This window comes from Oncorhynchus masou, chromosome 26, assembly GCF_036934945.1.
Source record: "Oncorhynchus masou masou isolate Uvic2021 chromosome 26, UVic_Omas_1.1, whole genome shotgun sequence".
In the NCBI taxonomy this organism is placed as follows: Eukaryota; Metazoa; Chordata; class Actinopteri; order Salmoniformes; family Salmonidae; genus Oncorhynchus; species Oncorhynchus masou.
In genome coordinates, this window is record NC_088237.1 from 1036510 (window position 1) to 1108598 (window position 72089).

At 42.4% G+C, this 72089-nt stretch overlaps 1 protein-coding gene across 1 annotated transcript; it reads right to left on the bottom strand.

Annotated features, from left to right (window-relative positions):
• Positions 1–2018: 2018 nt before the first annotated feature.
• On the bottom strand, positions 2019–45811 carry LOC135514519 (zona pellucida-like domain-containing protein 1). Its single transcript, XM_064937954.1, has 10 exons — positions 45706–45811; positions 44761–44981; positions 43857–44038; positions 43356–43428; positions 41154–41251; positions 20435–20515; positions 20163–20334; positions 19897–19999; positions 2865–2912; positions 2019–2268 (listed from the first exon to the last, which is right to left on the bottom strand). Exons 1-10 carry the CDS (start codon positions 45809–45811, stop codon positions 2111–2113), a joined length of 1242 nt encoding a protein of 413 aa, XP_064794026.1. The 3' UTR covers positions 2019–2110.
• Between the last annotated feature and the right edge of the window lie 26278 nt (positions 45812–72089).

Below are 72089 nucleotides of genomic sequence, written 5' to 3' on the forward strand. Positions count from 1 at the left end.
GCAGCGATTGGGTCTTCTTGGGTATGACGCTACAAGCTTGCAACACCTGTATTTGGGGAGTTTCTTCCATTCTTCTCTGCAGATCCTTTCAAGCTCTGCCAGGTTGGATAGGGAGCGTCGCTTCACAGCTATTTTAAGGTCTCTCCAGAGATGTTTGATCAGGTTCTAGTCCGGGCTCTGGCTTGGCCACTCAAGGACTTTCAGAGACTTGTCCCAAAGCCACTCCTGCGTTGTCTTGGCTGTGTGCTTAGGGTTGTTGACCTGTTGGAAGGTTAACCGTCCCCACAACATGATGCTGCCAGCACAATGATTCATCGTAGGGATGGTGCCAGGTTTCCTCCAGGCGTGTAGCATGTCTGGGAGCTGTACGTATAATTCCTTCGACCTCATAGCTTGGTTTTCCTTTTAAAACCATAGCTTGGTTTTTTCAATATAGCCAGGTGTGTGCCTTTCCAAATCTTGCCCAATCAATTGAATTTACCACAGGTGGACAATCAAGTTGTAAAACATCTCATGGATGATCAACGGAAACAGGATGCACCTGAGCTCAATATCGAGTCTCGTAGCAAAGGGTCTGAATACTTATGTTAATAAGGAATCGCTGTTTCTATTGAATACATTTGCAAAAATGTCTCAACCTGTTTTCACTTTGTCATTATAGAGTGTTGATTGTTGAGTATTTCTATTCATTTAATGTTATAATAAGGCTGTGATGTAACAAAATGTGGAAAAAAGGAAGGGGTCTGAATACTTTCCGAATTCACTGTAATATGTGGTTGTCCCACCTCGCTATAAGATAAATGCACTAACTGTAAGTCACTCTGGATATCAGCATCTGCTAAATTACAAACATGTTTATATTTTACATACAGATCCCATATTACTGGATTGAACCATTTTTTGTATATATATATATATATATATATATATATATATTCATTATATATATATATTCATCATTATATATATATATTCATCATTATATATATATATTCATCATTATATATATATATTCATCATTATATATATATATTCATCATTATATATATATATTCATCATTATATATTGATGTCACAAAGGTATATTTTGTACAGTCATATATAAGTATTTATGTCACATTTGACTTCATAAAAACCTAGCTGTGCTACTTTGTTCTCTGAAAGGGAGGCGGATATATAGCATTTTGCAACAAAACATGATTTTTCTCTCTCTCTGAAATGAAACCATTTTTTTGTAGATTTCAAACAAACAGACCAATCCCTTTCAGAATTTATTTAAACAATAAAAGCTAATATAACCAACATTTCAGAAAATGTATATCATAGCGTTTTGGAATTAAACTCTTCATACACATTTGACTAAAAAGCCTAATGACAATCCAAAATGTAATTGAAACTAGTAAAACTATTTGAAGATTGCATTAATTTAGGTAGAGCATTTACCTAGCATTCATGAGTAATGACCTCTCAATGAATGTATTATAATCATTATACTAACTATGGTACCTATCAGCAATATTAATAACATAATGGATATAAAAATGTAACTACTACATTTTTGTTTTAGCTTTGGTCTAAGTCTTTTCAGGTAATTAACGAGATCCAACCCCAGGCTCTTTTCTGAGTTGTTTAAATGATTGCATAGGATGTTGTTTAGAGGTCACTCATTTATATCCATTTCAAGGACACTGTTTACATTGCTCCCTGTAAACATACCAACTAAACAAGAATTTGGTGTTAGACCAGTTTATTCTAGACTATATGCATTTCTTGTAAATGATCCTTTACCCTGCAATAGCATGCCGAGTAGCTGAGGCATTCAATTAAACTGAAATCCACTTAGCCAATGAAACGCCTAACAATAACCGGACTGTCACTGGGTTGAAACAATATAAGTACAATACATACAAAGAAATATACATTCTCGAGATGTCAACTATACCTATGCTAACATGAATTATACAGTACAGTTTACATTCATATAAATGAACAATTTGGGCTTTTCACTCTACTCTAAATGTGTACATGTGAGTCTCACTCTCTCCATCTAGGTAGTGTCCTCATGGAGAGGGGGAAGGCAAGATCTTGGGAGCAGGGGCGATTGCTGGAGTTAGTTGAAAGCTGGGTTGCAAGCCCCCGACAAGATGGTCGGTGGGGCCCTCTTGCCCTTGAGGAGGGTAAGGGATAAGATGAAGAAACACAGGCTCATTACACCAAGGATGATGATGCCTGAGATAAGTGCGCTGGTCACCGTGTTCATCCGAAACACTGGGCTGTTTAGTTGAGCTACAACAAACAAAAAAGACCAATGAAAGAAATAGGGCAGTTGATTATTATGAGAATAATGATAATTCCTGCTAAAATCTAAGAAGGAAAGTAACAGGGACATTGCTATTTCAGTATTTCTTTAGAATTTCTTGCATCAAAAGTTGTTAAAGGAAGACGAGTCGCAACAATGTAAAAATCCTATTGGTATCTTTTAATGCGCAACGCTAAACAGAAATCCGAACAAGCTTACACATACTTTAACCATACTTATTGCCATACTATTACAATGTTATTGACACTTATTTCTGCGCTGCAATGTTAAAGGGATAGTTCATTCAAATTACAAATATTGGTTTCTTTAATCTGTAAGCAGTCTATTGACAAGATATGACAGCAATCCATTTTGGCCAGGTTTTGTTTACCTGGCCACTTCCAAATGTGCATTTCATGTCCAAATCATATTTAAGTATGTAAAATATATTGCGTAGCGAAATCAAGTTACTTTAAGATGATTTTGACATGAACTGCAAAAAATGCTAATATTCATTTTGGAAGGGAATCAGAAGGAACAAGAGTTTGGGTAGATTATCAGGAACTAAATATGAAGGGCTTACCTAGTTGTGAGTTGTTCATTGGAGTGTCATCTGTGGAACATAAAAAGGAAATTTAGGAGTACACCACTTCTCTACATGTACCAGACCTGGGTCAAATACACATACAATTATTAAAGTGGTTTTTTTATCTGTTATTTTACCAGGTAAATTGACTGAGAACACATTCTCATTTACAGCAACGACCTGGGGGATAGTTACAGGATGAATGAGCCAATTGTAAACTGGGGATTATTAGGTTACCATGATGGTTTGAGGGCCAGATTGGGAATTTAGCCAGAACACCAGGGTTAACATCCCTACTCTTACGATAAGTGCCATGGGATCTTTAATGACCTCAGAGAGTCAGGACACCCATTTAACATCCCCCTCCACAGGGCAGTGTCCCCAATCACTGCCCTGGGGCATTGGGATATTATTTAGACCAGAGGAAAGAGTGCCTCCTACTGGCCCTCCAACACCACTTCCAGCAGCATCTGGTCTCCCATCCAGGGACTGATCAGGACCAACCCTGCCTAGCTCCAGAAGCAAGCCAGCAGTGGTATGCAGGGTGGTGTGCTGCTGGACCCAATGACTGCTTCATTGGGTCTGTGAAATTAAATCAAGCGCACATCAGGTATATGAAAGTATCTGATATAGACCTAAAAATAGGGGTGATGAGAAGATGGCGCTGACAGACATGGCAGCTCTGCTTCTAGCTCCTAAGCAACTTTGGTCACTTTAATAATGTTTACATCCCACTTTCATATATACATACTCCTTTCATATGTACAGTGGGGCAAAAAAGTATTTAGTCAGCCACCAATTGTGCAAGTTCTCCCACTTAAAAAGATGAGTGGCCTGTAATTTTCATCATAGGTACACTTCAACTATGACAGACAAAATAAGAAAAAAAAATCCTACAAACAAGCAAGATTTCTGGCTCTCACAGACCTGTAACTTCTTCTTTAAGAGGCTCCTCTGTCCTCCACTCGTTACCTGTATTAATGGCACCTGTTTGAATTTGTTATCAGTATAAAAGACTTCTGTCCACAACTTCAAACAGTCACAATCCAAACTCCACTATGGCCAAGACCAAAGAGCTGTCAAAGGACACCAGAAACAAAATTGTAGACCTGCACCAGGCTGGGAAGACTGAATCTGCAATAGGTAAGCAGCTTGGTTTGAAGAAATCAACTGTGGGAGTGATTATTAGGCAATGGAAGACATACAAGACCACTGATAATCTCCCTCGATCTGGGGCTCCACGCAAGATCTCACCCCGTGGGGTCAAAATGATCACAAGAACGGTGAGCAAAAATCCCAGAACCACACGGGGGGACCTAGTGAATGACCTGCAGAGAGCTGGGACCAAAGTAACAAAGCCTACCATCAGTAACACACTACGCTGCCAGGGACTCAAATCCTGCAGTGCCAGACGTGTCCCCCTGCTTAAGCCAGTACATGTCCAGGACCGTCTGAAGTTTTTTAGAGAGCATTTGGATGATCCAGAAGAAGATTGGAGAATGTCATATGGTCAGATGAAACCAAAATATAACTTTTTGGTAAAAACTCAACTCGTCGTGTTTGGGGGACAAAGAATGCTGAGTTGCATCCAAAGAACACCATACCTACTGTGAAGCATGGGGGTGGAAACATCATCATTTGGGGCTGTTTTTCTGCAAAGGGACCAGGACACCTGATCCGTGTAAAGGAAAGAATGAATGGGGCCATGTATCGTGAGATTTTGAGTGAAAACCTCCTTCCATCAGCAAGGGCATTGAAGATGAAACGTGGCTGGGTCTTTCAGCATGACAATGATCCCAAACACACCGCCCGGGCAACAAAGGAGTGGCTTCGTAAGAAGCATTTCAAGGTCCTGGAGTGGCCTAGCCAGTCTCCTTATCTCAACCCCATAGAAAATCTTTGGAGGGAGTTGAAAGTCCGTGTTTCCCAGCAACAGCCCCAAAACATCACTGCTCTGGAGGAGATCTGCATGGAGGAATGGGCCAAAATACCAGCAACAGTGTGTGAAAACCTTGTGAAGACTTACAGAAAACCTTTGACCTCTGTCATTGCCAACAAAGGGTATATAACAAGGTAACAAAGTAACAAATACGTATTTTCCACCATAATTTGCAAATTCATTAAAAATCCTACAATGTGATTTTCTGGATTTTTTTTCTCATTTTGTCTGTCATAGTTGAAGTGTACCTATGATGAAAATAACAGGCCTCTCTCATCTTTTTAAGTGGGCGAACTTGCTCAATTGGTGGCTGACTAAATACTTTTTCTGCCCCACTGTATATACTGTATTCTATTCTACTGTATTTTAGTCAATGCCACTCTGACATTGCTCATCCAAATATTTATTCATTTCTTAACTCCATTATTTTACTTTTAGATTTGTGTGTATTGTTATGAATACACACAAGTTCGGAACACAATTATTTCACTACACCCGCAATAACATCTGCTAAATATGTGTATGTGACCAACAAAATATGATCTGATTTTAATTAACTATACCCCACAACTATTTATATATTTTTATTTAATTTAACTAGGATTTCTTTTTTTTAACTAGGCAAGTCAGTTAATAACAAATTCTTATTTTCAATTTCTGCCTAGGAACAGTGGGTTAACTGCCTTTTTTTAATGGCAGAACAATAAACTTGCATGAACTTAAGATCTGCACACATAACTCAGATGTTCACATTGGTGTAAATTGGAGACAATTCAAGTTTAGTCTAAATACATCAGCAGGATATTAATCTGTTGTGCTGAAGATCGGCGCCATGGCGTGGTTGAAATTTAAAGGTAGTAACCTATTGAGGTGACATTTGCAGTGTTTACCGTAAATGCAGGCTCTGAATGTGGGAACATTGCCTATACATTTCAATCGCGCTACAGCGTGGACCTTCAGCATTACTGACTGAATCAGTCAGTGTATATGCCGAGAAACGTGTCACGATTCCAAAGCTATACGATACTACAGAGAGCAAGTTAATTATCTCACATCTTGAAAAATAATTGTAATGTTGTACTTCTTGTTGACGAAATTCGTGCTAATGTTTTTTTTAGCTAGCTCCCAATAGACTCCCATTCACTCCTTGATAGATTGTGCTCCTTATCCCAGAATCACCCAGAATGCACCGCGTGGCCCTTCAACGTAGCATGGGCATCATTTCCCATCTCCTCAAAGTATATCTGCTGTTGCGAATGTTATATTCCACTCTGTGAGGCACATTGATCTGCAGGTTGAACATGGTGAGATTGTAGAGATCTAAATTGATAGTGCAGTTTGTTTACGTGATTTTACAGCTAACTAGCTATGTTACATGCTGATAGTCTTTGGTATTATTGTGTGAACCAAAGTTTGCTAGTGAGCTAGCCAACCAGCCCATAGAGAGAGCATTCCATTGTGGAGTTTGTAGTTGACTTGAGCTGCAGCAGATTTCCACAATGTTGCTACCAACCCTACTATCACGGCAAGATAAAACATTTGTTCACCAAAAATATTTTTCGCACGTATTATTTAACAATGTAAATTAAAGGAATTTGTGGTTTGGGGTGGAGATTGGAGGTCGCCCAAGAAAGTACTATCACAATCAACAACTATCCTGACCTAAGAATGTAACTGAAATAAGAAATGTAAAGACATTGATCAGCTTTAGGTTATATTATCAGATCTTATTGTTATTGCGATAAACTTTTATATTTCAATTGGGGATAGCTGTGGGGGAATATTTTTAGAGAGTTCAGAGTGAAAGTTATGCTGAGATGACCCTCTCTCCCGCTCTCTAGCACACCTGCTGTCTTGACCTCTGAATGCTTGGCTATGAAAAGACAACTGAATTTACTCCGGAGGTGCTGACCTGTTGCACCCTCCACAACCAATATGATTATTAGTTGACCCTGCTGGTCATCTATGAATGTTTGGACATCTTGAAGAACGAGCTGGCCTTAATGGCCACATACTCGTATAATCTCCACCCGGCTCAGCTAGAACAGGACTGGCTACCCCTCAGAGCCTGGATTCTCTCTAGGTTTCTGCCTTTCTAGCCTTTTCACATGTGAGTTCCAAATATCTCTTACGGTTGCCACAGCATGAGCTTTTTTAATGGGCCTGATGTCAGAATGCATTCACTGTTACAAAATGTGATTGTTACTGAACAGGACAGTTAACCCACGCAGCCCTCAAACCAAGGCACGCTGCCTGCTAATTATCTATAAGCTTTCTCAACTTGTCAATTTGAATGTATTTTCTAGCAACAGTTTGAATTGAGGTGTGTTCCACCTCCTCATTAATTCACATAGAAGTAACCCATTTCACTTTGGGCGACAATTTATGTTTGAGGTATTACTGAGCAGGACAAACTTATCTCTACGATGTGAGCACTCACTTTTTACCCCCTGGCAGCTTTTTCTATCGGTTGCCCGCATTGCCTCCACTACTAGTAATAACTTTGGACATGTGTGCGTTCCTATCAAAGTAAGTGCCTTATTACGCTATCATTATATTTTTTATATATCGTGTTGTCGTTTCTACTGTAGCACACCGTATGTCTATATGGAGAATAATGTACTTACAGTTGTATTGACATGGTTTCAATTACTGGTGATGTGTGTAAAATACTTTGAAGGTTGTACTGATTATGATGAGTTAATTAATTCTAAGCTAACTGCCAGCTGCGTGTGGTGCTATGTTTGTTGACATCTTACAATGCATTCTAGCTGTCATGTAAACGTCTGTCAGACCGAAGATGTTATAATAAAATTAATTGAAGGGATGGTTCACCCATCTTTTGAGTAAACTTCTGGAATTGAATTATGGAAGTGAATGATGCAAACAGACCCAACTCATCTTGTAACCTCTTGTCTTTGGTTGACGCAAAAAAACAATTAAGATGGCGCTCAAACTACCCATCGTCGGATTACTTTTGATATTTGGAAAGTGTTTGTCAATTATTTTGATCACTGGTGAGGTCACACATGATGTGATGAATTGTAAATAGTAATTTCTATTAGCTAATTTATAATATGGTTTCGGTCAGCCAAGAGTTAGCTAAATATGACCGCTTGTGTTAGGTCACTCTTTCTTCAGTTAGCGCTACGACTAAATGTATCCTACATTTTCCGGTTTGGATGAGAATTGTGTTATGCTGTCTCTACTTCAGACAATCACAGAACATTGCATCCAAAAATAAACTGCTCACATTGAGGACATAATGTTGTAAAGACTGTTTGTGCAAAATGTTTCTGTGCTAAATCAGTGCGGCCAGCTCAAACACTGACTGTTGTGTCAATCGTAACTAATCACACCGGTTTGAGTGTATGCTGTAGGGACCACTGTAAAATGATCACACCCATGTGTTCGTATGTGTAAAAGGGCGAGGTTGTTTTTCCTAGCCACTGTGCTTCTGCATTGCTTGCTGTTTGGGGTTTTAGGCTGGGTTTCTGTATATGCACATTGTGACATCTGCTTATGTAACAAGGGCTTTATAAATACATTTGATTTTATTGATGACATGGAGTAATAAGAGTTATTGTTATAAGATATTATTGATGTTGGTTGCTCTACATGGAGAGATCCACAAGGCACTTTAAGAGAATGGTTTGTCACACCCTGATCGGTTTCACCTGTCTTCGTTTGTCTCCATCCCCTTCCAGGTGTCACCCATCTTGCCATTATCCCCGATGTATTTATACCTGTCCTCTCTGTTTGTTGTCAGTTCGTCTTGTCAGATCTTACAAGCGTTCTTTCCCACCTTCCTGTTTCTCTAGTTCTGTTTTCTAGTTTTCCCCAGTTCTGACCATTCTGCTTGCCCTGCTGTCCTGTAACTGCCTGACGCATGTTGGCGTGCGCGACCAGTGTGGGTGCAATAATTGCATAACATGGATTTCAAAATTATTTTGCGAAGTGTCCGGTCTGGTCAGCATGTTAGGTATAAGAAATTACACCGATCAAAAATATAAATGCAAGATGTAAAGTTTTGGTCACATGTTTCATGAGCTAAAATAAAATAACCCCGAAATTGTCCATACTCACAAATATCTTATTTCGCTCAGATTCTGTGCACATTTGTTTACAACTTGTTAGTAAGCATTTCTCCATTGCCAAGATAATCCAGTTGATTAATTAAACAGCATGCTGGGGACAAAAAAACGCCACTGTAAAATGTGCAGTTTTCTCAAACAACACAATGCCACAGATGTCTCAAGTTTTGAGGGAGCATACAATTGGCATGTTGACTGCAGGAATGTCCACCAGAGCTGTTGCCAGAGAATTTAATGTTAATTTCTCTGCAATAAGCCACACCCAACATTGTTTTAGAGAATTTGGCAGTACGTCCAACCTGCCTCACAAGCACAGACCACATTTATGGCGTTGGATGGGCGATCGGTTTGCTGATGTCAACATTGTGAACAGAGTGCCCCATTGTCCATAGCACAAGCTAAGGACAACAAACATAATTGTATTTTATCGATGGCAATTTGAATGCACAGAGATAACATTACGAGATCCTGAGGCCCATTGTCGTGCCATTCATCCACCGCCAACCTCTTATGTTTCAGCATGATAATGCACGGCACCATGTCGCAAGCATGTGTATACAAAGCTGAAAATGTCCCAGTTCTTCCATGGCCTGCATACACACCAGATATGTCTCCCATTGAACCTGTTTGGGATGCTCTGGATCGAGGTGTACGACAGCGTGTTCCAGTTCTCACCAATATCCAGCAACTTCGCACAGACACCGAAGAGGAGTAGTACAACACAATCGACAGCCTGATCAACTCTGTGACAGAGATGTGTTGCACTCCATGAGGAAAGTGGTGGACACACCAGATACGGGTATCTGTGACCAACAGATTCATATCTGAATGTGAAATCCATAGATTAGGGCCGCATGAATTTATTTCAATTGACTGACATCTTTATATGAACTGTAACTCTTTGAAATTGTTGCATGTTGCAATTATATTTTTGTTCAGTGTATACATTACCAGTCAAACGTTTGGACACACCTACTCATTACCGGGATTTTCTTAATTTTCACTATTTTCTAACACATTGTGTAGGATCAAAAAAAGTGTTAAACAACATATTTGAGATTCATCAAAGTAGCCACCCTTTGCTTTGATGACATATTTGCACACTCTTTGCATTCTTTCAATCAGCTGCATGAGGTAGTCACCTGGAATGCATTTCAATTAACAGGTGTGCCTTGTTAAAAATACATTTGTGGAATTTCTTTCCTTCATGCATTTGGCCAATCAGTTGTGTTGTGACAAGGAAGGGGTGGTATACAGAAGATCAACCTCTTTGGTAAAAGACCAAGTTCATATTATTGCAAGAACAGGTCAAATAAGCAAAGAGAAACAACAGTCCATCATTACTTTAAGACATGAAAGTCAATCTGGAAAATATCAAGAACTTTAAGTTTCTTCAAGTGTAGTGGCAAAAACCATCAAGCACTATGATGAAACCGTCTTTCGTGTAGTTCCCACCATGAAGCATGGAGGATGAGGTGTGATGGTGTGGGGGTGCTTTGCTGGTGACACTGATTTATTTCGAATTCAAGGCACACTGAACCTCTTGAAGCTAGGGGGCATTATTTTTATGTTTGGAAAAATAACGTTCCCAAAGTAAACGGCCTATTTCTCAGGACCAGATGCTAGAATATGTATATAATTGACAGATTAGGATAGAAAACACTCTAAAGATTCCAAAACTGTCAAAAAAAGCCTGAGGAAAATCCAATCAAGAAGTGCCTCTTATTTTGAAACCTCTATGTTCCCATGCATGCCTATCCTCTATTTAAAGAGATATCAACCAGATTCCTTTTTCTGTGGCTTCCCTAAGGTGTCCACAGTCTTTAGACATAGTTTCAGGCTTTTATTTTGATAAATGAGCGTGAAGGATCACACTGCGTAAGTGGAGAGGTGGGGGCTCCCAGAGTGAGTTTGTGCGCAATTGAGTAAAGCCGCCATTGTTCTTCTCGCTGTTATGGAAAAAGCTACACACTCGGTTGATATATTATCGAATATATATATTTTAAAATCTACCTGAGGAATGAATATAAAAAATGTTTGACATGTATCTGTGGACATTATGAAGACTATTTGGAATTTCCGTCTGCGTTGTCGTGACCTCTCTTTCCTGTGGATTTCTGAACATAACGTGACAAACAAACGTCGGTATTTTGGGTATAAAAATAATCTTCATGGAACAAAAGGAACATTTGCTGTGTAACTGGGAGTCTCGTGAGTGAAAACATCCGAAGATCATCAAAGGTAAACGGTTAATTTGATTGCTTTTCTGATTGCTTTTCAGTTTGGGATGAGTTGGACCGCAGAGTGAAGGAAAAGCAGCCAACGAGTGCTCAGCATATGTGGGAATTCCTTTATGACTGTTGGAAAAGCATTCCAGATGAAGCTGGTTGAGAGAATGTCAAGAGTGTACAAAGCTGTCATCAAGGGAAACGGTGGCTACTTTGAGCATTATAAAATATATTTAGATTTGTTTCACACTTTTTTGGTTACGACATCATTCCATTTGTGTTATTTCATAGTTTTGATGTCTTCTATTAGTCTACAATGTAGAACATATTCAAAAATAAAAACCCTTGAATGAGTAAGTGTGTCCAAACTTTTGACTGGTACTGTATGGTGAAGGTTCTATGGTTGTATGGCAGTGTCAAGGTATTACCATTTTGGTTATACCAATACGTTTAAATGAACAGGAGATACAGTAGGTGACCACAGGTTGATGTCAGATGTTAATTGTTTGTATTACTCTCTACCTATATTTCTTTACATAGTAGTTAACCCCATCTACAGATCGGCAATGATATAACATTTTAGACCAGGTTGAATATGACTGAAAAAGTCGCTTTTTAACAAACACTGACAACAAATAACACATTTTATAATGTGGCAAAGACACCAGTTATACCATATACAGTCAGATCCAAGAGAATTGGCAACCTTGATAAAGATGAGCAAAAAAAACTAAAACCAATAATATGAGCTATACGGTATGCTCAATCATTTATTTTAAATGTTTGTATTTTACCCCCCTTTTCTCCCCAATTTCGATCTTCTCTCATCACTGTAACTCCCAAACGGAATCGGGAGGTGAAGGTTGAGTCATGCATACTCCGAAACATGACCTGCCAAACCACACTTCTTAACACCAGCCCACTGAACCCGGAAGCCAGCCGCACCAACGTGTCGGAGGAAACATCGTTCACCTGACGACCGAGTTCAGCCTGCAGGCACCCGGCCCACCACAAGGAATCGCTAGAGCGCAATGAGCCAAGTAAAGCCCCCCCAGACAAACCATCCCATAACCTGGACAACACTGGGCCAATTGTGCGATGCAGTGCCTTAGACCGCTGCGCCACTCGGGAGGCAAAAATCATTATTTTATACGAATACAGTTGTTCCCATTAAAGAGATTGTTTAACAAGTTATATATGTAGATTAAGGATATCAAGGATCTGGAAAGGTTATGCATGGAGGAATGGTCTAAGATCCCTCTCAATGTGTTCTCCAACCTCAGAAAACATTTTTTAAAAGGCTTATTGCCGTTAGCCTCGTAAGGTGAGATTTGAAAAGTATTGAAACATAGGTGCCAAGGCTTTTGACCTTTATCTTTGAGAGGAACAAATATTACGTCTTAATAACTGAGCAATTGTATTAAAATAAAACAGAATTTTCGAATGTTTTGAGCACACAATAAGGCTCAGTATTTTTATTATTTATTTTATACAGTCTTTTTTTGCTCATCATTATCAGGAGTGCCAATAATGTTGGACTTTTTCCACATTTTGTTGTTTTACAGCCTGGATTTAAAATGGATTAAATGTAAAAAGTTTTGGTACCCTAATGTAAAAGTGGATTTATGTTTTAAAAAATGAAAAGCTGAAATGTCTTGAGTCAATAAGTATAAAACCCCTTGTTATGGCAAGCCTAAACAAGTTTGCTTAACAAGTCACATAATACATTGCATGGACACAGTGTGTGCAATAATAGGTTTAACATGATTTTTGAATGACTACCTCCTTTCTATACCCCACACATACAGATAATTCTAAGGTGCCTCAGTCAAGCAGTGAATTTCAAGCACAGATTCAACCACAAAGACCAGGGAGGTTTTCCAATGCCTTGCAAAGAAGGGCAACTATTGGTAGATGGGTATAAAAGCAGACATTGAATATCACTTTGAGCATGGTCAAGTTGTTAATGGCACTTTGGATGGTGTATCAATACACCAAGTCACTACAAAAAGATACAGGCATCCTTCTAAACTCAGTTGCTGGAGGTGAAGGAAACCGCTCAGGAACTTTACCGCCAGGCCAATGGTGACTTTAAAACCGAGTTTAATGGCTGTGATAGGAGAAAACTGAGGATGGATTAAAACTTGTTGAGGATAGGGGGCAGTATTTTCACCCTGGATGAATTGCGTGCCCATAGTGAACTGCATCCTACTCTGTCCTAGATTGCTAATAGATGCATATTATTATTATTATTACTATTGGATAGAAAACTCTGAAGTTTCTAAAACTGTTTGAATTATGTCTGTGAGTATAACAAAACTCATAGGGCATATAATCTTCCAAACAAGAAGTGAAATTCTGAATGTGGGGCAACTTTGACGTCATCGCCCCCTCCTTTCCCAACAAGATATGGATCTGGTAGCACTTCCTACGCCTTCCACTAGATGTCCTCATTCAGTAGAAAGTGGAATGGAGCATTTGCTGTGAACTTTGACCGAATGGGAAGGGAAATAGTCAGTGTCCCGACAGAATGCCATTTTCCTGTGGCGCATTTCTCTGTAGGTGCTACCTCAGTTCCATTTGTCTCCAGCTGAAAACGTATGGTCCGGTTGGAACGTTATTGGATATATATGATAATAACATCCTGAAGATTGATTCTCTACTTAGTTTGACCAGTTTATTCGACCTGGAATATATCTTTTGGAAGTTTTTGTGCGAGTTATCCTGGACCAGCAGTCAGTTTTTGGGCACGTGAGCTGAAAGTGATAGCAAATGCAGCTACACTAGTATTGGACATTATGGAACAAAACAACGATTTATTGTGGACTCCTTGCACTACATTCTGATGAAAGATCATCAAAGGTAAGTGAATATTTATGTTGTAATTTCGTATTTCTGTTGACTCCAACATGGCGGAGAAATACTTTAACGTCTGAGCGCTGTCTCAGATTATTGCAATGTTAGGCTTTTTCCGTAACGTTTAAAAAAAAATCTGATGCAGCGGTTGCATTAAGAACCAGTGTATCTATAATTATATGTAGAACATGTATCTTTAGTCAAAGTTTTTGATGAGTATTTCTGTTATCTGGTGTAGCTTTCTGTAATTCCTCCGGATATTTTGGAGGCAGTTACACAAAACATAAATGTATTGTGTAACATGTCATATGAGTGTCATCTGATGAAGATTTTCAAAAGGTTAGTGATTCATTTTATCTCTAATCCTGCTTTTGTGACTCTATCTTTGGCTGGAAAAAATGGCTGCGTTTTCCCTTTGATTTGGTGGTGGTCTAACATAAATATATGTTGTGTTTTCGCTGTAAAACGTTTTAAAAATCAGACATGATGGGTAGATGAACGAGATGTTTATCTTTCATTTGAGGTATTGGACTTGTTAATGTGTGAAAGTTAAATATTTCTAAATAATATTTTTGAATTCCCTGCGCCACCTTTTCAGCTGAATGGGGGGGTGGAGTTCCCTGAGGGAACTCATTGTCGTTACATTGTAGTTACTCCACAATATTAACCTAATTGACAGAGTTAAAAAGAAGGAAGCCTACACAGAAAAACATATTCGAAATGATGCATCCTGTTTGCAACACAGGCACCAAAGTAATACTGCAAAAATGTTGCAAAGCAACTCACTTTTGTTCTGAAAAGAAAGTGTTTGGGGGAAAATCCAATGCGGCACATTACGGATTACCACAGTCCATATTTTCAAGCATTGGAGGCTGTATAATGTCATTGGTATGCTTGTAATTGTTAAGGACTGGGGAGTTTTTCAGGAAAAAAATAAAAATAATTATGGGCTGGAGCTAAGCACAGGCAAAATTCTAGAGGTTCAGTTTGCTTTTCACCAGACACTGTGAGATGAATTCACCTTTCAACAGGACAATAACCTAAAACCCAAGGCCAAATCTACATTGGAGTTGCTTACCAAGAAGACAGTGAATGTTCCTGAGTGGCCAAGTTACACTTAAAGTTGTTGACTTAAAGTTGACTTAAATCTGCTTGAAAATATATGGCAAGACTTGAAAATGGTTATCGAGCAATGATCAACAACCAATTTGTCAGAATTTTGAAAATAACCATTTTACAATCCATGTGTACAATCCATGTGAGCAAAGCTGTTCACGACTTACCCAGAAAGACTGTAAACATTTCTAAAAACGTGTTTTCACTCTATCATTATGGGGTATTGTGTGTAATACATTTTGAATTCAGGCCGTAACAACAAAATGTGGAATAAGTCAAGGGGAATGGATACTTTCTGAAGGCTCTTTATATGTGACTCACCACTTGGATTCGGTCTAATGTAGCAAAATGTGAAATAATGTTTTTTACATTGATAAAAGAAGAGCCACTGAGCTACAAAATGGTATATCATACACTGCATTTGAGGAACAATGGGAAAGTAATTGGGCTTTAAAAGTTGATCAACTTGTAAACTCACTTTTGAGAAAATCGCCTGTTAATGTTTTGGTATCCAGTGAAGAGCTCTTTGTCTACACCCATTCAGCATTGTTCACAACCTCCTCAACTTTCTCCCCACCCATTTCATTTCGCTCAGAGTTGACTGACGCTCTGGCCGACTATTTGTTTACCTCTGGATAACATGAAAACCGCCTAACCAGCTCAGCTGGCAACAATTTCAGTAGGCTTTTTACAGACGTTTACTGACACTGGCCATATTCAACGGGTGTTGTATACACGTCATGCAACGTTAACTAACGAGCCAGCCAGCTAACGTTAGCTACTTAAACAAAAATGTAGCCTAGGGGCCAGGGGAAATGTTGGCCTTTTATCAACGCATTTCATGCAATTCTATGTCATTTGACTGGAGCCTGGAGGCTACAATGACAAACAGAATCTGAGAGCAATAAATACGTCATTGTCTTGAATCCATCAATAGCCTAGATGTGTGGAGACACATATTGTATGCTACAATACGAGGAGGAAATTATAGCATAAAAATGCTTTACAGTTTCAATGACTCACCCATTGATGCGCAGCTCACTTGCTGGTGATGGCCCATGCGCTCGTGCCAAAAGAGAGTCTCTCTAAACAATATTTGAAAGTTGATCAAATATTTTGGTAGCCTACAGCACAGTCTTCTCTTTTCAGCAGGAGCCATTTGCTTTCCAACCTGTATTTTCCTCGGTTGTATTTGAAATAGGGCAGATCCTCACCAGACATCACTGGCAACAACGTCGCCTTTGGGCACAAACCCACCGTTGCTGGACCAGACAGGACTGGCAAAGAGTGGTCTTCACTGACGAGTCGTGGTTTTGCCTCACCAGGGGCGATGGTAGGATTTGCGTTTATTGTCGAAGGAATGAGCATTACACCGAGGCCTGTACTCTGGAGCCGGATCTATTTGGAGGTGGAGGGTCCATCATGGTCTGGGGCGGCGTGTCACAGCATCATCAGACTTAGCTTGTTGTCATTGCAGGCAATCTCAATGCTGTGCGTTACAGGGAAGACATCCTCCTCCCTCATGTGGTACCCTTCCTGTAGGCTCATCCTGACATGACCCTTCAGCATGACAATGCCACCAGCCATACTGCTCATTCTGTGCATGATTGCCTGCAAGACAGGAATGTCAGTGTTCTGCCATGGCCAGCGAAGACCTGGATCTCAATCCCATTGAGCATGACTGGGACCTGTTGAATCTGAGGGTGAGGGCAACGGCCATTCCCCCCAGAAATGTCCGGGAACTTGCAGGTGCTTTGGTGGAAGAGTGGGGTAATATCTCACAGCACTGACAAATCTGGTGCAGTCAATGAGGAAGTAGTATTTAATGCAGCTGGTGGCCACACCAGATACTGACTGTTACTTTTGACCCCCCCTTTTGTTCAGGGACACATTATTCCATTTATGTTAGTCACATGTCTGTGGAACTAGTTAAGTTTGTCTCAGTTGTTGAATCTTATGTTCATACAAATATTTTTACATGTTAAAACCTGTTGCGACTCTCGGGGCAGTATTTTCATTTTTGGAAAAAAAAGTTCCCGTTTTAAACGGGATATTTTGTCAGGACAAGATGCTAGAATATGCATATAATTGACAGCTTTGGGTAGAAAACACTATAACATTTCCAAAACTGTAAAGATATTGTCTGTGAGTATAACAGAACTGATGTTGCAGGCGAAAGCCAATCCGGAAGTGCCCCATATTTTGAAAGCGCTGCGTTCCAATGAGTCCCTATTGAGCTGTGAATGTGCTATCAACCAGCTTACGCTTTCTACGTATTCCCCAAGGTGTCTACAGCATTGTGACGTAGTTTTACGCATTTATGTTGAAGAATAGCCGTAGTGGTCATCTGATGGCTCCCAGGGTGACACTCGCGTAAAATACAGAGGTAGCCATTACTCCAATCGGTCCTACTGAAAAACGAATTGTCCCGACGGATATATCATCGAATAGATATTTGAAAAACACCTTGAGGATTGATTATAAACAACGTTTGCCATGTTTCTGTAGATATTATAGAGCTAATTTGGAATATTTTTAGCCATTTTCGTGACTGAAATTTCAGAGCGATTTCTCAGCCAAACGTGAAGAACAAACAGAGCTATTTCGCCTACAAAAATAATCTTTTGGGAAAAAAGGAACATTGGCGAGCTAACTGGGAGTCTCGTGAGTGAAAACATCCGAAGCTCATCAAAGGTAAACGATTTAATTTGATTGCTTTTCTGATTTCCGTGACCAAGTTACCTGCTGCTAGCTGGACAAAATGCTATGCTAGGCTATCGATAAACTTACACAAATGCTTGTCTAGCTTTGGCTTTAAAGCATATTTTGAAAATCTGAGATGACAAGGGTGATTAACAAAAGGCTAAGCTGTGTCTCAATATATTTCATTTGTGATTTTCATGAATAGGAATATTTATGTCCGTTGCATTATGCTAATTCGTTTCAGGCGATGATTACGCTCCCGCATGTGGGATGGGGAGTCAGTAGAGGTTAAGTTTGCTAAAAATAAACGTAGTTGACAGTGAGAGGGTGGTTCTTTTTTTGCTGTGTTTAGGTGTGAAATATGCTGTAGGTCCCCGAGTGAATAGGGTTGGGAACCCAAGGATTAGACAATTTGCTATTTTGTTCAATATAACTCTTTCCATTCCATTGTCCAGGGAAGGAGGAGACAAAACGTTACATTTGAGTGGGACTCGAACAACATTTAAATCTCTTCACCAATTTTGCCTAGAAGGCCAATGCACTATCCATTGCAGCACAGAGCCTTTCTGATAAGAAGCCAAATTGAGAATCATACGTGTGCCGGACTAAGCCCGTCTCCGTCAAAGTAAGCTAGTTAACCAACAGTGAACAAAGTGCCAACACTGCTTAACATTAGGTTCTAACTAGAATAGCAAACAGCTCTGGGAAACAAATAACAACATCCTCTAGGGACCAGCTATTTAATGTTTGCTAGCTAGCTAACAGTACACTTTAGCTTAAGACATATAGCTAGCTAGCTAAACAATGAACCTAGCTAGGTAAACAACGTTTAAGATCACACACATGTCATGTTAGCTAATGAGCCAGCCAGCTAACGTTAGCCAGTTAAACAATGAACAAAGTGGCAACAATGCCACAGTGTTGAGAGCTAACCAACCAGGTCCAATATTAGCTAGCTAACATTAGACTAACTAGAAAAGCAAACGGCTCTGGGAAACAAATAATAACGTCAGATAGGGAGCCAGCCAGCTAATGTTAGCTAGCTAGCTAACAGTACACTTTAGCTTGAAATTAAACCACTTTGTCAAAATTTGAGATGTGCAAAATATGAAAATGTAGCTACCTAACGCTAGACTATCAACATGCATCATGGACACATCTCCCTGTCAGGACGGCTATCCTTAGTTTGAAGCCGTAATCTGGAGACAGGTGTTTTCTCCATCTCTTTAGCTATCATACTCTAATTCCACTGATTTCAAAATTTGATCCTCCAGAAAATGGAGAGCAACACATATGCTGCTCCACTACACAATACGTTTATAATAAAGCTGCGTTCGACAGGTTTACCAACACAGACTGACGAGCTCAAATAGACAGACGCTTTCTCTATGGCAGACCAATCCAAACTCCTCTCTCGGCATGTCCAGCCCACATTATCTCAGCCAATCATGGCTAGTGGGAAGGTTGCTAACTTTTTCTGTGGCTTAACCAACAAGGCTCGTAATTTAACAACTTTATTCATATATACAGATGGCATACAAGTTTGTTATTAACGCACATGAAAGATCACATGTTCGATTAGGCATTTCTGCCAAAAAACGCATTTGATTAAAAAAAAAATGTTTACATTCAAACTGCTCTCCTGTGAAGTGGTGACTTGCGACTTATGCCTAGTTTCCTGAATCGGGTCACATATAATAGTATATACCTCAACGAGTACATTAAGAACGTTTATTTAACTAGGCAAGTCAGTTTAGAAGAAATCCTTATATACCTACAGCCTACACCAGCCCGGACCAATTGTGCAATGCCCTATGGGACTCCCAATCACGACCGGTTGTGATACAGCCTGGATTCGAATCAGGGTGTCTGTAGTGACACCTCTAGTACTGAGATGCAGTGCCTTAGACCGCTGGGCCACTCAGACCAAAATTAGAATTTGATCTTGCGTTGGGTAGGTCTGCATTCTCTCCTGTTCATTCAATGCTTTAGTACAGGGGTGGATTTGGAATAGGGCATGTGCCAGGGGCGGATGATTGAGGGGGAGGGAGGAGGTGGACAGTTGCGAGGCGTACCGCTCCTTGTGATTATTGGCCCAGCAGTAATGATAGCGTTTCCTGATGCAGAGTTTGATTCCGTCCTCTCTGAGACGTCCCGCTTCTTTCTACTACCACAGATCTGTGGAGACAAGACAGGGATATGTGTCTTTAATCCAAATATTTTTGACTTGAGTTCAAATTACCAGCATGTTATTAAAGGTACCAAGTCATTGCTTTGTTTCTCATCTTGGTGTGAATGCCTTTTGGACTAATATTGCAAGAGGTCACCCTCAGAACCTCACCGGCATGAGCATGGGGCAGTCATCGGCTCGACACAGCTTGGTAACGCAGTGCAGGAAGACGGTAGACATTTTCTGGTTCTTGTGCTTGACAAAGCGAAACACTTCAAAGGCAAAACGGCCCATTTGACTCTTCCCATTCTCAAACACAGTTGTCTGTGGGTCTTTGTCACAGCTGGTTCAGAAACAAAGACAAAACAACAAAACAGATCGGAAAAATCACACTACCGCACTGTTCAAGGAAATTTCTTCAGAGTAACATGCATAAGAATTACCTAAAGAAGAGGTCATAGCGAAGTTCATCATTTGGATTCCCAGAGGCAGTGGTGTAACAGTAGTCCATCAGAACATTCCATCTATTTTAGCAGGGAGAAGGAAAAATATGGTAAATGGTCATTAAAATAGGAATGATTGCGCTAGGATCAAACAATCTGAAAGAGGGGTCTGGTCTTATCACCTCAGGACAAGGGCCTCCTTTCTCCAGGCAAGGTTAGCATTGAGTCACTGAGGATTAGGCTGCATCCCTTTCAGTCATGGCATCTGTCCTACCATGTGTTATCGGCAGAGATAGTAGGTCAGTGACAGAGGGGCCCCAGCAAACAAGTCTCCATTGGCACGATGTGGGGTAAAATATTGTCCCCATGTAGGCTGCCAACATTTGCCACCAAGGCATTTGCCCAGTGTTTCCCAGTGTGGGCAGCCCATATGTAAAGGCAGCCCTCACTTTGCCTGGAATAAGGCCATATTTTCCCAGCAACATGCCCACATTGGCACAATGGCCCGTGTTGGCCTGGGGTGGGCTTGTTGTGGTCTGGCCCATGTTAGGCTGTTGTGGAATAGCCCATGCCAACCTTATCCACCGAATACCCACATGGGGCCAATGGGGTGATGTTTGTGGGGCGTTTCTTAATTGACACAGTAGTGACACAGTTAATAGGATTATGGGCCACTCCTCTTGCATTTCCCTTTGATTTTTGTTTTAGTTCCACACTCTATTTGGTCAAGAAAATATAAAAATGTAATGAGCCTGTATAATTATCCCATGGTCCTCTGTATCTCAGTTGGTGGGCCTGCACCACAAGGGGGCTAAAGATTCAAACTTTAGCCCCCTCAGTTTTAGTTTTATGTTCCTATTTAAAAATAGCTAAGAAGTTTAAAATTATTGAGTGACAGGTTGGCTCCCCCCAAAAAATGTGTATCTCCGCAGCACGTTGTCAGCATAATGAACAGGGTGCTCTGCGGTGTGTGTAGGCAGCCTAGTTTCATAGACTAGACATAGTAAACGTAGTAAATGTAAATCCGGGACACTTAAATTTGTATGATATATTATGTTTGGTATCGTTACATAAAGCAGAAGGTTACAGAAAGGTGCAATATGCAGAAATCCCACCGCCATTTCCTGATTGCTAAAATGGAATAGTTTGACTAATTTCAGTTTGTGACAAAAAAAGTCATTCTGTAGAGAATCATTGTACCATCTAAACCGCTGTGAAATACATTTTCCATAAGCAAAAATATTGTATTTTCAAAACAAATCTTAAATGGGAAGCATAGAAGAGTGCACATAGAACAGATCTATTACTTCTTAGACTTGATCCAGCTAAAATTAAACTCTATGGGACGGTTGAGCTAACTAGGCTAATGTGATTAGCATAAGGTTGTAAGTAACAAAAAAAATCCCAGGACATAGACCTATCTGATATGGGCAGAAAGCTTAAATTCTGGTTTATCTAACTGCACTGTCCAATTTACAGTAGCTATTACAGTGAAATAATACCTTGCTATTGTTTGAGGAGAGTGCACAATTATGAACTTGAAAATGTATTAATAAACAAATTAGGCACATTTGGGCAGTCTTGATACAACATTTTGAACAGACATGCATTGGCTCATTGGATCAGTTTAAAACGTTGCATACACAGCTGCCATCTAGTGGTCAGAATCTAAATTGAGCCTGGGCTAGAATAATTAACTCAGCAAAAAAAGAAACATCCCTTTTCAGGACCATGTCTTTCAAAGATAATTTGTAAAAAATCCATATAACTTCACAGATCTTCAGTGTAAAGGGTTTAAACACTGTTTCCCATGCTTGTTGAATGAGCCATAAACAATTAATGAACATGCACCTGTGGAACGGTCGTTAAGACACTAACAGCTTACAGATGGTTGACAATTAAGGTCACAGTTATGAAAACTTACTGACTGAAAAACACCAAAATAATTATGCCCAGGGTCCCTGCTCATCTGCGTGAACGTGCCTTAGGCATGCTGCAAGGAGGCATGAGGACTGCAGATGTGGCCAGGGCAATACATTTCAAAATCCGTACTGTGAGACGCCTAAGACAGCGCTACAGGGAGACAGGATGGGCAGCTGATCGTCCTCGCAGTGGTAGACCACTTGTAACACCGGCAAAGGATCGGTACATCCGAACATCACACCTGTGGGACCGGTACAGGATGGCAACAACAACAACTGCCTGAGTTTCACCAGGAATGCACAATCCCTCCATCAGTGCTCAGACTGTCCGCAATAGGCTGAGAGAGGCTGGAATGAGGGCTTGTAGGCCTGTTGTAAGGCAGGTCCTCACCAGACATCACTGGCAACAACGTCGCCTATGGGCACAAACCCACCGTCGCTGGACCAGACAGGATTGGCAAAAAGTCCTCTTCACTGATGCGTTGCGGTTTTGTTTCACCAGGGGTGATGGTCAGATTTGCTTTTATCGTCGAAGGAATGAGCATTACACCGAGGCCTGTACTCTGGAGCCGGATCAATTTAAAGGTGGAGGGTCTGTCATGGTCTGGGGCGGTGTGTCACAGCATCATCGGACTGAGCTTGTTGTTTTTTGTGTTACAGGGAAGACATCCTCCTCCGTCATGTGGTACCCTTCCTGCAGGCTAATCCTGACATGACCCTTCAGCATGACAATGCCACCAGCCATACGGCTCATTCTGTGCATGATTTCCTGCAAGACAGGAATGGCAGTGTTCTGAAATTGCCAGCGAAGAGCCCGGATCACAATCCCATTGAGCACGTCTGGGACCTGTTGGACCAGAGGGTGAGGGCTAGGGCCATTCCCCCCAGAAATGTCTGGGAACATGCAGGTGCCTTGGTGGAAGAGTGTTGTAACATCTTACAGCAAGAACTGGCAAATCTGGTGCAGTCCACGAGGAGGAGATACACTGCAGTACTTAATGCAGCTGGTGGCCATACCAGATACGGACTGTTACATTTGATTTTGAATCCCCCTTTGTTCAGGGACACATTATTCCATTTCTGTTAGTCACATGTCTGTGGAACTTGTTCAGATTATGGTCTCAGTTGTTGAATCTTGTTATGTTCATACAAATATTTACAAATGTTAAGTTAGGGTTAGAAAATAAACAGTTGACGGTGAGGACATTTACATTATGGCCTTTATCTTGCATTTCAAAAATGATGGTACAAAAAAAATGTTTTACCAGATTTGTGTTATACAGTGGGGCAAAAAAGTATTTAGTCAGCCACCAATTGTGCAAGTTCTCCCACTTAAAAAGATGAGAGAGGCTTGTAATTTTCATCATAGGTACACTTCAAATGAGAATTTTTTCTCTCCAGAAAATCGCATTGTAGGATTTTTTATGAATTTATTTGCAAATTATGGTGGAAAATAAGTATTTGGTCAATAACAAAAGTTTATCTCAATACTTGTTATATGTACCTATGATGAAAATTACAGGCCTCTCTAATCTTTTTAAGAGGGAGAAATTGCACAATTGGTGGCTGACTAAATACTTTTTTGCCCCACTGTATATAATGTGGTATATTCTCCTACATTCATTTCACATTTCCACAAACTGCTTGCTGCTACCGTCTCTAATGTCAGAAAATAACTTCTGGACATCAGAACTGCGATTACTCACCACAGAGTCATGGCTGAATGACGACATTATCAACATACAGCTGGCTGGTTATACACTGTATCGGCAGGATAGAACAGCGGCGTCTGATAAGATGAGGGGCGGCGTACTTTGTTTTTTTTTGTAAACAACAGCTGGTGCAAGATATCTAAGGAAGTCTCGAGGTTTTGCTTGCCTGAAGTAGAGTATCTCATGATAAGCTGTAGACCACACAATCTACCTAGAGAGTGCTCATCTGTATTTTTCGTAGCTGCCTACATACCACCACAGACTGAGGCTGGCACTAAGTCCGCACTCAATGAGCTGCATTCCACCATAAGCAAACAGGAAAATGGTCACCCAGAGGCGGCTCTCCTAGTGGCCGGGGACTTTAATGCAGGGAATCTTAAAATCGGTCTTACCAAATTTCTATCAGCATTTAAATGTGCACCCAGAGGAGGACAAAAAAAACACAAAAACAAAACTCTGGTCCACCTTTACTCCACACACAGAGATGCATACAAAGCTCTTCCTCGCCCTCCATTTGGTAAATCTGACCTTAATTCTATCCTCCTGATTCCTGCTTACAAGCAAAAATTTAAGCAGGAAGTACCAGTGACTCGATCAATAAAAAAGTCAGATGAAGCAGATGCTAAGCTACAGGACTGTTATGCTAGCACAGACTGGAATATGTTCCTGGATTCCTCCGACGGCATTGAGGAGTACACCAAAACAGTTATTGGCTTCATCAATAAGTGCATCGATGATGTCAACCCCATAGTGACCACACGTACATACCCCAACCAGAAGCCATGGATTACAAGCAACAGCCACACTGAGCTAAAGGCTAGAGCTGCCGCTTTGAAGGAGCTGGACTCTAACCCGGAAGCTTATAAGAAATCCCGCAATGCCTTCTGACGAACAATCAAACAGGCAAAGCGTCAATACAGAACTAAGATCGAATCGTACTCCACGACCTCTGACACTTGTCAGATGTGCCAGGACTTGCACAGCTGAGAGCTGCCCAGTGACAATCCTACCAGGTGAGCTAAACTACTTCTATGCTCGCTTCGAGGCAAAAACACTGAAACATGCATGAGATCACCAGCTGTTCCGGACGACTGTGTGGTCATGCGGTCCGCAGTCTATGTGAGAAAGACCTTTAAACAGGACAACATTCACAAGGCAGCAGGGCCAGAAGGATTACCAGGACGTGTATTGCGAGCATGCACTGACCAACTGGCAAGTGTCTTCACTGACATTTTCAACCTGTCCCTGACTGAGTCTGTAATATCAACATGTTTCAAGCAGACCACCATAGTCCCTGTGCCCAATAACACTAAAGGTAACCTCCCTAAATGACTACCGACCTGTAGCACGTTTACTGAGTACACATCATTTACAGCAACCTGGGGAATAGTTACAGTTGAGAGGGGGGATGAATGATCCAATTGAAAGCTTGGGAAGATTAGGTGGCCATGATGGTGTCATGACGTTGGCCTGTGGGTAAGGTTTATGACCTCCCATAAATACCTTTCTCCCTTTCCTCTCTTGACTCTACTGAAGGACTCTTGAAAAGACTTTGTCAAACATAGAGAGTTGGGGAACATCAAAAGGTGGGGGACAGGAACCATATTTCGGTAATCCAACCAGTTGAAAATATGCGTTGGTACTTAATTTAATGGTACTTACTTTAATGAATATGATGTCACTTACCATTTGAACATTCTGAATATGATGTGGAAAGTCAGTTGGTTGCCATTTGAGACATTCTTATTAATGATAGGATGACAAACTGTGTCTGGAAAGTCTACACATTATAGTTATCAGATTCACATGGACTTGTTGTGCAATTTAAATGTTTAAATATGAAACTATTTGTGAAAACATTAAATGGAATTTTAGCTTCCAAATGAGAGAATTGGGTTTTCAAAAGGGTAAAGCTCTGCTCACTCAGTGGCCCGCCCATGTGAAGAGACATTGGTTGTAAACTATGAAACATACCCTCTCTCCTATATAAAGCACTATATAAAATGTAACCTCCTGTTCCGAGGACGTGAGGACGACTGTCCCACGTTAAAAGGACTAACATGTCAACTACAGAACTAAGCCGAACCTCAGTGTGAGCTTTGGTTGCGAATGGTGTAAACTTTGAACTCTTATTCACTACAGAAGTGATACCTCCTAGCCGCTGCTAACGCAGCGGCCGCTGTAAACGTGGGCTAGGAAAGGACGGACGACGGATCCAGTCTAACACTCAATGACGATACTACAACATATCCAGTTTACCACCAGAGACATTCTTCCGAGGACAGGAAGATCTCTGTTGGGCAACACGGCCTTCCATCTACAACCCACCTATTGAAGTGCAGCTCAGAGTAAATATTTATTGTATTTTCCTATTCCAAATGGGCGGTAATTTAGAATGCATAAGATACTGTATTTACGATAGCATAGCTTCTCCCTTTGTTCCTCAGTCTTCCCGCTCTTTCACTCAAACCCAACCCCCTTTCCTTTGTGTAACCAGTCGTCATGTCGGGTCCGTCCACCGGGGACGTTTTCTGTTTGATATTCATATCACTTAATCCGGCATAGACATTGACACGACAATGGTATGAGGGCCAGTTTGGGTATTTAGCCAGGTCACCATGTTTAACACCTCTACTCTTATGATTTTCTCCCCTCCAAGTCTCCGACCACTACCTTGTATCCTTTTCCCTCTCGCTCTCATCCAACACTTCCCACACTGCCCCTACTCGGATGGTATCGCGCTGTCCCAACCTTCGCTCTCTCTCCCCCGCTACTCTCTCCTCTTCCATCCTATCATCTCTTCCCTCTGCTCAAACCTTCTCCAACCTATCTCCTGATTCTGCCTCCTCAACCCTCCTCTCTTCCCTTTCTGCATCCTTTGACTCTCTATGTCCCCTATCCTCCAGGCCGGCTCGGTCCTCCCCTCCCGCTCCGTGGCTTGACGACTCATTGCGAGCTCACAGAACAGGGCTCCGGCAGCCGAGCGGAAATGGAGGAAAACTCGCCTCCCTGCGGACCTGGCATCCTTTCACTCCCTCCTCTCTACATTTTCCTCCTCTGTCTCTGCTGCTAAAGCCACTTTCTACCACTCTAAATTCCAAGCATCTGCCTCTAACCCTAGAAAGCACTTTGCCACCTTCTCCTCCCTCCTGAATCCTCCTCCCCCTCCCCTCCCTCTCTGCAGATGACTTCGTCAACCATTTTGAAAAGAAGGTCGACGACATCCGATCCTCGTTTGCTAAGTCAAACGACACCGCTGGGTCTGCTCACACTGCCCTACCCTGTGCTCTGACCTCTTTCTCCCCTCTCTCTCCAGATGAAATCTCGCTTCTTGTGACGGCCGGCCGCCCAACAACCTGCCCGCTTGACCCTATCCCCTCCTCTCTTCTCCAGACCATTTCCGGAGACCTTCTCCCTTACCTCACCTCGCTCATCAACTCATCCCTGACCGCTGGCTACGTCCCTTCCGTCTTCAAGAGAGCGAGAGTTGCACCCCTTCTGAAAAAACCTACACTCGATCCCTCCGATGTCAACAACTACAGACCAGTATCCCTTCTTTCTTTTCTCTCCAAAACTCTTGAACGTGCCGTCCTTGGCCAGCTCTCCCGCTATCTCTCTCAGAATGACCTTCTTGATCCAAATCAGTCAGGTTTCAAGACTAGTCATTCAACTGAGACTGCTCTTCTCTGTATCACGGAGGCGCTCCGCACTGCTAAAGCTAACTCTCTCTCCTCTGCTCTCATCCTTCTAGACCTATCGGCTGCCTTCGATACTGTGAACCATCAGATCCTCCTCTCCACCCTCTCCGAGTTGGGCATCTCCGGCGCGGACCACGCTTGGATTTCGTCCTACCTGACAGGTCGCTCCTACCAGGTGGCGTGGCGAGAATCTGTCTCCTCGCCACGCGCTCTCACCACTGGTGTCCCCCAGGGCTCTGTTCTAGGCCCTCTCCTATTCTCGCTATACACCAAGTCACTTGGCTCTGTCATAACCTCACATGGTCTCTCCTATCATTGCTATGCAGACGACACACAATTAATCTTCTCCTTTCCCCCTTCTGATGACCAGGTGGCGAATCGCATCTCTGCATGTCTGGCAGACATATCAGTGTGGATGACGGATCACCACCTCAAGCTGAACCTCGGCAAGACAGAGCTGCTCTTCCTCCCGGGGAAGGACTGCCCGTTCCATGATCTCGCCATCACGGTTGACAACTCCATTGTGTCCTCCTCCCTGAGTGCTAAGAACCTTGGCGTGATCCTGGACAACACCCTGTCGTTCTCAACTAACATCAAGGCGGTGGCCCGTTCCTGTAGGTTCATGCTCTACAACATCCGCAGAGTACGACCCTGCCTCACACAGGAAGCGGCGCAGGTCCTAATCCAGGCACTTGTCATCTCCCGTCTGGATTACTGCAACTCGCTGTTGGCTGGGCTCCCTGCCTGTGCCATTAAACCCCTACAACTCATCCAGAACACCGCAGCCCGTCTGGTGTTTAACCTTCCCAAGTTCTCTCACGTCACCCCGCTCCTCCGCTCTCTCCACTGGCTTCCATTTGAAGCTCGCATCCGCTACAAGACCATGGTGCTTGCCTACGGAGCTGTGAGGGGAACGGCACCCCAGTACCTCCAGGCTCTGATCAGGCCCTACACCCAAACAAGGGCACTGCGTTCATCCACCTCTGGCCTGCTCGCCTCCCTACCACTGAGGAAGTACAGTTCCCGCTCAGCCCAGTCAAAACTGTTCGCTGCTCTGGCCCCCCAATGGTGGAACAAACTCCCTCACGACGCCAGGACAGCGGAGTCAATCACCACCTTCCGGAGACACCTGAAACCCCACCTCTTTAAGGAATACCTAGGATAGGATAAAGTAATCCTTCTCACCCCCCCCTTAAATGATTTAGATGCACTATTGTAAAGTGGCTGTTCCACTGGATGTCATAAGGTGAATTCACCAATTTGTAAGTCGCTCTGGATAAGAGCGTCTGCCAAATGACTTAAATGTAATGTAAATGCCATGAGATCTTTAGTGACCACAGAGAGTCAGGACACCCATTTGACGTCCCATCCGAAAGACTACACTCAGAGAGCAATGTCCCCATTGAGCAATGTCCCCATGAAAACTTGAAATCGGCCCTAATTAATCGGCCATTCCGATTAATCGGCCATTCCGATTAATCGGCCATTCCGATTAATCGGCCGACCTCTAGTCTATAGTAATGCAAGGTCTCTTTCATGATCATGTGAAACGTTAATTGCTTTGTAAATGCTGGGATTTGATTTTCTATGAAAATTATGTTAAAAGGTTATGATGCAACTATGATGGTGATACAATATGGATGACATTTATCATCCTGAATATTAAGGCTATACTCACTTCCTGTTACACACATAGACACTCAACCATGCATATTGGCTGGGTTATTATTTATTTGGTCATCACACATTAGTCTTACTCTTATACAGACATCGTCCACACTCACTATATCACATCCAATATCAAACACATCAACCTTCTCAGATTTACTACACACATAATAGCTTGACAACATTTTCTAACATCTGTGGCATTGGCTCACAGTCAAACAGACAAGAAAATAAAACAAATATTGCTAGAACCTGTTTCTTTAATTCTAAATATCAGACATTTGAAATCTCTAATTTTGACCGTAATACCTCTTATGGCAGTAACTTTACAAGCACTAATTATGGTCAATTTAGACTGAGAATAGATTCTAGTTATGATAAGGGGTGAAACAAGTATAGCCAGTTATAATTGTAATGGTTTATCAGATTATTAAAAAAGATGATCAGTCTTTACGTGGCTAAAAGAAAAGGAATATAACATATACTGTTTACAGGAAACTCACTCTACATCCTTAGATGAAGTTGTGTGGAAAAGGGAATGGGGTGGTGAAATAATGTTCTGTCATGGACAAAGGAACTCAAAAGGTGTGATGATACTAATTAACAAAAATGTTGATCTGAATATGCAAATAGTTAAGAATGATTCGCAAGGAAGGTGGATCTTTCTGAATATGAAAGTGGATGAAAAATAGATTGGCTCATTAATCTATATTGTCCAAATTAGGTTGATCCATACTTCATTGAAAATATTTATACCAATTTATTGAACTTACAAGTACCAACAAGTACCTCAATGGACCGTAAAGGAAATCACTCTACAAACTATCACCGTGCCCTTAAGGAAATCACAAATATTATGGACACATTAGAAATAGTGTATATTTATAGACTGAAAAACCCTGACCTAGTGAGATATATGGAGGAGACTTAATCAAGCTCGTCGTCTTGCCTGCTTTCTTGTCTCTTTCTCTCTTTCATCAAAGGTTAAAAAAGTTTTAATAGGAGACAGAATGTGATTGGATCATCATCATCTAATTGGCCTTCACATAACTCTTATTGAATTTCAGTATGGACGGGGATATTGGAAATTGAATCAAAGTTTACTGGAGGCCAAATTATTTTTTAACTAAGACAAAATAATTTACAACTGAATTTTTCCAGTACAATATAGGTTCAGAAAATCCTTCATGTTTGGGAAACCTTTAAAATGTACCTTCAGAGATCATTCAATTCAATATTCATCAATAATAAAAAAGCAGTTTCTGGCTAAAGAGACAAAACTAACAAGGGAAATATATAAACTAATAGTACAGGTAGATAGCAATAAAAACGATACTACCGAGATACAAAATAAGTTAGAGGAAAAACAAAAAGAATTGGAGGAACTTAATCAAGAACGATCTAATGCAATCTCTTACAAAAATAAAGCAAACTGGATGGAATATGGAGAAAAATGCATCAAGTTCTTCCTGTAACGCCAACACAGGAACTAATAATTTGCAGAAACTCGCTAAATATTTTGAGCAGATGTTTTCTTTTCTGTCTCATCCTCACCCACTGAATGACAATTACTGTAAGGAAAAATTGAATTGTTGTGTATTGTTCCATGGACAATATGGACACAATATGAACTGATATGCCAGAGATATATTTATATTAAAGCAAACAATTTTAAAAGAGAATAGGATTTAATAGGATTTTTTTGTGTGACTACCACATCGCTATACCCCACACATACAGATAATTGTAAGGTCCCTCAGTTGAGCTGCCACACCCTGATCTGTTTCACCTGTCTTGTGCTTGTCTCCACCCCCACACCAGGTGTATCCCATTTCCCCCCATTATCTCCTGTGTATTTATACCTGCATTTTCTGTTTGTCTGTTGCCAGTTCGTCTTGTCAGGTTGTACCAGCGTGTTTTTCCGTTTTTGTTTTTCCCTGTGTCAAAATAAATATCTGCGTTTTGAACTATCCACCTCCTGGGTCTCATCCTGACTTTGTGATACAAGCAGTACATTTCAAACACAGATTCAACCACAAAAACCATGGAGTTTTTAAATGTCTCACGAAGAAGGGCACCTGTTGGTAGCTCTCCATATTTTCAAGCATAGTGGTGGCTGCATCATGTTATGTATATGCTAGTAATCGTTAAGGACTGGGGACTTTTTCAGGATAATAAAGAAATGGAATGGAGCTAAGCACAGGCAAAATCTTAGAGGAAACCACACACTGGGAGATTAATTCACCTTTCAGCAGGACAATAACCTAAAACACAAGGACATATCTACACTGGAGTTGCTTACCGAGTTAAAGCTTTGACTTAAATCTACCTTAATCTATGGCAAGACCTGAAAATGGTTGTCTAGCAATGATCAACAACCAATTTTACAGAGCTTGAAGAATTTTGAAACAACAATGGACAAATGTTGCCCAATTAAGTGTGGAACGCTCTTAGAGACTTCCCAGAAAGATCACAGCTATAATCGCTGCCAAAGGTGCTTTGACAAAGTATTGACCCAGGGGTGTGTCACACCCTGACCATAGTTTGCTTTGTATGTTCGGTCAGGGTGTGATCTGAGTGGGCATTCTATGTTGTGTGTCTAGTTTGTCTGTTTCTATGTTTGGCCTCATATGGTTCTCAATCAGAGGCCAGGTGTTAGTCATTGTCTCTGATTGGGAACCATATTTAGGTAGCCTGTTTGGTGTTGGGGTTTGTTCCTGTCTTTGTTCCACCAGCTAGGGCTGTTTTTGGTTTTTCATGTTTCTTGTTTTTGTATATTGTTCTATTGTCATCTTTATTAAAGATGTATCAAAATAACCACACTGTGTTTTGGTCCACCTCTCCTTCAACAGAAGAATCCCGTGACAGGGTGTGAATACTTATGTAAATGATATATTTCTGTATTGTTTTCACTTTGTCATTATGGGGTATTGTGTGTAGAAGGTGAGAAAAAAATATATTTAATATATTTTAAATTCTAGCTGTAACACAACAAAATGTGGAATAATTCAATGAGTAATTTCAGAAGGCACTTTATCGACATATCATGTGTCCACATTTGAAGTTGACAAAATGCTGGCCTGATAACTTGGGATGCCATTTGGAGACCCAAGTTATAGGCATCAGTAGCCATAACAGTATACTAATAAACCTACAGAGTTGATTTATGGAATATATTAATTATACTCGTCAAAAATATGAACGTAACATGCCGTTTTTTTGTGTTTTTTTTTACTGAGTTACAGTTCATAAGGAATTCAGTCAAATTAAATCAATAAATTAGGCCAAAATCTATGGATTTCATATGACTGGGCAAGGGTGCAGCCATAGTTTGGCCTTGGAGGGCATAGGCCCACCCACTGGGGAGCCAGGCTCGGCCAATAAGAATTTGTTTTTCCCCACCAAAGGGCTTTAATACAGACAGGAATACGCCTCAGCCCCCAACCCCATAATCCCTCAAGTGAAGAAGCCGGATGTGGAAGTCCTGTGGTTGTGAGGCCGGTTGGATGTACTGCCAAATTCTCTAAAAGGACGTTGGAGGCAGCTTATGGTAGTGGAATGAACATTAAATTCTCTGACATCAGCTCTGGTGGACATTTACACAAAACTTTACACATCTGTGGCATTGTGTTGTGTGACAAAACTGAACATTTTACAGTGGCCTTTTATTGTCCCGAGCACAAGATGCACCTGTGTAATGATCATGCTGTTTAATCAGCTTCTTGATATGCCACACCTGTCAGGTGGATGGATTATCTTGGCAAAGGAGAAATTCTCAAACAGGGATGTAAACACATTTGTGCACAAAATCTGAGAGAAATAAGATTTTGTGCGGATGAACCATTTCTGGAAAAAAATCTGCCTATGAAACATGGGACCAACAATTTAGATGTTGCGTTTATATTTTTGTTCAGTGTGTATGCTCAGCTTTTCTATATTTTTTAAAATGTGTAATGTGTTACATTTTAGCCACAGTCAGATATACCCACATATATTTATAACTGTCACTGACTTCAGTGTGTTTCCTTACATTTTGCATAATTTCAATACATCGTTAATTTACGCTTCTTTCCTCTGTCATGTTCATATGGTTGTTTCTGAGGATCTCAATAGTGGATCATAGATTGTGCAATCATTTGGGACATGTCCATTTGAATCATTATGGACCATACCTATCAGTTTAAACCTGGAGCCTGGCGCACGGCGACTGGACTGTTGTCATCACAGTTCCATGATTAGTGAGGATTATTAGGGCAGATTTATAGGACTATTGTTCAACCCCTATTATACACTTCTCACCTTCCAATATTTTATGGATTTCAATAATTGAATATAGCAACTTTCAAGATGAATCAAACCACTGTATTTTTGATTCATCAATATACACTACATGACCAAAAGAATGTGGACACCTGCTCGTCAAACATCTCATTCCAATATCATGGGCATTAATATGGAGTTGGTCCCCCCTTTGCTGCTATAACAGCCTCCTTCTCTTCTGGGAAGGCTTTCCACTAGATGTTGCACGGACTTCCTTCCATTCAGCCACGAGCATTAGTGAGGTCGGACACTGATGTTGGGCAATTAGGCCTGGTTTGCAGTCAGCGTTCCAGGTCATCTTAAAGGCTTTCGATGAGCTTGAGGTCAGGGCTCTGTGCAGGCCAGTCAAGTTCTTCCACACCGATCTTGACAAACCATTTCTGTATGGACCTGGCTTTGTGCACGGGTGCATTATGCTGAAACAGGAAGGGGCCTTCCCCAAACTGTTTCCACATATTTGGAAGCACAGAATCGTTTAGAATGTCATTGTATACTGTAGCGTTAAGATTTCCCTTCACTGGAACTAAGGAGCCTAGTCTGACCCATGAAAAACAGACCCAGACCATGACAATTGGCACTATGCATCGGGGCAGGTAGCGTTCTCCTGGAATCCGCCAAACCCAGATTTGTCCGTCAGACGGTGAAGCGTGATTCATCATTCCAGAGAACACATTTCCACTGCGCCAGAGTCAGCAAGCTTTACCCACTCCATCCGACACTTGGCATTGTGCATGGTGATCTTAGGGTTGTGTACGGCTGCTCTGCCATTTTTTTAATATATTTTTTTATTTTACCTTTATTTAACTAGGCAAGTCAGTTAAAACTAAATTCTTATTTTTGGGCTAACTGCCTTGTTCAGGGGCAGAACAACAGTATGTACCTTGTCAGCTCAGGGATTTGATCTTGCAACTTTTCGGTTACTAGTTCAACACTCTAACCACTAGGTTACGCTGCCAGCCATGTATACCCGTTTCATGAAGCTCCGATGAAGCTCTTGTGCTGACGTTGCTTCCAGAGGCAGTCTGGAATGTGGTAGTGAGTGTTGCTGCCGAAGACAGACGATTTTTACATGCTACGAGCTTCAGCACTCGGCGGTCCCGTTCTGTGAGCTTGTGGCCTACCACTTCGCGGATGAACCGTTGTTGCTCCTAGATGTTTACACTTCACAATAACAGCTCTTACAGTTGACCGGGGCAGCTCTAGCAGGACAGAAATTTGACAAACTGAATTTTTGAAATGTGGCATATTATGATGGTATCACGTTGAAAGTCACTGAGCTTTTCAGTAAGGCCATTCTACTGCCAATGTTTGTCTATGGAGATTACATGGCTGTGTGCTCGAAAGTATACACCTGTCAGCAACTAGTGTTGCTGAAATAGACAAATCCACTAATTTGAAGGGCTGTCCACATACTTTTGTGTGTATTTGGGGCGGCAGGGTAGCCTAGTGGTTAGAGCGTTGGACTAGTAACCGGAAGGTTGCGAGTTCAAACCCCCGAGCTGACAAGGTACAAATCTGTCGTTCTGCCCCTGAACAGGCAGTTAACCCACTGTTCCTAGGCCGTCATTGAAAATAAGAATTTTTTCTTAACTGACTTGCCTGGTTAAATAAAGGTAAAATAAATAAATATAATTATATATACATATATAGTATTTAGTGTGTAAAAGCTCTCAAGCTTTATATAATTTTTTAAATAAATGCTTCTGTAACTCATAATATATAAGTATTTAAAAAATCTACCAATTGGTACTGAACAGAAGACAAATATTTGTCTATTGACATGGCTTTCTTTTATTGATCTCTAATATTCGGTTTGTTGTTTTTGACTAAATGTAGCCAATGTGAATTAGATGATAAATACTTCACTTGTTTTTGCACAGATTCCACTACAGACTGCTATTTCTTGTCCCAAAATTGAGCTTAACAGAACAGCTAACATTAGCTAGTTCTACGAAGCTGCTAGCTCAGCTGCTAGCTTCTTTTTGGATCATTGTCCCTTCCATGGGACAGTTGAGCTAACGTATGGCTAATGCGATTATCATGAGGTTGTAAGTAACAAGAACATTTCCCAGGACATAGATGTATCTGATATTGGTAGAAATATTAAATTCCTGTTAATCTAACTGCACTGTCCAATTTACAGCAGCTCTTACAGTGAAATAATACCATGCTATTGTTTATGTGCACAATTTTGAACATGAAAAGTTATTAATGAACAAATTAGGCACATTTGGGCAGTCTTCATAAAAAAATTTGAACAGAAATGTAATGGTTCATCTGATCAGTCTAAAACTTTGCACATACATTTCTGCCATCTAGTGGACAAAATTTAAGTTGCACCTGGGCTGGAATAATACATTATGGCCTTTCTCTTGCATTTCAAAGATGATGGTACAGAAAAATACAAAAGAACGGTTGTTTTTTCTTTGTATTAACTTTTACCAGATCTATTGTGTTATATTCTCCTATATTCCTTTTGCATTTCCACAAACTTTAAAGTGTTTCCTTTCAAATGGTACCAAGAATATGCGTATCCTTGCTTCAGGGCCTGAACTACAGGATGTAGATGTCATTTTTGGTGAAAATTGAAAAAAAGGGTGCAGATCCTTAAGAGACAAGACATCAAGCTAACGAAAATAGCTGCTTGGATTTTCACAATTTGGAACTGCCTCTTCTCATGGAGGCCTCCCCATTCAGAGGAAGAGATGAGTGCTTCTTGTGTTACAGGACTTTACTAAGCTCTTTTCCGGGACACTGTGAACGACTGGATTTTGAGAGCAACAACTGCCTACTTGCGGAGGACCGAGCTCTCTACCTTCAGCAAGCAAATCTCGCTGTTGCACAATTTGCTGGTTAGACCACAGCCACCTACCTCCTTCTCTACACCTCGGGCTGGATGTAGTTCTGACATGGTGAGAGTATAAATGCCCTGTCACCACTGAATGGGACCTCAGGGACCTCTCACCGGGGAAGTCACCTCCGCCTGTGGAAAATGTAACAGGACTGACGCTTACAGAGGATAAATAAGGTTTAAGTGCCTTGCACAAGGGCATATTGGCAGATTTTTCAACAAGTCAGCTTAGGGATTTGAACCAGCAACTTTTCAATTACTGGGCCAACGCTCTTAACTACTAGGATACGTGCTGCCCCTAATGGAAGGCAGCGGTCAATGGTGAACGTGGCTTCTTAGACTTTGGAAAGCCCAATCTAGACATTAAACAGCTTCGCCACCCTGGCCTTGGAGGTTTCCGAGCCATCGTCCTCTACCCTGTTTCCCAGGGGGATCCTACCTTGGTTCAGATCTTCCAAGCTTCCAACCTTATCTGGCCATGAGGGTGTCAGACTCCGGCCTCTTTGTCAGCCACGATGGATTCTACGGCTGGCTCAGGTCTATTATCCCCACCTCCCATCGGTCCTCGAGGGGTCATAAAGACATCCTCCCTTCCTGTCATTATTGAAAGAGATTGTGATCTCACATCTCAAAATAGGGCTACTTAATGTTAGATCTCTCACTTCGAAAGCAGTTATAGTCAATGAACAAATCACTTATCATAATCTTGATGTGATTGGCCTGACTGAAACATGGCTCAATCCTGATAAATGTAGGCCTCTATTCCTGGTTACACTAGTGACCATATTATCCATGCATCCCGCAAAGATGGAGGTGTTGCTAACATTTACGATGGCAAATTTCAATTGATAAAAAAAGACGGTTTTCATCTTCTGAGCTTCTTGTCATGAAATCTATGCAGCCTATTCAATCACTTGTTATAGCTACTGTTTGCAGGCACCCTGGGCCGTGTACAGCGTTCCTCAATGAGTTCCCTGAATCCTATTTGACCTTGTAGTCATGGCAGATAATATTACATTTTTTGGTGACTTTAATATTCACATGGAAAAGTCCACAGGCCCACTCCAAAAGGCTTTTGGAGCCATCATTGACTCAGTGGGTTTTGGCCAACATGCCACAGTCATACCCTGGACCTAGTTTTGTCCAGTGGAATAAGTATTGTGGATCTTAACGTTTTTCCCTTTAATCCTGGACTATCGGACCACCATCTTATTATGTTTGCAATCACAACAAATAATCTGCTTAGACCCCAACCAAGGATCATCAAAAGCCGTGTTATAAATTCTCGGACAACCCAAAGATTCCTAGATGCCCTTCAAGAGTCCATCCGCCTACCCAAGGACGTCAGAGTATAAAAATCATTTAACCACCTAACTGAGGACCTAAGTTCCTAATACCCTAGATGCAGTCGCTCCCATAAAAACAATACAAAAAAAACAAGAAACTAACTGTATACTAACCCTGGTATACAGAAAATACCAAAGCCCTGAAGCAAGCTTCCAGAAAATTGGAACGGAAATGGCGCCACACCAAACTAGAAGTCTTGCTTGGAAAAGCAGTACCGTGCAGTATCGAAGAGCCCTCACTGCTGCTTGATCATTCTATTTTTCAAAATGTATTTTTGTCGCAAAGCTAACTAAATTGCAGCATTCCCCAAGAGAGAATGGCTTTCACTTCAGCAGTGATGAATTCATGAACTTCTTTGACGAAAAGATCATGATCATTAGAAAGCAAATTACGGACTCTGTTGAGTCTGCAAATTTCTCCAAAGCTCAGTTGTCCAGGCACAACACTGCCAGGACCTAGGATCAATTGAGATACTCACGTTTTTTAATCCTATATCTCTTGAAACATTCATGAAAATAATCTTGGCCTCTAAACCTTCAAGCTGCATACTGGACCCTATTCCAACAAACAATTGAAAGAGCTGCTTCCTGTGCTTGGCCCTCCTATGTTGAACATAATAAACGGCTCCCTATCCACCGGATGTGTACCAAACTAAAAGTGGCAGTAATAAAGCCTCTCTTGAAAAAGCCAAACCTTGGCGCAGAAAATGTAAAAAACTAATCGGCCTATATGGAATGTCCCATTCCTCTCAACATTTTTAGAAAAAGCTGTAGCGCAGCAACTCACTGCCTTCTTGAATACAAACAATGTATACAAAATGTTTCAGTCTGGTTTGACCCCATCATAGCACTGAGACTGCACTTGTGAAGGTGGTAAATTACCTTTTAATCCATTAAATATTAGAAGGTGAGAAAAGTGTACAATAGGGGTTGAACAGTAGTCCTATAAATATACCCTAATAATCATGGAACTCTGATGACAACAGCTCAACTGTTCAGTCGCCAGGCCCAAGGTTTAAACTGCCTTTTGTGGTCTGAATTCCATAATGATTCGAGTAGGTTACACATTCCAAATTACTGCACAACTTTGAATTTGTTAGCCTAATATGATTCATGATTCACTTGGAACAACCACAGGAACGTGACAGAGGAAAGAAAAGTAAACTAACAATGGAATGGAATGATGCAAAATGTAAGGAAACTAACACTGAAGTGACAGAAATAAATGTATGCTGGTATAACTAACGTTGTCTACCGATAGTGGACAATATTTAACACGATACAGATGGTAAAAAAATACAGTGGAAAGTTGGGCCAAAATACAGCGTATCTGTAAATACACCGCCACCACACCATTTCTCTGATCTCCACCCCAGACCAGTAGCAGGTGAGTAGCATGCTTTTCTCATGCTTAAGTTCAAGGTCAGAAGTGTATTAAAACTGAATTATGCTCCATTTTCACACTTTGAACTTTTGGTTGGAATTCCTTCCATCTGAGGAAGTGTAAATTTAAAACTCATAAGCTAGATTGATAAATATAATAATATTGAGTTGCAACCCCCCTTTTTCCCCTCAGAACACCTTCTTTCCTGAGCGGTATGGCGGCTGCGTGGTCCCATGGTGTTTATACTTGCGTACTATTGTTTGTACAGATGAATGTGGTACCTTCAGGTATAACCAGACTTGTGGAGGTCTACAGTTTTTTTTTCTGAGGTCTTGACTGATTTCTTTTGATTTTCCCATGTCAAGCAAAGAGGCACTGAGTTCGAAGGTAGGCCTTGATATACATCCACAAGTACACCTCCAATTGATTCAAATTATGTCAATTTGCCTATCAGAAGCTTCTAAAGCCATGACATCATTTTCTGGAATTTTCCAAGCTGTTTAAAAGCACAGTCAATTTAGTGTATGTAAACTTGTGACCCACTGGAATTGTGATACAGTGAATTATAAGTGAAATAATCTGTCTGTAAACAGTTGTTGGAAAAATTGCTTGTCATGCACAAAGTAGATGTCCTAACCGACTTGCCAAAATGATAGTTTGTTATCAAGAAATTTGTGGAGTGGTTGAAAAACAAGTTTTAATGACTCCAACCTAAGTGTATGTGAACTTCCCACTTCAACTGTATATACTTAAAAAAAAAAAAATTCTGGAAAAGAGTAGGAGAGCCATACACTTTAGGAGCTCAGATGCAATAATTTTATAAACAACATTTTGACAGCCAAACTGTTTTCATTTCGACAGCCGAGCTGTCTTCATCAGGGTATTATGAAGACAGCTTGGCTGTCTAAATGTTGGTTATTTAATTATTGCATCTGAGCTCCTAGAGTGTGAGGATCTCCTTTTCTTTTTCAAGGATTCAAATAAAATAAAATGTTATTCGTCACATGTGCCGAATACAACACCTTACAGTGAAATGCTTACTTACAAGCTCTAACCAACAATGCAGTTGAAAAAAAATATGGATAAGAATAAGAGATTAAATCAGTAAGTAATTAAAGAGCAGCAATAAAATAACAATAGCGAGACTATATACAGGGGGGTACCGATACAGAGTCAATGTGCGAGGGCACCGGGGGGGGGCACTGCAAATAGTCTGGGTAGCCATTTGACTAGATGTTCAGAAGTCTTGTGGGTTGGTCGTAGAAGCTGTATAGAAGCCTTCTACTCTGCTAGCTACTGTAGCACCACGCCTAAAGAGGTGTGAATTTCTTTCGCATTCACAGCAAATCTGATCTACTGCAGAGCTGTATGTAGGGCAGTGGGATAATGATTCCCATTGTGTGTAGTGAAAATATTTATTTTTACGTTCCTGCTAATTATTATTATAGTATTGTTTAACTCCAAAAGTGAAAAAAATGGTACACTCACTAAGGTGGTACATACAGTTCAGGGACAGTATTCATAAAGCATCTCAGAGTCAGAATGCTGATCTAAGATCAATTTGAACTTTTGGATCCTAATAAACAAGACTCACATGGACATGAAGAGACCTGATCCCAGATCAAACCTCTTACTCTGACAATACATACGATTGCACTGCGGTAACATTTTTGCAGCTGCCGTGGTTGTCACTTTCCCCCCAATCAAATGTTAAAGTCCCTAATGTACATTCCACAATTGCCCGAAGTTCAAGAAGGGCCTGCAGACATGTGTTATATGGCTCTTGGAAGTTCTTGATGAAATGAAATGATTGGTTACCTCCTGTCCAAGTTGGTAGCTTTGACTGCTGCAAACACACGTGTCTTCAGTGTGAGGCCCGCCATAGGAATTGACAGCTGCTGAACGTATGACGAGTCCTTTACAGAGACAAACACACAAAGAAATCAACAAGTCACAATTGTTTTAATCCCTCATATTAACATGTAGATGAGGACAGGATTCATGAATTGCACTGGATTTGTAATCTGAGTTCGAAAAAATACCCATTTTTCATTATTATTATTCATTTTAGCAATACATTTTGGGTAAATTGGCACAAACCACCTTCATTACTGGAATAGAAAATAGTTCTGTATGCACCGTTTTTTAACCTGTAAATGTATAATAGCTACACTACCCCTGTATTTCCTATCCACTGTCAAATTCCCAGTTATGAAAACTACTCAATACTTCCTTTGTCTGGATGTGATAGAACTTCTAATAAGATATGACATAACTTTGATTTGCATTTCAGAAGGAGATTAAATGAATGTAGTGTCTTTATGGTTAATATATATTTCTGGTACATTGTTTACGATTGACTTTTATTTGGCCATTTTGCTCTAGTGCCTTCAGAATGTATTCACACCCGTTGACTTTTTCCGCATTTTGTTGTGTTACAGCCTGAATTTGATTAAATTGAGATTGTTTGTTACTGGCCTACACACCATACCCTATAATGTCAAAGTGGAATTATGTTTTTCGTGTTTTATTAAATAAATTAATAAAAAATGAAAAGCTGAAATATCTTGAGTCAATAAATATTCAACCCCTTTGTTATGGCAAGCCTAAATAAGTTCAGGACCAAATATTTGCTTAACAAGTCACATAATAACATGCATGACCTCACTGTGTGCAATAATAGCATTTAACATGATTTTCATCATGACTACTTCATCTCTGTACCCCACGCATACAATTATCTGTAAGGTCGAGCAGTGAACTTCAAACATAAATTCAACCACAAAGACCAGGGAGGTTTTCCAATGCCTCGCAAAGAAGGGCACCTATTAGTAGATGGGTATAAATAAAACAGCAGACATTGGGTATCCCTTTGAGGATGGTGAAGTAATTAATTACACTTTGGATGTGTATCAATAGACTCAGTAACTACAAAGATATATCCTTCCTAACTCAATTACCGGGGAGGAAGGAAACCGCTCAGGGATTTCACTGAGGCCAATGCTGACTCCAAAACTATTACAGAGTTTAATGACTGTGATAGGAGAAAACTGAGGATGGATCACCAACATTGTAGTTACTCCACAATACTAACCTAATTGACAGAGTGAAAAGAAGTAAGCCTGTATAGAATAAAAATATCCCTAAACATGCATCCTGTTTGCAACAAAGCAGTAATACTGCAAAAAAATGTGGCAAATTATTTAACTTTTTATCCTGAATAAAGTCTTATGTTTGGTGCTAATTCAATTCAACACATTACTGAGTACCACTCTCCATACTTTCAAGCTTAGTTGTGGCTGCATAATGTTATGGGTATGCTTGTCATCATTAAGGACAGGGTAGTTTATCAGGATAAAAAATGTATGGAATGGAGCTAAGCACAGGCAAAATCCTAGAGGAAAACCTGGTTCAGTCTGCTTTCCACCAGACACTGGGATATGAATTCACCTTTCAGCAGGACAATAACCTAAAACACAAGGGCAAATCTACACTGGAGGTGCTTACCAAGAAGACAATGAATGTTCCTGTGTGGCCGAGTTAAAGTTTTGACTTAAATCTGCTTGAAAATCTATGGAAAGACCTGAAAATGGTTGTCTAGCGATGATCAACAACCAATTTTACAGAGCTTGAAGAATTTTTGAAAATAATAATGGGCATATGTTGTACAATCCAGATGGCGTGGAAAGCTCTGAGAGACTTATCCAGAGAGGCTCACAGCTGTAATTGCTGCCAAAGGTTATTCTAACATTTATTGAAGGTATACAGTATCTAATCAAGACGGGTTTTTTTTATAAAAAATATAAAAATATATACAAATGTCAGAATGTTTCTTCCACTTTGAAATTACAGAGTACAACAAAATGTGGAAAAGGCCAAGGGGTGTGAATAGTTTCTGAAGGCACTCTATGCACATTTTATTCCCGGATGCAAACTTTGCATGTATAGTATGGTTCGTAAATCTAGCAGTGAAAGTGTATTATAGCAAATGCAATTGTGTAATTTGTAAAATGTACTTACATTGTAAAGCAGTAGACTCAAAGTACTGACAAAAGTACCATTGCTGTCCTTCACTGATATTGCAGCAGCTGACCTTGAATAAACATGAAAATTAAAGTTATGCTAAACATGTTTGATTGTCTGATTTATATCCAACATTGAGTCACATTTGCATATTGTTTATCTTGGTTTACTTTCAGATATCTTGATAAATGTACCATGTCAGTGTGATGCATCATTCTCTTTTAACATAAAACTTAGATTTTATGACCTTCTCAAATCATGTGTTATCTTCATTGTGCTCTCCTATAATTTTTCATTTTGGTCATTTACAGTTTACTGCATCCCTCTAAAATGGTAATCATTTAAAGTTCATTGACAACACAATTTTGACACATTCCAATGACTTTTCACTGACTTTGAATTATCTCTTATTAATTGCATTATGAATTCAGGGGAATTGTAGACATGTGAATGGATAAGAATCATCATAGAAACTAGGGATTATTTCACAGCACTTACGAAGCCAACTGTGTATTGTTCACCAGGTATTCCAGAGGGTAGCTACAGCTGAATTTGTAGAGCAGACCTGGCAGGTAGCTAATGATAGTTGGGGGATCTGGTGTATCGATGTATCCTGATATGTTCCCAATCTGCACCAGTGAGAGGTTCCCATAAGCATTAGGCCCCTGAGCCGTGGAAACCTGCAACACAAAATCAGTGGTGAATGCCTGCCCCATCCCATCCCCACCATTATGGGAGTCAAGGTCCCATCAGTAGAGAGAGCCAGTGGAGATAACATCAACCATACTATTAAGCTAATGCCCCCTCATCGTGCTAATCCCTAACTCAATTCCCTTTATCACAGCATCAGCGGCCCAGGAACCAAACTACAATCAAAACAACAAAATGGGGAAGAAAGCAACCTTAGTAAAGGCTCCTCTCGAATCTCTCCCGCTGATTTTAGGAACAAGCAATCACCTCTCCGAGGCTTCTGTTCTCCCAACTCCAACCTCCACTACAATTACTGAACCACTGTTGGAAACTAAAATATAGGTTGTCAACATCAAAACATAGACACTGTAGATGACTGTGTGTACATTTTTAAGATGATTCCTAATAGTAGGACATTTGATTTAGTTGTTTTTCTCTTCTTGTTTTTGCTGCCTTTTAGAATAATTTATGGCTTGGGCTTGATGTAAGTGCTCTGTGATTGGAGCCACGGTAAGAGGATCCACGATCTGTCATGGACTCTTTTAGGGTTTTCCGGATACAGATTAACCTTAGTCCTGGACTTCAAGATATGCTCAATAAATAATCTCCATCGAAAGTGCTTTTTAGTCCAGAACTTAATCTGTTTCCAGGAAACTGACCCATAGCTGTGATAGAAGGCATTATAAACAGGTGGTTGGAATAAGCCTCTTACCACCAGGGCATTGCCACATGTCTCCAGGGTGGCTAGGCTAATGCTGAAGAGGACCACGGTGGGGAAGGTGTTGTTATTGATGAAACCACGGCAGTGGGCATCTCCATGGCGACCGTTGAGGGCCAGGTCAGTGTCGGTGTAGCCGGAGAAGAGAACAGGACAAAAGTTGATCTTGAGGGTGACTGTCTGCACCCCACAGTACACACTAATGTCCCGCTCCGCTGGGAGAGAGCAGAGAAAACAACAACAGTTATTATCACAGTACAAAATCATATTATGGCCTTACATGCATTTTTTTTCTCCAAAGAGTGATAACTAAAAAAGGCTAAAGAAAAAGACTAAAGAAGGCTCACACTGGCGTTGATCATTTTATTGATTTGAACTCTATTTGGAAATGTCTATATTAAGAGCATCTTGATGGGTTGCATCACTGCCTGGTACGGCAACTGCACTGCCCACAACCGCAAAGCTCTACAGAGGGTGGTGCAGATGGCCGAATAGTTCACTTGGGGCGAGCTCCCTGCCTTCCAAGACATCTACAGCAGGTGATGCTTGAGGAAGACCCGAAGGTCGTCAAGGACTACAGTCACCCGGACCATGGACTGTTAATCCTGTTACCATCTAGCAGGCAGTACCGTAGCATCGGGTCTTGGACCAAAGGCTCCAAGACAACTTCTACCACCAGGCCGTCAGACAGTTGAACAGCTAACAATAACATTGTATTTGATTATAATATAAAGGCTTCACTGTTTTTCCGAAGACAGAAAAAAACATGTAAACTTCCTGAAATATATACGAAATAGCAACTATTCACTATCCAAACATGTTACATGCATCAGTAAATATGAGTTAAGTTAAAGTTCTGTTATATTCATAAAGTTATATGAATAACCTGCATTGAAGTTGTATTGAATTTAAATTAAAATAATGTATTTATTTTCTCACCAGGGAAGCGGCTGTGGAAGTTGGCATCACAGTTGTATCCATTGAATTGTGCTCCAACTGATAATGCCTTACTTATAAGCAAAAGGATCAAACATATTTGTTCCATTTCAGCACCTGGAGGAAAACAATGTTTTTCATCCGTCTTTGCAATCTTCCATATCATACATATTTTGGTTTAAGAGCTTCAGTTTAGTGTACGTCATGGGAATAAAAAAGTAACATGATTTTGTTAGTTATTTCAGAAATCACAGTGAGACAAACCTTAACTTCTATGAAGAATAAGGTGCAAGAAATCCACCGTCAATCTAATTCAAAAAGGGATACTTTGTAAATCCTAGTTATTGCCAACAGCAATAGTGTTAACACATAAAGACAATTATTCTGCTGGCCTTTTGGAGTCTGAACATTATCTATCTCAAATGCAGACTCGTTAAGATACTATTATTTGGTAAAACCATGGCCAAAACAGCCAAATATTGATATAATCCACTGGCTTGGTTGTCACCGCAACATTACTAAGCACAATGGGCTAAGTCTTTGTTTTCTCAACATCTAAAAGCCTTTTATCAGATGATGATTATATGCATATGGTATCTTATGATGATCAGATAAAGGTTTTTGTTGTGGAGAAACTTTTCAAGCAGCTGGGTTCCCTTGGTCAATGCTTGTTGAGCTTCCCTGGCTATCAGTGAAGTTGAGTTGTTCAAGGTTGTCAAGGTAAAAACTGCCCCAGTGCTACTCACCCTGGTCCTTGGAAGTCGACGAATCAGCGGTTCTCCATATGCTCGGGACTGCTGCATGTGATGGAATGATCCGCACAGCATCCCTACACCACAACTAGAAACATGGCGTGGGTCGGGGGGAAAAGAGCCCGGCAACATAAGAGATTCATTATTTGAACACGTCAACAAAAAAAAGGGCTGTCCAGGAGAACATGGGAAAGTCCATCAAATCTGAATGTGTTATACAAATCCTTTCACAGAGCCAGAAACATGAGCAGGTTTTGAAGTTTCCCACTCATATCCTTTCTGCTTGATCTGGCTCTGTCAGCGCTCACAAACGGTTCGACGCCGCATGAGGTCCGTGCTGGGGGAATTATCTTTTCATCGGCCTACGGAGTGGGTGCAGCGCGCTGACTGAGCAGCTCTTTCTCTCTTGCCAGCAGTGGGCCCAGGTCTTTTCACGCTTTGTGTCCAGCCTTCCTCCATCAACACATCTCTGCTGGCCTTCCCTGGTATCCTCTCTGGGGTGGCGAGCCACCACCTGTCCCCCTGATGTCTCAACTTTGACTCCTGCTCTCAGTCTCCCACATGGGGAGAGGAAAAAGCCTCACAGTCATTTTTATGGGATTAGCAAGACCCTAGTGTCCTATGTTCCATATGGACAGCACTGTATGTGCAGGGCTAGATAATGTGAGCCATATAGACAAAGTGCAGATAGGACCTCTTCTGTGGGTGCGGAGTTCTAGGTATTACGTTTGTGCTAAAAAGCTAAAACAGAACTCACACTTGTTCTCAATTGGTCATTATGTTAGCTAGTTCTCCAGTTTGCCTCCCCAACAGTGACACATACTTAAATCTCAACTGTATGTTTTTTCCTGTGTTGATAGGGCCAATTTCATCGAATCCTGGACTAAAAAGCAAGATCAATAGAGAATATCCATTAAAAATATTTTAAATCCAGGACTTGGTTTAATCTGTGTCCGAGACACCGCCCCCCCTCTCCCCCATAGTTTGGTATAAAGAGCTCATTACTTCTTATGCTGCATGACACACAAGTCAAGTGATCCATTATTATCCATGAAGGGTTATTCAGGTGATTAAAAAACAGACATCACAAAAATTGATAGCTGGTTAATGTTGCCAGATGATTCTCTCTTTGGAGATTTGACTTACATCAGTATAGATGAACCTGTAATGTATGTGTGTGTGTGTGTGTCCTTCTTACCTTACCTATCTTAGTAAGGCTCTATTGGATCCAAAATCTACCCAACTATGTTCTCCGCTCATGCCCAATCATCCGTGGACCATAGTTTCTTGGTTAGGTCACCCGATCATATCCAAGATATACAGTACGAGCGCTATCCTTATTCAATGTTCTCGGCCTTTCAGTGTTGTGTAAAGTGATGCAGGTGAAGTTCAGTCAAGGCTCCAGAGACAGTGGCAGAAGAATTCAGGAGTCAGTCCCAATAACCAAACTTCCCTTTTCTACACTTTGGTTCAGGGAGCTCTTAAGGCGGTTGTGTGAGAGAGTATTATTTATTTTTTATTTCACCTTTATTTAACCAGGTAAACTAGTTGAGAACCAGTTCTCATTTACAACTGCAAGGCAATGAATAGGCCATAGTAGTGAAGTAATGACAATTTAGCAAATTAAAACTGTGAGTGATAGATGAGTAGATGGTGATGTGCAAGTAGAAATACTGGTGTGCAAAAGAGCAGAACAGTAAATAAAAACAATATGGGGATGAGGTAGGTAGATTGGGTGGGCTGTTTACAGATGGGCTATGTACAGCTGCAGTGATCGGTTAGCTGCTCAGACAGCTGATGTTTAAAGTTAGTGAGTTAAAAGTCTCCAGCTTCAGCGATTTTTGCAATTCGTTCCAGTCATTGGCAGCAGAGAACTGGAAGGAAAGGCGTCCAAAGGAGATGTTGGCTTTGGGGATGACCAGTGAAATATACCTGCTGGAGTGCATGCTATGTGTGGGTGTTGTTATCGTGACCAGTGAGCTGAGATAAGGCGGAGCTTTACCTAGCAGAGACTTGTAGATGACCTGGATCCAGTGGGTCTGGCGACAAAAATGTATCGAGGGCCAGCCGACTCGAGCATACAGGTCGCAGTTGTGGGTGGTATAAGGGGCTTTGGTGACAAAACGGATGCCACTGTGATAGACTGCATCCAATTTGCTGAGTAGACTATTGGAAGCTATTTTGTAAATGACATTGCCGAAGTCGATGATCAGTAGGATAGTCAGTTTTAGGAGGGTATGTTTGGCGGCGTGAGTGAAGGAGGCTGAGATGCGAAATAGGAAGCTGATTCTAGATTTAATTTTGGATTGGAGATGTTTAATATGAGTCTGGAAGAAGATTTTACAGTCTAGCCAGACACCTAGATATTTGTAGTTGTCCACATATTCTAAGTCAGAACCGTCCAGAGCAGTGATGTTAGTCGGGCGGACGGGTGTGGGCAGCGAATGGTTGAAAAGCATGCGTTTGGCCAGATGTATACAGAATGGTGTCATCTGCGTAGAGGTGTATCAGGGAATCCCCTGCAGCAAGAGCGACATCGTTGATATATACAGAGAAAAGAGTTGGCCCAACAATTGAACCCTGTGGTACCCCATAGAGACTGCCAGAGGTCTGGACAACAGGCCCTCCGATTTGACACACTGAACTCTGTCTGAGAAGTAGGCAGTCATTTGAGAAACCAAGGCTGTTGAGTCTGCCGATAAGAATACGGTGATTGATAGAGTCGAAAGCCTTGGACAGGTTGATGAAGACGGCTGCACAGTACTCTCTTTTATCGATGGCGGTTATGATATCGTTAAGTACCTTGCGCGTCGCTGAGGTGCACCCGGGACCAGCTCGAAAACCGGATTGCACAGAGGAGAAGGTGTGGTGGGATTCAAAATGGTCAGTGATCTGTTTATTAACTTGGCTTTCGAAGACTTTGAAAAGGCAGGGCAGGATGGATATAGGTCTATAACAGTGTGGGTCTAGAGTGTCACCCCTTTGAAGAAGGGGATGACCGTGGCAACTTTCCAATCTTTAGGGATCTCGGACGATACGAAAGTGAGGTTGAACAGACTGGTAATTGGGGTTGCAATAATGATGGCGGATAATTGTAGAGAGATTGTCTGGCCCAGCTGATTTGTACGGGTCCAGGTTTTGCAGCACTTTCAGAACATCTGCTATCTGGATTTGGGTTAGATTTGTCATTCATTCATTTTTCACAGTTGCATCTCTCGATATGGCAGGCGATTAGATGTGGAAATGCATCTCACAACATGAAACAGGACCCAACACCTTGATGGTCAAAGCTACTATTTTATGTTTTCATTGCCTCACATACCCAGAAATATTAACATTGTCAGGCTTCAACACTATGGTCAGCCTTGTAAAAGACAGAGGGGGTAGATATTTGCATCGGGTTGTCACACTTTTTACTCTTGGGTGTATTTCTCAGCACCAGTATATCTTTCAAGACTGGCAAAGCTCTTACATTGAAATGGGATCCCTTCTTATCATTATATCTTACATGGAGTTATATGCCATAAATCAAATGCTGTCCACTTGTGACATCCAGCCCCATTGCGAAGTTGGATTTCACAGAGTATGTGGTTGGTTGTCACAATGTTTGCTCGGGAGAAGTTATACGGACACGTCTGGTGGTCAAAACTGATGATGCAGTTGAAGTCCCCTCCTGTCTCAGCCTCCAGTATTTATGCTGCAGTAGTTTGTGTCAGGGGGCTTTGGTCAGTTTGTTATATCTGGAGTACTTCTCCTGCCTTATCCGGTGTCCTGTGTGAATTTAATTACGCTCTCTCTAATTCTCTGAGGGGTGGCCAGTCCTCTTCTGGCTGTGCCGGGTGGAGATTATAACAGAACATGGCCAGATGTTCAAATGTTCATAGATGACCAGCAGGGTCAAATAATAAAAATCACAGTGGTTGTAGAGGGTGCAACAGGTCAGCACCTCAGGAGTAAATGTCAGTTGGCTTTTCATAGCCGATCATTCAGAGTATCTCTACCCCTCCTGCTGTCTCTAGAGAGTTGAAACAGCAGGTTTGGACAGGTAGCACGTCCAGTGAACAGGTCAGGGTTCCATAGCCACAGGCAGAACAGTTGAAACGGTTGCAGCAGCACGGCCAGGTGGAGTCATCAGGCCAGGTTGTCCTGAGGCATAGTCCTAGAATTAAAGAGAGTATACTTAAATTCACACAGGACACCGGATAAGACAGGAGAAATATTCCAGATATAACCGTCTGACCCTAGCCCCCCGACACAAACTACTGCGCGCATAAATACTGGAGGCTGAGACATTTGGGTCGGGTGTTACGCCCTGACCGTAGAGATCCTTTTATTCTCTATGTTTGTTTTGTCAGGGTGTGACTTGGGTGGGAAAGTCTATGCTTTCTGGTTCTTTGTTTTTGGCCGGGTATGATTCTCAATCAGGGACAGCTGTCCATCGTTGTCTCTGATTGGGAATCATACTTAGGCAGCCTTTTTTCCTTTTCTCAAAGTGGGTTGTTGTCTTTGTTAGTGGCATGTATAGCCTTACAGAGCTTCACATTTGTTTTTGTTGTTTATTGTTTTGTTGGCGACATCTAAAATAAAATAATGTACGCTTACCACGCTGCACCTTGGTCCGGTCATTTCCTTAACGACAATAGTGACAGAACAACCCACCACAAACGGAGCAAGTGGCGTGGCCGGGAGGAGCAGACAGAGTGGACGTGGGAGGAGATCCTGGCTGGAAAGGATCGCCTGCCGTGGAAGCAGGCGGAAGCAGCTAGTAAAGGGGCCCAGCGTTACACAGGGTCATTGCTGGCAAGGAAGACTGGGAGGCAACTCCAAACAATTTGTTAGGGGTGGCACACAGCGAGGTTGGTGGAGCTTACTCCCCATGCTCCCGTCAGGGAGCGTGGTACTGGTCAGGCACCGTGTTATGCGATGAAGCGCACAGTGTCTCCAGTACGTGCCGGACCAAAGTGAGCATTCAGCCAGGACGAGTGGTGCCAGCTTTAAGCACCAGATCTCCAGTGCTCCCACACAGCCCGGTTCGACCTGTGCCTGCTCCATGGACCAGGCCTCCACTATGTCTCCCCAGCCTGGTGAGTCCTGTGCCTACTCCACGGGCCAGTCTGGGGCCTGCAGCAAGCGTCCCCAGTCCGGGGCCTGCAGCGAGGGTTCCCAGTCCGGGGCCTGTAGCGAGGGTCTCCAGTCCGAGGCCCGCAGCGAGGTTCTCCAGTCCGGGACCTGCGGCGAGGGTCCCCAGTCCGGGGCCTGCAGAGAGGGTCCCCAGTCCGGGGTCGGCGACGAGGGTCCCCGCACCAGAGGCGCCACCAAAGTGGGGGGAGCCAGAGGTGGAGCGGGGTCTGCGTCCCGCACCGGAGCCGCCACCAAGATAGATGAACACCCGGACCCTCCCCTATAGTGTCAGGTTTGCGGCCGGATTCTGCACCTTTTGGGGCGGGGGGTACTGTCATGCCCTGACAGTAGAGATCCTTTTATTCTCTATGTTTGTTTGGTTGGCGACATCTAAAATAAAATAATGTACGCTTACCAAGCTGCACCTTGGTCCGGTCATTTCCTTGACGACACTCGTGACATTGGGAGACACTATGGCCCCGTCCGACGATAACCCTGGACAGGGCCAAAAAAGCAGGCTATAACCCCACCCACTTTGCCAAAGCACAGCCCCCACACCAGTAGAGGGATATCTTCATCCACCAACTTACCATCCTGAGACAAGGCCGAGTATAGCCCATAAGAATCTCCGCCATGGCACAACCTAAGCGGGGGGGGGGGCAACCCAGACAGGAAGATCACGTCAGTGACTCAGCCGCTGTAATAGGGTTAGAGGTTGAGAATCCTTGTGGAGAGAGGCGAACTGGCCAGACAGAGTAAATAACAAAAATAAATAGGCTTTTAAACGAAACACGGCTTGTAACAAAAATAAATAGGCTTTTAAACGAAACACGGCTTGTAACAAAAATGTAAAAAATAACAGTAAACAGTAGCCTACCAAGAAAGTCACTGGTCACAATCTTCCTCCTCCTGTGCAATGAAACCACTGAAGTCATCTCGTTCGGTGTCGGAGTTGAATAGCCTCAGAATTGCTTCATCCGATGTCGAAACCCGTTGATGAAAGTGTATTTTTTGACAATGCTCCACACTGTCAGCAGCTCTATTTCCTTTTCCAACAGCCAGATCGATCGCCTTCAACTTGAAAGCTGCATCATATGCATTTCTCCGTGTCTTTGCCATGATGAGGGTGACAAAATGACTACCGTAATCAGAATAATGGGAAGTTGAGTATTTATGTGACGGTGCTCAGTTTTTTGGCGTCATGAATCTTGTGAAAGCGGGAAAAATCCATAAATTAGCTGCGTCATTGTATAAACCGCCAGGTTCAAAGCGTGGGAAAAAAGTAGCGGCTTATAGTCTGGAAATTACGTTAGTTTTTTGTTGTTGTTGATAGTTATTAGTTCTTTCCTTGGGTCCAGCTCAGCCCCCCCCCCCCCCAAGTGTTTGATGGTATATTTAGGTTGTCTATTGTTTTTAGTTCTCACTGTTCCTTTTCACTGTTATGATTTGCAAGAGATATGTAACGGGTCTTGTTTCCATCCCCCCTAGATTGCAGGGCCAAAGGGATTCGTAACAAAGAGGTCAAATATATAGTGAAAACAATAGTGGTCCTAAAGCGGTACCTTGAGCTACACTGAAATTTACAGTAGATTTGTCAGAGGAGAAACCATCCACAGAGACAAACTGATATCTTTCCGACAGATAAGATCTAAACCAGGCCAGAACTTGTCCTTGTAGACCAATTTGGGTTTCCAATCTCTCCAAAAGAATGTGGTGATCGATGGTATCGAAAGCAGCACTAAGGTCTAGGGGCACGAGGACAGATGCAGAGCCTCGGTCTGACGCCATTAAAAGTTCATTTACCACCTTCACAAGTGCAGTCTCAGTGCTATGATGGGGTCTACAACCAGACTGAAGCGTTTCGTATAAGTTTTTTGTCTTCAGGATAGCAGTGAGTTGCTGTGCAACAGCTTTTTCATTTTTTTTGAAAGCAATGGGAAATTTGATATAGGCCGAAAGTTTTTATCAAATATTTTCTGGGTCAAGGTTTGGCTTTTTCAAGAGAGGCTTTATTTCTGCCACTTTTAGTGAGTTTGGTACACATCCGGTGGATAGAGAGACATTTATTATGTTCAACATAGGAGGGCCAAGCAGAGGAAGCAGCTCTTTCAGTAGTTGGAATAGGGTCCAGTATGCAGCTTGAAGGTTTAGAGGACACTATTATTTTCATCATTGTGTCAAGAGATATAGTACTAAAACACTTGATAGTCTCCCTTGATCCTAGGTCCTGGCAGAGTTGTGTAGACTCAGGACAACTGAGCTATGAAGGAATACATAGATTTATTAAAGAGGAGTTTGTAATTGGCTTTCTAATGATCATGATCTTTTCGTCAAAGAAGTTAATGAATTTATCACTGCTGAAGTGAAAGCCATCCTCTCAGAGTATGCTGCTTCTTAGTTGGCTTTGCGACAGTATCAAAAATTATTTTGGGATTGTTCTTATTCTCCTCAATTAGATTGGAAAAATAGGATGATCGAGCAGCAGTGAGGGCTCTTCGATACTGCACGGAAATGTCTTTCCAAGCTAGTCAGAAGACTTCCAGTTTGGTGTGACGCCATTTCCGTTCCAATTTTCTGGAAGCTTGCTTCAGAGCTCAGGTATTTTCTGTAAACCAGGGAGCTAGTTTCTTATGACAACTGTTTTTGGTTTTTAGGGGTGCGACTACATCTAGGGTATTGCGCAAGGTTAAATTGAGTTCCTCAATTGGTTAACTGATTTTTGGTAGTTAACTGATTTTTGTACTCTGACGTCCTTGGGTAGGCGGAGGGAGTCTGGAAGACCATCTAGTAATCATTAGGTTGTCCGAGAATTTACGACTTTTGATGATCCTTGGTTGGGGTCTGAACAGATTATTTGTTGCAATTGCAAATGTAATAAAATGGTGGTCTGATAGTCCAGGTTTATGAGGAAAAACATTAAGATCCACAACATTTATTCCACGGGACAAAACTAGGTCCAGAGTATGACTGGCAGTGAGTAGGTCCGGAGACATGTTGGACAAAACCCACTGAGTCGATGATGGCTCCGAAAGCCTTTTGGAGTCGGCCTGTGGACTTTTCCATGTGAGTATTAAAGACACCAAAAATGTGACTATTATCTTCCATGACTACAAGGTCTGATAGGAATTCAGAGAACTCAGTGAGGAGCACTGTGTATGGCCCAGAAGGCCTGTAAACAGTAGCTATAAAAAGTGATTGAGTAGGCTGCATAGATTTCATGACTAGAAGCTCAAAAGACAAAAAAATTGTTTTTTTTGGTAAATTGAAATTTCCTATCATAAATGTTAGCAACACCGCCGCCTTTGCTGGATGCATGGGGGATATGGTCACTAGTGTAACCAGGATGTGAGGCCTCATTTAACACAGTAAATTAATTAGGCTAATGCCTTGTTTCAGTCATGCCAATCACATCAAGATTATGATCAGTGATTAGTTCATTGACTATAACTGCCTTGGAAGTGAGGGATCTAACATTATTAAGCAGCCCTATTTTGAGATGTGAGTTATCACAATCTCTTTCAATAATGGCAGGAATGGAGGAAGTCTTTATTCCAGTGAGATTGCTAAGGCAAACACCGCCATGTTTAGTTTTGCCCAACCTAGGTCGAGGCACAGACACGGTCTCAATGGGGATATCTGAGCTGACTACACTGACTGTGCTAGTGGCAGACTCCACTAAGCTGGCAGTCTGGCTAACAACCTGCTGCCTGGCCTGCACCCTATTTAATTGTGGAGCCAGGGGAGTTAGAGCCCTGTCTATGTTCGTAGATAAGATGAGAGCACCCCTCCAGCTAGGATGGAGTCCGTCACTCCTCAACAAGCCAGGCTTAGTACCAGAAAGAGGGCCAATTATCTACAAATTCTATCTTTTGGAAGGGGCAGAAAACAGTTTTCAACCAGCGATTGAGCTGTGATACTCTGCTGTAGAGCTCATCACTCCTCCTAACTGGGAGGGAGCCAGAGACAATTACTCGATGCCGACACATCTTCTAGCTGATTTACACGCTGAAGCTATGTTGCGCTTGGTGACCTCTGACTGTTTAATCCTAACATCGTTGGTAACAATATCCCTATACTCTCTACACTCACCAGTTTTAGCTTTACCCAGCACCATCTTCAGATTAGCCTTAACGTCGGTAGCCCTGCCCACTGGTAAACAGTGTATGATTGCTGGATAATTCATTTTTAGTCACAAGGTTATTCACAAGGTCCTTTGCTGTAGTTCTGGGATTCATTTGCACTTTCCGCACCAAAGTATGTTCATCTCTAGGAGACAGAAAGCGTCTCCTTCCTGAGTGGTATGATGGCTGCATGGTGCCATGGTGTTTATACTTGAGTAATATTGTTTGTACAGATGAACGGCGAACCTGAGACTTGGTAGTACACCGCTGGACGCCCATCTCCATGTAATGTTAACTCTCGGCAAGCCGCATCCCACTCAACACTCGCAGGTAAGTTTCAGCACTAACATACAGACATTGAACCACCCCTGTCAGGTGTCGCACAAGTAGGGGATGAAGAGGCCCTACTAGAGGGCCACTCCTTACCTCCCCGCACTAGCCTGCCAGGAACGATTTCTCCAGCCGTTGGAGAAAGACTCGCAATTTTTGCACGCTATTCCAATGTATGTTTGGGAAGGCCCATTCTGACTCTGTTTGTCCTCCGGTCTTCTATCTATTTTCGATTTTGGGGTCACCTTTTTACGGGTCTCACACAGGGTAGGAGTTGGGAGAGCCCTTCATCTAAAGCCTTCTTCGACTTTTCTCCACTTTCCTCCCCCGCTCCAATAAACGATATGCGATTAAGCTTCTTGGTCTATTGATGGACTTCCACAGCTGCTGCTCCACTCAGCCTCTATACTATCTTTCACTATATTTCTCCTGGTATAATCCCTGCCCCAAGGGATGTAATGTCGGCGCCCTTTTTCGACTATTCCTCATACAGAGTTCGTAATTATCCCTTCTAGTCCGGGCTAAGGTCGAGCACTGGGCAGAAATCACATCGCGTCAACACCCACCTTGGGCCTTCGCGATACTTTGTTTTAATTAAACAGTCGATTCCCCTGGTCCGCACCAGTTCTAAGTCAGCTGCTAGGCACCGTCCGAGGCAACCCGCCGGAGACGCCGCATAAACCAGGCCAACGAGCACCGTAGCTGGGGAGATCCGCGAGAAGGGCCCGGCACGCGTGCAGAGTCGCAGCTGCCAACCTCCAAACCCAACCCCTCACCGAGCTGCCTTCGGCCCGTCGGCAGACACCACCCCAATGAAACCCCACAAGCAGCCCCTGGCGAGACCACAAATGAGAGCCCACGAGATGGACCACACAACGAACTTCCAACAGTGGCGATAGGAGGGGCGGCTTGAGCCCAGCCCCGCTTCGCACCCCAGCCCGACCAACCCAACCCTTTGAGCCAATCCTTATCCCAAAGTTACGGATCTGACTTGCCAACTTCCCTGACATAAGTGAGTGTACCCCTTTAAGATATCTTGTCTCTGGGAACATGGTTATCCCCTTAAACCCAAAACGTTTACTACAAATAAAACCTATTAATTATAATAATACCCTCAAATCATTAATTTTAAATTTCCTCGATGTGTCATGTAACTCATTTGGTCTTTCTCCAAATTGTCTCCCCAAAATGCTTTGCACCCTGCCATTACACTCACACAACTGTGATAAACGTGCACTATCCCTTTAAAATAAAACACACCCAGCCAGCATATACACTTTGCGGGCCTTTCATTGTTCCCCATAATGAAAACAGATTCTAATGTTAGTATACCTTAACCTCCTGTTTAATTTCAATGGTGTTATCTGAACTATCAAACCAAAATCAATAACCGGGAACTATTGTAAAACGATATTCAGCTACTTTTTAAAAATGTATTTGGAACTTTTTCTGAAAAGTGACTCAAAGCTATAATGCACGCATTTTCCCTCTAAATGACATTGCCAGAAGTACAGAAAAGAGTGTACCTGAACAACGGTCAAATCAATTTGAGTAACGTTATTGTGTATTTAACGTAATTGACGCAGTTTTACCTTCCAACTTCCTCTAGCCCAAAATGTAAACGTACGATGTACTTCGCTAAATTCATAAGAACATCGATGGGCACAAATGTATCGTAATTGTCTCTTCATTATTATTTACAATTCATCAGATTTCGGTAACTGTCTCATCTTTTGATTCAGCATTCTTTTAAGTACGACTCCATTCCCAATAGGTTATTCCAGCAGATCATTTGGGAAACACAACGTATTACATAGAAATTGCCTCGCCATTATTTTGAATTAATTAGTCTCTCAAATCAACCTAAACAAATTATTAAAACGTTCAGTTCATATCTTGAACAAACACTAACAACCATATCTTTCCCGGGCAAAACCTATAAATATTTGAATTACAATCAGAAATAATTTTGGTCTATCAATGTCAAGGCTGAGATACCCGCATTCTACACCATTAATCTCTAATGCTGATTTCAATGTTTTCAACACCTTCTCTGCCTCCTGACTAGCCATTTTCTAATGTATTTCAATTACTTGTTTTAATTTGAATACAATAGAAATGATCAGGTTCAACTGTGTGCTGCCTTAGAATGTGTCCCAATCTAGCCACTGTCTAGTAAACACTGTGCACTTCTCCTTTACCGTTTCAAAACATAACCTCGGTCTCACACCTGTTATTTACCCGAAGGTCATACAAACTTGGTATTAGTACGTCGACTTAATACCTAATGTACCACAATCACACGGTTCGACTCTCTCAAACCTTACAATCACACGGTTCGACTCTCTCAAACCTTACAATCACACGGTTCGACTCTCTCAAACCTTACAATCACACGGTTCGACTCTCTCAAACCTTACAATCACACGGTTCGACTCTCTCAAACCTTACAATCACACGGTTCGACTCTCTCAAACCTTACAATCACACGGTTCGACTCTCTCAAACCTTACAATCACTCGGTTCGACTCTCTCAAACCTTACAATCACACGGTTCGACTCTCTCAAACTCTTGAACGTGCCGTCCTTGGCCAGCTCTCCCGCTATCTCTCTCAGAATGACCTTCTTGATCCAAATCAGTCAGGTTTCAAGACTAGTCATTCAACTGAGACTGCTCTTCTCTGTATCACGGAGGCGCTCCGCACTGCTAAAGCTAACTCTCTCTCCTCTGCTCTCATCCTTCTAGACCTATCGGCTGCCTTCGATACTGTGAACCATCAGATCCTCCTCTCCACCCTCTCCGAGTTGGGCATCTCCGGTGCGGCCCACGCTTGGATTGCGTCCTACCTGACAGGTCGCTCCTACCAGGTGGCGTGGCGAGAATCTGTCTCCTCGCCACGCGCTCTCACCACTGGTGTCCCCCAGGGCTCTGTTCTAGGCCCTCTCCTATTCTCGCTATACACCAAGTCACTTGGCTCTGTCATAACCTCACATGGTCTCTCCTATCATTGCTATGCAGACGACACACAATTAATCTTCTCCTTTCCCCCTTCTGATGACCAGGTGGCGAATCGCATCTCTGCATGTCTGGCAGACATATCAGTGTGGATGACGGATCACCACCTCAAGCTGAACCTCGGCAAGACGGAACTGCTCTTCCTCCCGGGGAAGGACTGCCCGTTCCATGATCTCGCCATCACGGTTGACATCTCCATTGTGTCCTCCTCCCAGAGCGCTAAGAACCTTGGCGTGATCCTGGACAACACCCTGTCGTTCTCAACCAACATCATGGCGGTGGCCCGTTCCTGTAGGTTCATGCTCTACAACATCCGCAGAGTACGACCCTGCCTCACACAGGAAGTGGCGCAGGTCCTAATCCAGGCACTTGTCATCTCCCGTCTGGATTACTGCAACTCGCTGTTGGCTGGGCTCCCTGCCTGTGCCATTAAACCCCTACAACTCATCCAGAACGCCGCAGCCCGTCTGGTGTTCAACCTTCCCAAGTTCTCTCACGTCACCCCGCTCCTCCGCTCTCTCCACTGGCTTCCAGTTGAAGCTCGCATCCGCTACAAGACCATGGTGCTTGCCTACGGAGCTGTGAGGGGAACGGCACCGCAGTACCTCCAGGCTCTGATCAGGCCCTACACCCAAACAAGGGCACTGCGTTCATCCACCTCTGGCCTGCTCGCCTCCCTACCACTGAGGAAGTACAGTTCCCGCTCAGCCCAGTCAAAACTGTTCGCTGCTCTGGCCCCCCAATGGTGGAACAAACTCCCTCACGACGCCAGGACAGCGGAGTCAATCACCACCTTCAGGAGACACCTGAAACCCCACCTCTTCAAGGAATACCTAGGATAGGATAAGTAATCCTTCTCACCCCCCCTTAAATGATTTAGATGCACTATTGTAAAGTGGCTGTTCCACTGGATGTCAGAAGGTGAATTCACCAATTTGTAAGTCGCTCTGGATAAGAGCGTCTGCTAAATGACTTAAATGTAATGTAATGTGACTCTCTCAAACCTTACAATCACTCGGTTCGACTCTCTCAAACCTTACAATCACACGGTTCGACTCTCTCAAACCTTACAATCACACGGTTCGACTCTCTCAAACCTTACAATCACACGGTTCGACTCTCTCAAACCTTACAATCACACGGTTCGACTCTCTCAAACCTTACAATCACACGGTTCGACTCTCACAAACCTTACAATCACACGGTTCGACTCTCTCAAACCTGCAATCACACGGTTCGACTCTCTAAAACCTTCAAACAGACACGGTTGAATCACTCAAACATTACAATCACACGGTTCGACTCTCTCAAACCTGCAAACAGACACGGTTGAATCACTCAAACCTTACAATCACACGGTTCGACTCTCTCAAACCTGCAAACATACACGGTTGAATCACTCAAACCTTACAAACAGACACGGTTGAATCACTCAAACCTTACAATCACACGGTTCGACTCTCTCAAACCTTACAATCACACGGTTCGACTCTCTCAAACCTTACAATCACACGGTTCGACTCTCACAAACCTTACAATCACACGGTTCGACTCTCTCAAACCTGCAATCACACGGTTCGACTCTCTCAAACCTTCAAACAGACACGGTTGAATCACTCAAACATTACAATCACACGGTTCGACTCTCTCAAACCTGCAAACAGACACGGTTGAATCACTCAAACCTTACAATCACACGGTTCAACTCTCTCAAACCTGCAAACATACACGGTTGAATCACTCAAACCTTACAAACAGACACGGTTGAATCACTCAAACCTTACAATCACACGGTTCGACTCTCTCAAACCTTACAATCACACGGTTCGACTCTCTCAAACCTTACAATCACACGGTTCGACTCTCTCAAACCTTACAATCACACGGTTCGACTCTCTCAAACCTGCAATCACACGGTTCGACTCTCTAAAACCTTCAAACAGACACGGTTGAATCACTCAAACATTACAATCACACGGTTCGACTCTCTCAAACCTGCAAACAGACACGGTTGAATCACTCAAACCTTACAATCACACGGTTCAACTCTCTCAAACCTTAAATTCACACGGTTCGACTCTCTCAAACCTTACAATCACACGGTTCGACTCTCTCAAACCTTACAATCACACGGTTCGACTCTCACAAACCTTACAATCACACGGTTCGACTCTCTCAAACCTGCAATCACACGGTTCGACTCTCTAAAACCTTCAAACAGACACGGTTGAATCACTCAAACATTACAATCACACGGTTCGACTCTCTCAAACCTGCAAACAGACACGGTTGAATCACTCAAACCTTACAATCACACGGTTCAACTCTCTCAAACCTTACAATCACACGGTTCGACTCTCTCAAACCTTACAAACAGACACGGTTGAATCACTCAAACCTTACAATCACACGGTTCGACTCTCTCAAACCTTACAATCACACGGTTCGACTCTCTCAAACCTTACAATCACTCGGTTCGACTCTCTCAAACCTTACAATCAATCGGTTCGACTCTCTCAAACCTTACAATCACACGGTTCGACACTCTCAAACCTTACAATCACACGGTTCGACTCTCTCAAACCTTACAATCACACGGTTCGACTCTCTCAAACCTTACAATCACACGGTTCGACTCTCTCAAACCTTACAATCACACGGTTCGACTCTCTCAAACCTTACAATCACACGGTTCGACTCTCTCAAACCTTACAATCACACGGTTCGACTCTCTCAAACCTGCAAACAGACACGGTTGAATCACTCAAACCTTACAATCACATGGTTCGACTCTCTCAAACCTTACAATCACACGGTTCGACTCTCTCAAACCTTCAAACATACACGGTTGAATCACTCAAACCTTACAAACAGACACGGTTGAATCACTCAAACCTTACAATCACACGGTTCGACTCTCTCAAACCTTACAATCACACGGTTCGACTCTCTCAAACCTTACAATCACACGGTTCGACTCTCACAAACCTTACAATCACACGGTTCGACTCTCTCAAACCTGCAATCACACGGTTCGACTCTCTAAAACCTTCAAACAGACACGGTTGAATCACTCAAACATTACAATCACACGGTTCGACTCTCTCAAACCTGCAAACAGACACGGTTGAATCACTCAAACCTTACAATCACACGGTTCAACTCTCTCAAACCTTACAATCACACAGTTCGACTCTCTCAAACCTTACAATCACACGGTTCGACTCTCTCAAACCTTACAATCACACGGTTCGACTCTCAAAAACCTTACAATCACACGGTTCGACTCTCTCAAACCTGCAATCACACGGTTCGACTCTCTAAAACCTTCAAACAGACACGGTTGAATCACTCAAACATTACAATCACACGGTTCGACTCTCTCAAACCTGCAAACAGACACGGTTGAATCACTCAAACCTTACAATCACACGGTTCAACTCTCTCAAACCTTACAATCACACGGTTCGACTCTCTCAAACCTTACAAACAGACACGGTTGAATCACTCAAACCTTACAATCACACGGTTCGACTCTCTCAAACCTTACAATCACACGGTTCGACTCTCTCAAACCTTACAATCACTCGGTTCGACTCTCTCAAACCTTACAATCAATCGGTTCGACTCTCTCAAACCTTACAATCACACGGTTCGACACTCTCAAACCTTACAATCACACGGTTCGACTCTCTCAAACCTTACAATCACACGGTTCGACTCTCTCAAACCTTACAATCACACGGTTCGACTCTCTCAAACCTTACAATCACACGGTTCGACTCTCTCAAACCTTACAATCACACGGTTCGACTCTCTCAAACCTTACAATCACACGGTTCGACTCTCTCAAACCTTACAATCACACGGTTCGACTCTCTCAAACCTTACAATCACACGTTTCGACTCTCTCAAACCTGCAATCACACGGTTCGACTCTCAAAAACCTTCAAACAGACACGGTTGAATCACTCAAACCTTACAATCACACGGTTCGACTCTCTCAAACCTTACAATCACACGGTTCGACTCTCTCAAACCTTACAATCACACGGTTCGACTCTCTCAAACCTTACAATCACACGTTTCGACTCTCTCAAACCTGCAATCACACGGTTCGACTCTCAAAAACCTTCAAACAGACACGGTTGAATCACTCAAACCTTACAATCACGTGGTTCGACTCTCTCAAACCTTACAATCACACGGTTCGACTCTCTCAAACCTTACAATCACACGTTTCGACTCTCTCAAACCTGCAATCACACGGTTCGACTCTCTAAAACCTTCAAACAGACACGGTTGAATCACTCAAACCTTACAATCACACGGTTCGACTCTCTCAAACCTGCAAACAGACACGGTTGAATCACTCAAACCTTACAATCACATGGTTCGACTCTCTCAAACCTTACAATCACACGGTTCGACTCTCTCAAACCTTCAAACAGACACGGTTGAATCACTCAAACCTGCAAACATACATCAGTTTGAATCACTCAAACCTGCAATCACACGGTTTGACTCTCTCAAACCTTCAAACAGACACGGTTGAATCACTCAAACCTTACAAACATACGTCAGTTTGAATCACTCAAACCTGCAATCACACGGTTCGACTCTCTCAAACCTTCAAACAGACACGGTTGAATCACTCAAACCTTACAATCACACGGTTCGACTCTCTCAAACCTTACAATCACACGGTTCGACTCTCTCAAACCTTACAATCACACGGTTCGACTCTCTCAAACCTTACAATCACACGGTTCGACTCTCTCAAACCTTACAATCACACGGTTCGACTCTCTCAAACCTTACAATCACACGGTTCGACTCTCTCAAACCTTACAATCACACGGTTCGACTCTCTCAAACCTTACAATCACACGGTTCGACTCTCTCAAACCTTACAATCACACGGTTCGACTCTCTCAAACCTTACAATCACACGGTTCGACTCTCTCAAACCTTACAACCACACGGTTCGACTCTCTCAAACCTTACAATCACACGGTTCGACTATCTCAAACCTTACAATCACACGGTTCGACTCTCTCAAACCTTACAATCACACGGATCGACTCTCTCAAACCTTACAATCACACGGTTCGACTCTCTCAAACCTTACAACCACACGGTTCGACTCTCTCAAACCTTACAACAACACGGTTCGACTCTCTCAAACATTACAATAACACGGTTCGACTCTCTCAAACCTTACAATCACACGGTTCGACTCTCTCAAACCTTACAACCACACGGTTCGACCATCTCAAACCTTACAATCACACGGTTCGACTCTCTCAAACCGTACAATCACACGGTTCGACTCTCTCAAACCTTACAATCACACGGTTCGACTCTCTCAAACCTTACAATCACACGGTTCGACTCTCTCAAACCTTACAATCACACGGTTCGACTCTCTCAAACCTTACAATCACACGGTTCGACTCTCTCAAACCTTACAATCACACGGTTCGACTCTCTCAAACCTTACAATCACACGGTTCGACTCTCTCAAACCTTACAATCACACGGTTCGACTCTCTCAAACCTGCAATCACACGGTTCGACTCTCTAAAACCTTCAAACAGACACGGTTGAATCACTCAAACCTTACAATCACACGGTTCGACTCTCTCAAACCTGCAAACAGACACGGTTGAATCACTCAAACCTTACAATCACACGGTTCGACTCTCTCAAACCTGCAAACATACACGGTTGAATCACTCAAACCTTACAGACACGGTTGAATCACTCAAACCTTACAATCACACGGTTCGACTCTCTCAAACCTGCAAACATACATGGTTGAATCACTCAAACCTTACAATCACACGGTACGACTCTCTCAAACCTTTAAACAGGCACGGTTGAATCACTCAAACCTTACAAACATACGTCAGTTCGAATCACTCAAACCTTCAAACAGACACGGTTGAATCACTCAAACCTGCAAACATACATCAGTTTGAATCACTCAAACCTGCAATCACACGGTTCGCCTCTCTCAAACCTTCAAACAGACACGGTTGAATCACTCAAACCTTACAAACATACGTCAGTTTGAATCACTCAAACCTGCAATCACACGGTTCGACTCTCTCAAACCTTCAAACAGACACGGTTGAATCACTCAAACCTGCAAACATACATCAGTTTGAATCACTCAAACCTGCAATCACACGGTTCGACTCTCTCAAACCTGCAAACATACACGGTTGAATCACTTAAACCTTACAATCACACGGTTCGACTCTCTCAAACCTGCAAACATACACGGTTGAATCACTTAAACCTTACAATCACACGGTTCGACTCTCTCAAACCTGCAAACATACACGGTTGAATCACTTAAACCTTACAATCACACGGTTCGACTCTCTCAAACCTGCAAACAGACACGGTTGAATCACTCAAACCTTACAATCACACGGTTCGACTCTCTCAAACCTGCAAACATACACGGTTGAATCACTTAAACCTTACAATCACACGGTTCGACTCTCTCAAACCTTACAATCACACGGTTCGACTCTCTCAAACCTGCAAACATACACGGTTGAATCACTCAAACCTGCAAACATACATCAGTTCGAATCACTCAAACCTTACAATCACACGGTTCGAATCTCTCAAACCTTCAAACAGACACGGTTGAATCACTCAAACCTTACAAACATACGTCAGTTCGAATCACTCAAACCTTACAATCACACGGTTCGAATCTCTCAAACCTTCAAACAGTCACGGTTGAATCACTCAAACCTGCAAACATACATCAGTTTGAATCACTCAAACCTTACAATCACACGGTTCGACTCTCTCAAACCTGCAAACAGACACGGTTGAATCACTCAAACCTTACAATCACACGGTTCGACTCTCTCAAACCTGCAAACATACACGGTTGAATCACTCAAACCTTACAAACAGACACGGTTGAATCACTCAAACCTTACAAACAGACACGGTTGAATCACTCAAACCTTACAAACATACATCAGGTTGAATCACTCAAACCTGCAATCATACGTGTACTTCAATGTTTTCAGTACCTTTTCTATTTCTAATGACATTTTAGTACATATATCTATCCAGTTCTACTTAAACGCTACTATATATAACCAACGTAATCAAATATGCAATGTGGGTCCCCTAAGATAACAGCCCCAACTGTAATATCTAATGTACTTTCAGTCACTCGGTAAAAGTATTCCGTATAACCTGAGTGTCCCCAAACACTCTTCTATAAATCTCAATCACACTTAATTTGGTTTGGTTTTTAACGTTATGGTCCACTTAGGAGCCTACAACAAGTCACAGTAAAACATTAACATTTTTAACCATAACATAAAAAAATCAAAAAAATCAATACAATCTACATTAACAATCTAAATGGACCAAAAAGAGACAATAGAAAAAAAAATCAATGGCAATGTGAGAAAATGATGGTAACTAGTCTGGCCGGAATTCAGGTTAATTGTGTTTTTTAAATGTAAACCAGGGCGGGATCAGCCAGCGGCGGCTTCCCACATTCACATACAGTCTGGACGCGGAGGGGTGAACTATTAATACAATGTACTTTTTATGTACACCACTCCATTGAAACTACAATGAAATGATAGCAGCGATTCTTAAAACAGGTACGGACAGGGATCGAAAACATGAACTTCAGTTTTTGAAAATGATGCCATAAAAGTTGGCAACCACGCCACTTCTGTTCTATAAATGTACTAACGGGGATTGAACACATATTCTTCAGATTACAAGACCAAATGATTTAGCACATCTCTGTTTCCTGCTTAGAATTTCAACATTCTGGAAAGAAGAAGTTGGGTCTTTGCAAAAAAAAAAACATGGAGAAGCTGGGGATTGAGCCCAGGATCTCATACATGCAAAGCATGCGCTCTACCACTGAGCTACATCCCCTTTCTGGGAAAGAAAAAAATGTTTCTTATTTTTTTTAAATGCCACCTTTTTTTAACCAGGTAAGCCAGTTCAGAACAACTTCTCATACACAACTGCGACCTGGCCAAGATTAAGCAAAGCAGTGCAACACAAACAACAACACAGATTTACACATGGAACAAACAAGCGCACAGTCAATAACAAAATAGAAGGGACAATTTAAAAAAAAGGGCAATAAATAGGCCATAGTAGTGAAGTAAATCAAAATTTAGCAAATTAACACTGGAGTGATAGATGAGCAGATGATGATGTGCAAGTAGAAATACCGGTGTGCAGAAGTGCAGAAAGTAAATTAAAACCATATGGCTATGAGGTAGGTAGATTGGGTGGGCTATTTATAGATGGGCAATGTACAGCTGCAGCGATCGTTTAGCTGCTCAGATAGCTGATATTTAAAGTTAGCAGTGTTGCCAACTCCTCAGTAAGGACAGTAGTTATTGGCTGTCCTAAAAGACGCTAGAAGTCGCTAAATGACGTCATCGCCTAATTTGCATAATTGGCCATGATCATGTAATTGTGATGGAGAATGCCTCTACCCTCTGTGTTCCTGCATGAACTCCACCACCCACACTATGATCCAACTAGTAATCAGTATGCACTACTACATCCTCTCTCACATGAATGTTAACATTACTGGTTTCAGTGGGAAAGATGGTAAATGGTTCAGACATTAATGACAAATATAAAAAACTAAGATACCCAAGTTACCGGAGTCTACAATGGCAAACTGTTAATGTAGAGTAGGGATAGTGAGAAGTAACATTCAAGACTGAAGCAATTATCCCCTCTAGTGGTATACTTTATACTGTAACAGGTTACTACACACACTGATAATACAAAGCATTGAGGACACCTGCTCTTTCCATGACATAGCTTTCACTTGGACAGTCTATGACCCCTTATTGATGTCACTTGTTGATTACACTTCAATCAGTGTAGATATGAAGGGGAGTAAAGAAAGATTTTAAAACCTTGGGAGAATTGAGACATGGATTGTGTGTCATTCAGAGGGTGATTCGGCAAGACAACTGAGTTAATTGCCTTTGAACGGGCTATGGTATTCGGTGCCAGGCGCACCGGGTTAAGTGTGTCAAGAACTGCAACACTGCTGTTTTTTTCATGCTCAACCGTTTCCCATGTGTCTCAAGAATGGTCCACCACCCAAAGGACGTGCAGCCAACTTGACACATCATGGGCCAGCATTCTTGTGGAACGCTTAGGGCAGCTTGTAGAGTCCATGCCCAGACGAAATGAGGCTGTTCTGAGGGGAAAAGAGTGTGCAACTCAATATTAGGAAGATGTTCCTAATCTATTGTGCACTCAGTGTATGTAGTCCTACATATTTTTAAATAGTACAGTATCACAAACCACAGTACAAAACTATATAAAGTGCGGGCCTGTAGTATCTGTAAATCAACTAAACGTTGTTTTTTATTTCCATATGCAGATAATTAAGCATCATTGTTCATGTAATAATCTAATATTAGCATTACAGCTCTAGGAAGAGTGTCACGTTCTGACCATCGTTCGTGTGTGTTTTCCTTGTCTTAGTGTTGGTCAGGACGTGAGCTGGGTGGGCATTCTATGTTGTGTGTCTGGCTTGTCCATTTCTATGTTAGGCCTGATATGGTTCTCAATCAGATTCAGGTGTTAGTCATTGTCTCTGATTGGGAACCATATTTAGGTAGCCTGTTTTGTGTTGGGTTTTGTGGGTGATTGTTCCTGTCTTTGTGTTTGTGGCACCAGATAGGACTGTTTTGGTTTTTGCACGTTTCTTGTTTTGTAAATTGTCGTACTTTCATCTTTATTAAAGATGCACAAAACTAACCACGCTGCATTTTGGTCCGCCTCTCTTTCCCCACAAGAAAACCATTACAGAATCACCCACCAACCAAGGACCAAGCGGCGTGGTAAACAGAGGCAGCAGGAGAAGCGACAGGTGCAGCAGGAGCAACAGCAGCAGCAGCAGGAGAAGCAACAGAGGCATCAGCAGAAGCAGCAGCAGGAGAAGCAGCAGCAGCAGGAGCAACAGCAGCAGCAGCAGCAGTGGGAGAGGCTGCACTATTTGGAGGAATGGACTTGGGAGGAGATCCTTGACGGGAAAGGACCCTGGGCAGAGCCAGGGGAATATTGCCGCCCCAAAGCCGAGCTGGAGGCAGCGAAAGCAGAGAGGCGGCATTATGAGGAGCTAGCACGGCAGAGCGGCTGGAAGCCTGAGAGGCACCCCCAAAAATTTCTTGGGGGTGGCACAGAGAGAGTGTGGCAGAGGCAGGAGCCAGACCTGAGCCAACTCCCCCTGTTAACCGTAAGGAGCCGACAGAGATGGCCGCCTCACTTCGCGTTCCTAGGAAACTATGCAGTTTTTTTTTTTTTTTACGTGTTATTTCTTACATTAGTACCCCAGGTCATCTTAGGTTTCATTACATACAGCCGAGAAGAACTACTGTATATAAGATCAGCGTCAACTCACCATCAGTACGACCAAGAATATGTTTTTCGCGACGCGGATCCTGTGTTCTGCCTTACAAACAGGACAACGGAATGGATCGCATGCAGCGACCCCAAAAAACGACTCCGAAAAAGAGGGAAACGTAGCGGTCTTCTGGTCAGACTATGGAGAGGGGCACATCGTGCCCCACTTCCTAGCATTCTTCTTGCCAATTTCCAGTCTCTTGACAATAAGGTTGATGAAATCCGAGCAAGGGTAGCATTCCAGACGGACATCAGAGACTGTAACGTTCTGTGCTTCACGGAAACATGGCTCACTGGAGAGACGCTATCCGATGCGGTGCAGCCAATGGGTTTCTCCACGCATCGCGCCGACAGAAACAAACACCTTTCTGGTAAGAAGAGGGGTGGGGGTGTATGCCTTATGGCTAACGAGGCATGGTGCGATGAAAGAAACATACAGGAACTCAAATCCTTCTGTTCACCTGATTTAGAATTCCTCACAATCAAATGTAGACCGCATTACCTACCAAGAGAATTCTCTTCAATTATAATCACAGCCGTACATATCCCTCCCCAAGCAGACACATCGATGGCTCTGAACGAACTTTATTTAACTCTTTGCAAACTGGAAACCATTTATCCGGAGGCTGCATTCATCGTTGTTGGGGATTTTAACAAGGCTAATCTGAAAACAAGACTCCCTAAATTTTATCAGCATATCGATTGCGCAACCAGGGGCGGAAAAACCTTGGATCACTGTTACTCTAACTTCCGCGACGCATATAAGGCCCTGCCCCGCCCCCTTTCGGAAAAGCTGACCACGACTCCATTTTGCTGATACCTGCCTACAGACAAAAGCTAAAAAAGAAGCTCCCACGCTGAGGTCTGTCCAACGCTGGTCCGACCAAGCTGACTCCACACTCCAAGACTGCTTCCATCACGTGGACTGGGACATGTTTTGTATTGCGTCAAATAACAACATTGACGAATACGCTGATTCGGTGTGCGAGTTCATTAGAATGTGCGTTGAAGATGTCGTTCCCATAGCAACGATTAAAACATTCCCTAACCAGAAACCTTGGATTGATGGCAGCATTCGTGTGAAACTGAAAGCGCGAACCACTGCTTTCAATCAGGGCAAGGTCTGGTAACATGACTGAATACAAACAATGCAGCTATTCCCTCCGTAAGGCTATCAAACAAGCTAAGCGTCAGTACAGAGACAAAGTAGAATCCCAATTCAACGGCTCAGACACAAGAGGCATGTGGCAGGGTCTACAGTCAATCATGGACTACAGGAAGAAATCCAGCCCAGTCACGGACCAAGATGTCTTGCTCCCAGGCAGACTAAATAACTTTTTTATACAGTGCCACTGACACTGCCTGCAACGGAAAAATGCGGTCTCTCCTTCACTGCAGCCGAGGTGAGTAAAACATATAAACGTGTTAACCCTCGCAAGGCTGCAGGCCCAGACAGCATCCCCAGCCGCGCCCTCAGAGCATGCGCAGACCAGCTGGCTGGTGTGTTTACGTACATATTCAATCAATCCCTATACTAGTCTGCTGTTCCCACATGCTTCAAGAGGGCCACCATCGTTCCTGTTCCCAAGAAAGCTAAGGTAACTGAGCTAAACGACTACCGCCCCGTAGCACTCACTTCTGTCATCATGAAGTGCTTTGAGAGACTAGTCAAGGACCATATCACCTCCACCCTACCTGACACCCTAGACCCACTCCAATTTGCTTACCGCTCAAATAGGTCCACAGACGATGCAATCTCAACCACACTGCACACTGCCCTAAACCATCTGGACAAGAGGAATACCTATGTGAGAATGCTGTTCATCGACTACAGCTCGGCATTCAACACCATAGTACCCTCCAAGCTCGTCATCAAGCTCGAGACCCTGGGTCTCGACCCCGCCCTGTGCAACTGGGTACTGGACTTCCTGACGGGCCGCCCCCAGGTGGTGAGGGTAGGTAACAACATCTCCTCCCCGCTGATCCTCAACACTGGGGACCCACAAGGGTGCGTTCTGAGCCCTCTCCTGTACTCCCTGTTCACCCACGACTGCGTGGCCATGCACGCCTCCAACTCAATCATCAAGTTTGCGGACGACACAACAGTGGTAGGCTTGATTACCAACAACGACGAGACGGCCTACAGGGAGGAGGTGAGGGCCCTCGGAGTGTGGTGTCAGGAAAATAACCTCACACTCAACGTCAACAAAACTAAGGAGATGATTGTGGACTTCAGGAAACAGCAGAGGGAACACCCCCCTATCCACATCGATGGAACAGTAGTGGAGAGAGTAGCAAGTTTTAAGTTCCTCGGCATACACATTACAGACAAACTGAATTGGTCCACTCACACAGACAGCATTGTGAAGAAGGCGCAGCAGCGCCTCTTCAACCTCAGGAGGCTGAAGAAATTCGGCTTGTCACCAAAAGCACTCACAAACTTCTACAGATGCACAATCGAGAGCATCCTGGCGGGCTGTATCACCGCCTGGTACGGCAACTGCTCCGCCCTCAACCATAAGGCTCTCCAGAGGGTAGTGAGGTCTGCACAACGCATCATCGGGGGCAAACTACCTGCCCTCCAGGACACCTACA

Coding starts and splice junctions, on each gene's coding strand:
- LOC135514519 (XM_064937954.1), bottom strand. CDS start 45,811: ATGGAACAAATATGTTTGATCCTTTTGCTTATAAGTAAGGCATTATCA. Junction 41,252..43,355: donor TGAGTCTACTGCTTTACAAT/GTAAGTACATTT, acceptor GTCTCTGTAAAG/GACTCGTCATACGTTCAGCA. Junction 20,000..20,162: donor ACTGCCCCATGCTCATGCCG/GTGAGGTTCTGA, acceptor TTGTCTCCACAG/ATCTGTGGTAGTAGAAAGAA.